The sequence below is a fragment of the Diospyros lotus genome, chromosome 2 (assembly GCF_014633365.1).
Source record: "Diospyros lotus cultivar Yz01 chromosome 2, ASM1463336v1, whole genome shotgun sequence".
NCBI classification, from domain to species: domain Eukaryota; kingdom Viridiplantae; phylum Streptophyta; class Magnoliopsida; order Ericales; family Ebenaceae; genus Diospyros; species Diospyros lotus.
Genome location: NC_068339.1, coordinates 21651236 through 21723324, shown reverse-complemented (window position 1 = coordinate 21723324; position 72089 = coordinate 21651236).

The following is a 72089-nucleotide window of genomic DNA, read 5'->3' as shown; positions in this document are numbered from 1 at the left end:
AATTTTTAATTTTTACATGTTAAAAATTATTTTTTTATAATTTTGTTAAAAAAATAATAGTTATTTAATATAAAAAATAGTTCAAATATAATACAAACAAATATAAACAATAAACATAAGTTTCATAATACATTCAAACAAATAAAAACATAAAGTCCATAATGTATTCAAACAATCATCAAAATTCTATTATTTTTACATGACTTAATAATTGAAAACAAACAATAAATTTAAAAAATAAAATCAAACATAATACAATTTATAAAAGTTTATTCAATTCATCATTCTTGTCTCTATAGAGAAATTAACATCTTCACCAACAAGTACAGGCTCCAACTCTAGTTCATATCTAGGGGAGAAATTAGCAAACTTGAGAACACTCACATCTTCCATATTCCCAAATTCATCTCTATCTACATTCCATATCTTTGTCTTTTCATCATAATATTAGGAGATACTCTTTGATAAAAGATGAAGATTGTTAAGAATAAAGACCAAATTCTTTGTGTAACATCCCGCATCGGGGGACAGAAATGACCGAAACAATTTATCCTGGTGGGCTTACGGAACTTCCCAAGGGTCACTTATCCTTAAACTTTCCTAGCTCAAGCACGCTTAACCCGAGAGTTCTTTGCCTACATTCAGTTTAAAAGGTATCCAGCTGGTATTGTTTCATTTCTTACTTATTCTTGATATATACTACCCTTCTTTGGGCTCTTGGGATATTACATTCTCCTTCCTTGAGCACATGATGTTATCGTCATGCGATCTTACAATTGGTCACAGCTCTCCCCCATCCAGTGTCCTCGATCCAATACCCCCAACCTTGGGCTAGTACATGGTCCCCAATCCAGTACTCCCAGCCTTTAGCTAGTACACAGTCCCAACACATGGCCCGGGTCGACTCTAATATCACCTGTAATATCTCGTATTGAGCGATAGGAAGGACTGAAACAACTTACCCTGATAGGCCTACGCAAACTTCCCAAGAGTCATTCATCCTTAAGCTTCCCTAGTTCAAGCACGCTTAACCTGGGAGTTCTTTGCCTACATTCAGCCCCAAAAGTATCCAGCTGGTGTTGTTTCCTTCCTTACTTATTCTCGATATATACTACCCTTTTTTGGGCTCTTGAGATATTACATTCTACATATCTTGAAGTTAATTTATTCTTTCTAAATGAATGAATAAATACTTCAATTTCTTTCACAACAAGATGAAAAAGTAGGTTGTTCAAGCATTTTAAAAGCTAACTTTTGAAACAAAAAAGCACATGAACCATGGTATGCCCACCACTTCCTAGTTTATGCGTCATACATGCTTTGGATAGAATCATAATCTCCAAATCGCCTATTTTTGAGAGAAAAATCAGTAAACTCATCCTTAGCAATAGTACGCTCATCTTCATTAGGAAAAATTCTCTTAAAACACTTCATTCTTTCTCTGGAGATCTCTCCATCTATGTGTGGAGGCATTCTACATTCTCTCTCTTGAAGTCATTTATCACTATAATACATTCAAAAGACAAAATAAATAAATTTTTAAAAATAAAAAATAAGTAATACATAGAGTGAATTAGTAAGAAATGGATATTGAATTTGAAAATTATCTTGGGTTCAATGAATGAGCTGGGCAATGTAATGGAGTGCTATGTTTTGTCCAACGAGTAAAAAGAATACGATGAATGACATGATAAAATGATAAAAAATCACTTGGTAGCTTTCCTTCATGATCATAAATAACCATCTTTATCCTCCAAATCATAGAATCCCACATCTCATAAACCAAACAAAGGTATGACTTGTTTGTATCACAAACTCTAATCATATAATAAATAGATGCTGTGAAAGCAAGAGAATGTAATTAATTTTTTCCCACCAATCCTCATTCACAACCAATTTGCGAACAAATCGAATTTTTTCTTGGTTATCATCTCGATATTGTTCCCATCTATCATTCATAACCATTGCTTCAAGTGCACATTTAAAAAGTTTAAATCTTTTAAGCATAACAACAATAAAAGCAAATCGAGTGTCAACAACTACAAGCAACTTCAAAGAACTAAAGTGATTAAACATTGCTAATCTCATTGCATGATTCAGTATAAATTTTTTTATGACCAAAGCATCCCTATGAATTTTAGTGATCCAATAACACTCATCATATTTCTCTTGATTACTTTCTAAATTCCTACTTGCACATATATTCTTCAAAGCAAGATTGAGTGTATGGATAACACAAGGAGTCTAATAAATATGTGGAAACACACCTTTAGTGATTTTCCCAGCTCCCTTGTAATTAGCAGCACTATCAGTAATGATCTGTACAACTTTTTGATCACCAACTTCATCTATTACATCTTTCATCAAATTAATAATAAATTGTTTATCTTTTATTTCACCTGAACAATTCACAGATTTAATAAAACATTGAATCATTTTCAAAAATAATAATAAAATTGATTGAGGGCCTTCTTTGTGGGTCACTCCAACCATCAGTAGCAATGCTAACACCTTTTTCTGACTAAGTGCTTTTAATAGGTTCCAATAGTTTTTTAACAATTAACTTTTCTTATTGAAGTAATATGGTCCTAAACTTATTATAACCCAGAGACACATAACCACCCAATAGATGCATAGCAACAAATGAATAAGAACTCAAATAATATGGGTTTCTAGCAAGATTAAAAAGCAAACTCCCAATATAGAACATTCTACCAATCTCAACATCTAATTGTGCTCTACTTTGCATGTTAAAAGCTCTAGCAATAGGTGAATCAATGGTTTTTCTTTCTTTAATTGTTTTAAAACTCTTGGTTTATGTACAAACAAAGAAGGTTCTAAATAAACACTACTAGTCGGTAATGGAACTTACTTAAGTTGTAAATTTGACAGTCTTTTTGCAACTTTTCCTTCAACTTTTTTCATCTCAAATAGAATTTTAGGCCTCACATTTTTACAAGAAGTAATCTCTTTTCCACTGAGATTTAATAGATGAGCCTTAACTCTTGTGTATGTCCCGAATTTTTGTAAACCATAAAAATTACAAGTCTATTTCCAACTACCCCCTCCTTCTCCCATTTTCTCAATTTTAGTCACATATTTCTATAATAGACTATCTTCTTCATCCTTATTTTTTGATGCAACACTATTGCTAGATCTTGAACTTGAAGTTGAATGAGCCATATGACCTATGAGATTTAAAAAACACCAGATGATATGGAATTAATAAGTGTCATATCATTTATTCATCATTTACTAACTCATAAGTTGACACCATTAGGTCAAAGTTTCCTATGAGCTGCAAAATTAATTTTATAATCTTCTCAGTTCACTACAATTTACAAATATTTGAGTTCTGGTAACGAGATTAGATTATTATATCATACTACAACTGTCACATTTGATCCGATATACAAAATTTATAAAATACCATTTCATGAATGAACATGAAAGACTATCCGGAGAAAAGAAAATTTAAAGATGTGGTTAAATGGAATTGGTCATTGGTATGTAAATATACATAAAAATATAATGTAATGGTATATATAAATATAACTTCATGCACTCCATCAGTTGCCATTGCTCAAATAAATAAAGAAACACACACACACACACAAATAAAGTAACACACATTAACACACACAAAGAATATTATCTCTAAAATAACTATAAGTTCATGCAATCCATCATTTGCCATTTCGGCAACTTGCCAATGCCCAAATAAATAACTGCAGAATCATAAGATGGGTGGAGAATTTAATACTAATTAATGCATGAACATAGAAAGTGGGGGTTACTTATAGAAGGATTTGAAGGAACGACCCGTGTTCGACAGTGAAAGAGCTGGAATTGTCGAATTGGAAACTGGAAGTGAGTGGTGCCGGCGATTGTCGTCGAACAAACCAAAATAGGAAGCAACAAGGGCGATAAGGAATTATCGGTGATAGAACTAGAAGGGAGGGAGCAAGGGAACGATGAGGATTTCTTCAGAAGACAGGGAACGTCGGCAAGGGAGAAGGAAAAAAAATTGCTAAAAGAAGAAGAAGAATGAGGAGGATAAGAAGAAACCAGACTAAAATTAGGAAAAAGGGAAGAAGAAAAAGAATCAAGAAAGAAGGAACTTCGGGATCCGTGCGTGGGATGGCGCTAAGTGCTAGAATTGCGTTTCTAGCTTGATACACATTTTCAAAAATTCTGTAAATTGCGAAACGGTGCCGGCACTACAAAAAATTCATTATTTAGAGATGATTTTTTTTTTTTTTGCATTTAGCAGCAGTTAAAAACCGTCGTTAAGTAATTTATTGGCGGTTTTAAAAACCACCGCTATATCAGCCGTTGCGGAGCATTTAGCGATGATTTTCACCAATCGCTGGAGTAACTGCCGCTAAGTCATATTTTTTGTGCCAATTTCAAAATCGTCGTTAAATAAGTGATTTAGCTACAGTTTTTAAAATATTTAGCGGCGATTCTAAAACTACCACAAAAAATTCAAAAAATTTTAAAATTCAAAAAAAAATCAATTTCTACAAGCCTCACGTGTGCACGGCTAGGCCGCGCGCCCATTCGCCCACCAGCGTGGGCTCACGTGAGGACAAGCGTGCCTGACCCCTGCGTCGCATGTATGCGCGCCACGTGGCGACTTCCCTTTCCCCTTCCCCAGACTCGAACCCGGAACCTCCCATGTGCGCATACACGCACAAAACTAGCTGAGCTGCGAAGCCTTGTTATTAAATTTTCACGCTTATAAATTATATACTAATACAACAACTATTTTCCAGAATTATAATTTATATTCTTTACTATAAATTGAAAAACATAAATTAATTGATTATTTTTTAAAAGAATAATGGAATAAATTAAAAATAAATTAATTGAATTAAATTAAATTAATTAATTGATTAAAAAATAAAAAAGAAGATTTTATATATTTTTTAAAATTTATTTTTAAATTATTAAAATTTTATATATTAAAATTTTGTTAAATTTCTTTTATTTATTTAAAATTAATTTTTTTAATGAATTTTGCAATGATTTTTCAAAACTGCAGCAAATGTTATTTAATTTAATTTTTTAATTATTTAATTTTTTTTCAAAATTTAGCTGTGATTTTTTGAAAATCGAAGCAAAATTAAATTTTTTAATAAATTTTGTGGCAATTTTTCAAAATTGGCACAATTGTTATTTAATTTTAATTTTTAATTATTAAATTATTTGTTTAATTTAGCAATAGTTTTGAAAAATTGCCTCAAATGTTATTTAATTTTAATTTTTAATTATTAAATTATTTTTTTAATTTAGCGACGATTTTTAAAAAACTGCTGCAAAATTAAATTTTTAATAAATTTTGCGATGGTTTCGAAAAATCGCCACAAATGTTAAAATATTTTTATTTTTAATTATTTAATTATTTTCTAAATTTAGCGGAGATTTCCCTAAAACTACTACAAAATTTAATTTTAATTTTTAATTATTAAATTAGTTTTTTAAATTTAGTGGCGATTTTTTAAAAATCGTCGTAAAATTAAATTTTTAAATAAATTTTGTGGCGATTTTCAGAGTGTTTCACAATTTATAGAAATGGCCCAAAAATCGTTTCTTGGTCCTTGTTTGCCTTTTCAAAATGGGAAACGATTCAAAAATATCAAAACGACATCTCCGAGCTGTTTTCGTGTTTTAGAGACTCATTCTCCACTTCTCTCTTTTTTCAAGACTCCTTCTCCACTTCTCTCTTTTTACAAAAGAGCCAAGTTATTTCATAACAGTTTATAGAAATGGCCTAAAAATCATTTCTTGGTCCTTTTTTGCCCTTTCAAAATGGGAAACGATTCAAAAATATCAAAACGACATCTCCGAGCTGTTTTTGTGTTTCAGATACTCCTTCTCCACTTCTCTCTTTTTACAAGACTCCTTATCCACTTCTCTCTTTTTACAAAAGAGCCAAGTTATTTAATCTCTAACCCCTCATTCTCTCTCTCCTTCTATATATCATCATTAAAACCCCAATGACTGTTGATAGTTTGTCCTTAATCTAAGCAACTCGTGAAGTTAGAAAATGAAAACTGATAAGATTATCAAAGGATATAATTAGTTTTCATTTATTAACTAAAAATGAAAATTTAACATAAAAACTTAAAAAAGAAATAAAAATGAATTACTCTCACAAAAATACCCTTAATTGTGAAAAATGCCAACTTAGGATACAAATAATTCTCAATTCAAATATTTTTTTAATAAATTATTAATAATACCATCAATTACTATCAAGACAAAAAAAAAAAAAATCTATTTTAATTATGAAAAATGACCACTTAATATAACACTACATGGAGTCAGTTGTGCTTAACCCCAATCCCCCATCAATTACTATGAAGACAAAAAAAAAAAAAAAAAAAAATCTATCTTAGTTATGAAAAATGACCACTTAATATAACACTACATGGAGTCAGGTGTGCTTAACCCCAATCCGCCCCCCCCTCTTTCTCTCTCTCTTTCTGCATTATTACAAAAGTCTAAGCAGACATCATCAAATAATGGAGCCACTTGCCTTGTTGGATCAAATTCTTTGGGAGCAAAAGGTGAAATCTCTCACCCTGGAGGCCCTGTAACTCAGCCCCAAAATTTTTACAAAAGGGTTAAATCACGAAATCCAGAGCCAAGGTTCAAACACGGGACCTACAACTGACTATGTAGTAGTCTACAGTCCAAAACCTCTTTGGGAGCAACTCGTGCTCGTCCTCAACCATTGAGCTATGCCCGTGGGGGCAAATTCTTGACAACTAGGGTGGAGGATATTTAAGTAAGGGGGAATAATTATAAAAAATGTAAAATTCAAAATTATATAGCAATTATTTATATTGATAAAAAATATTATAATATAACGTCAAAATATCATATGAAATATCATTATAGTATTTTTACATAAACTTTAACACATCTTTCTAAAAAAATTATTTAATTTTAAAAATAAAAATATTATACTTACATTTAGATTTTCACAAAATCATAAATACTCTCACCTAGTTTTCATATTCTAAAACCACTGCATATTTTTTTCCATTATCAATTGTATCAAATGTTTCCTTCTCAATATAAGTAATTAACCAAATAATCATTCATCCAATATTGATCATCAATTCGACTGCACAAGCGATTCTTAACAAGATTCGTAGCAGATAAAACTCTTTCAAGGTAGCAACAGAAAGAATAAAAACTAACTTCGCAAGTATATAAATCAATAGATATGCAACATTTTTTTTCATTTGGACTAATTTATTTGCAAAACAACCATTACCTTTCAAAAATTCATTATCAGACTGCACATCAATTATATAAGTCTCCAACTGATTTTAAATGTCATAAGATCAACTTTAGAAAATTTTAATGAATAAAACTAAACAAGACAAACCAACTTATCCTTATCAAAAGCATGAAAAAAATTATTTGGATTCAAACATGCCACATAAAGAAATTTGTATATGTGAAACGACTGTTGAGCTCATGAAATTATTTATACATCACCTAATAAAAAGATTCAACTCTATAATGATACATATTAATATAATGTTCATCATTACGCCTCGAGCACCCTTAAACAATATAAACATTATTCATATTCGGAATTATAATTTCATATTTTTCATAATAAGAGTTACAATCTCATATTTTTTACAAAAAGATGAAAGCTCATTAAGTAATAATTTTCATCTATCATCCCTCATTGTTCATTGTTTGGATAATTTTTTCATCCATCAATATTTCTATTTAAATAATTTTTAATAAATTATTAATAATACCATCAATGACTGTGCAGACAAAAAAATATATCTTAACTAAAAAAATGACCACTTAATATAATACTCCATGGAGTCAGTTGCGCTTAACCCCAACCCCACACTCTCTCTCTCAATAATGGAAGAAAGCCAACTGCATGAGAAGATGGAGTAGAGGCTCCATGAGGCAGCCCCTCAAGGGGACACGGCCTTGTTGAATCAAATTCTTGACAACGACCCATTGAAAAAGCTGAAGCTAGACAGCTTTTGGAAAAAGAATTTTTAAGTTATTTAATTTTTAATATATAATTTTATAATTATCTAATATATAATTTTATAGCTATCTTTAATTAGCATTAAAAGAGTTTAAGAAAATATTAACATGACTAACAATATAAATGGTTAAATAACACAAATAATCATTAAATTTTACATAAAAATACAAAAATAATCATTAAATTTTATATTAAATTACAAAAAATTATTAAAGTTTATATTAAAATATAAAAATATTGACATTTTGTTAATTTTTTTATTTCTAGGGAATTCAATCACTGCACGCACAACACATCCGTCTTGATTTCTCTAGGGTTTTCTCTCCCTTTGCGTTGGCTTCGTTCCCTTCCTCTTCGTTGCCATCCACCGCCGAAGAAGACCATCTCCGACTTCCCGTGACTCGCCATCCACCGCCATCCATCTTCGACTTGGGCTTCGTCGCCATTTCCACAAAAGACCAGCTCTGACTTTGTTTTCGTCACCATCTCCGTAGAAGACCATCTTCGATTTCAAGTTTCACACCACCAGTGCATCTTCATCTTCTTCCACGGTAAGGTTTTCGTCCTTATTTTGTTCTTATTTCTATAGATCCGGCGAGCGATCTTGGTATTTGTCCACCGATCTTAGTTTTTCTCTTTGTTTCAGTGAACGATCTTGGTCTTCGACCATCGATCTGGAGTCTTCGTCCACCGAAAGCGATCTTGTTCTCTGTTTCAGCGAGTGATCTTGGCCTCTATTTCAGTGAGCGATCTTCGTGTTTGCCATCTCCGTCGAAGTCGACCTCTGATTCTGACTTGCAAATTGTCGTTCATCCTCATCGCCATCTTCGTCCATGGTAAGCTTTCTGGCCTAACCCGATCTGGTTTTCGGTTTATCCTTCATCTAAATCTAATGGGCAATTTTTGTACTAAAAATTTAGGGTTTCTTTGTGACAATTTTTGTACTAAAAAATTATTATTACAAAAAACATCTGTCTCACATTATGCATATAATATTTTGTATAAAAATTTTGTTTGTGTGTGTGTATGTGTGTTGTGGGGGGGGGGGGGGGGGGGGGGGGGGGAGGGGGGAGGGAGGTTGGTACAGTCTATGAACACATGTAAGGTTGGCTCATGCACTCGGTCATAAGGTCCCTTCTACATCCAGGCTTAACAAGTTTCGGGTCTCAACTGATTGGGAGGAACAATTATCATTTTCAAATATCATGTACGCTTTGCCGCCGCCAACCCCCCCCCCCCCCCCCCCCCCCCCCCCCCCCCCCCACCTGCTCCTATTTGTTTCCCTCTTTACATGACTGGAGTTATTCACAGAATTCTCCATTCAGCACCAAGTAAAAGAGGGATGCCACCTTGCTTCTTTGAATCTGGTTCCTTCAAGAAAATTTCGAGTGCTGAAGATAGAGTTGTTGGAGAGAAAGAGGGGGGGAGAAAGAGAAGAAAGCTCTGTTTGGTTAGATTTTTATTTTTGGAGCTTTTAAATTGGGTAGTGTTTAAGCTGTTTATAGCATTTAAATTAATGTGCTTTTAAGCTATCAGTTAATAGTTATGTGTTTGGTTTGAAAAAGCTAAAAAGTTATTATAACTTGATAAAAAAATGAAAATAGACATATTGTTGAATGATGTAAAATTTTACCATTAGATGTTAATAAATTATACATAATTATTAAAAATATATTAATGCAATATTATTATATATGTAATATATAACAACATTATATATTATTATGTATTATATATATACGTACATACACAGACAATGGCAACGGAGATGAGAAAGATGGATGGAGGATATGAGGGTGGGGATGGCAACGGGGAGCTAATAATGGGGCGATGGATAGCCGGTGACGGAGGAGAAGTTGAAGCAAATGGGGGCGATAGCCAATGGAAGAGACGATGGGGCAACAGTCGATAAGGGCGATGACCGACGGGAAGCAGACAATAGGGGTAATGACGATGGCGACCAGAAGAGTTCGGGTGACAAGCGGCGGAAGGCAGAGATTAAAGAAGAAGGGCATGGTTAGAAATTAGCAAAAATGATGAGGTTAAAATGGTAAAATGGTTGGTTAACACGGCTTAGAAATTAGCAGCATTTTGTAAAATCTCCCCCTTTCCAACTTTTGCAAAGGCTGTGGTAGTAGCATTTAAGCTACCTAACTTAAACGCTGATAAGGTGCACCCAAACACCTCACCAACTTTTGCTTAACAGTGATATAACTTATAAATGGTCAAATCGCTTTACCAAACGAAGCCGAAGTGTTTGGATGGGCTGTTACATTGGGCTGCACAAAATCAATTAAATATATTTCCTTCCTAATTGCTCATTTGATCTCCTCACTGCCGTGCTTTCCTTTTAAGTTAACGGTGGGTATTTTAAGTTGACGGTGGGTAAAGTTACCCCAATTAAATGGGGTGCACAAAATTGAATTCCTTTTTAGCACATGGATTTGGCACATCCATCGTCACCATCACTTCATTCGTCCATTCAACTCAGCAAACTTAAGTCGAAACACAGCAAAATTCCTCCAGAATACTAAAAGCTTTCCCATTGTCATCAACTCACCAATTGCACTAATTCGAGAACTCTAATATTGGAGCACATAACAGTTTAGCTCTCTCATCGAGTATATTAAGTTATTAAGAAGTTGTTTGGCTTTCCATTTTTTACATAACTTTTAAACCTTTCTACTTAGGTGGCATTCGTTAACCAAGATATAGAGTGAAAAATATGGGATATGAAAAACATCATAGATAAAAATATTTTCTATTGTGTTTGTTAAATTTTTTAGAATACTTTCTTATCTTAAACTTTCAAGATAAATTTATCAATTTCTTCGTTAAGATAACTTATTTTGAACTTTACAGATAAGTTATCTTGATAGAACCTTAATTTACTCATTTTAACAAACACTACCTTAAAAAGCTAGCTAGCATTTAATGTTGTGTTTGTTAAGCAATATATAAATTGAAAACAATGAGATATAGAAAGCATTTCAGACAAAAATACTTTCCATTGTATTTGTTAAATTTATCTGGCGATCCTTGAAAAATAAAGTCACGTGACTTCTTATCTGGGTTTTTTCAGATAAATTTTTCTCTCTCTCCTCTGGATAAATTTATCTTCGTTCTTACAGATAAAAAAAAATGACGCATGTGTCTTTCTGTGCATTTCAAAAATTTTAACAAATAGTTAGATAAAAATCTTGGAATGCTTCTCAGTCTTGTGTTGATTATTCCATATCTTGGTCCGAAAAGCATTCCAACCTTATCTTGATACAAGCTTATTTTACTCATTTTAACAAATGCTACCCAAGTTGATAACATATTTGGATAAATGTGTTTGAAATTGTCATTTATATATTTATGTGTTTGGTTTGAAAAAAAATGATAAACTTAACAAAAAGATTAAAATGGACATAATGCTGAATAATATAAATAAAATTCATAAATATACTAACTTTTAATAAACATAAATTATAAATTAATGTCTAACTAATAAAAATTCTACCATTAAATGTTGATAAATCATATACAATTATTAAAAAATATATTAATATAATATTTTATGTTAAAATTTAAGTTTTATTCATTAAAAACATTAAATATCTATATTGAGACATTAAAATATATATGTTCAATATATATTTATATATATATATATATACAAAGATGGTGAAGGTAGAAGAAGGGCAGGGCAACGGCGATGGAGAGGACGGATAGAGGACATGGCGACGACGATAGAGGTGATGGACCAAGGGCACGACAACGGTGATAGGGATGGGTTGGAAAATGTGGTTGCCATGGAGAAGATGGAGGTGGCAATGACAATGGAGAGCACGGACGAAGGCTGCGACAAAAATAAGGTAGAGGGATGAAGGAGAAGGATAAGGTTGGGAATATAATTCTTGTTTGAAGACAAAATAATAAATCACTTGGTCAACGAAATAAGTTGGTAACAGTATTTTGAGAAAAGAAACAACATTTAAAAGTTTGTCAACGTTTAAACTCTTTAATTTTTAATAAATGCATAACTAAATAAGTTATACAATTTATAAGTTGAAGGGCTAACTTATAAGCGTTCAAATCGCTAAGGCTTCGTTTGGCTAAGCTTTTTTTTTAGCTTTTAAGTTGGGTAGTGTTTAAAATGTTTAAAGCGTTTAAATTAAGTAATGTTTAATCTTATAATATATTTGGATAAATGTATTTTTAAATTATTAGTTAATAGTTATGTACTTGATTTAAAAAAACTGGTAAGTTATTAGAATGTGATAAAAAGATGAAAATAAACATGTTATTAAATAATACACAAAAATATATCAAATACTCATTTTTAATAAATTTAATTATAAATTACTGTTATATATATGTATATATATGTTAAAATTAATTAAAATATATATTAATACAAATATATGTATATATATATGTTAATATTGTTGTTATATATATATATGTATGTATACACAGACAACGACATAGGAGATGGACGAACATACGACAATGGCAATGGGTAGCAGCTGATAGGGGTGATGGATGGACGGACGACGACAGAGAAGATGGGGGCGACGATGAATGGTGGAGGCGACAGGGGTGGGTGGGAGGCAAAGGGTTGAAAAAGAAGGGTAATGGTTGAAAATTGCTCAAAAAATTGAGAGTAAAATGGTCAATTAGTCTATCAATGCAGCTTATTTGATAGCACTATTTTGCAAAAGCTAGGAGGGGGAAGCTTTTTAAATAAGTTGGGTAGCTTAAAAATTACAACACCAGTTAGCGGTGAAGCCGCCTAGGCAAATAGAGCCTAAGCCACATAGAAGGGAAACTTACCCAGCAGATATCATACTATGCCTGAACCCTATAAATTTCCCACATTTGACATTTCTGCTCCCATATTTTCTAAGTAATGCTTTTGCATATGTAAATTTCCCACATCTGGCCATTAATAAATTATTAATAATACCATCAATTATTGTGTAGATAAAAAAATATATCTTAATTATGAAAAATGACCACTTAATATAACACTGCATGGAGTTAGTTGTGCTTAACCAACCCCCCCCCCTCTTTCTCTCTGTGACGATCCTGAAATTTTCCTTCAACTTAAATTACAATTCACTAATAATCATACAACACACCACAACAGCGGAACCTACAAGAATATGAAATAAACCACTTAGGGGCTTAATTATATATAACAACACAATAACTAGATAAATCAAACAAGCCACAATGTCCGAGCCCTTAATCATAACTCGCACCTCATGGATCTTTTTAGTCAGGATTGCCCTGTACACACAATTATCTGCCACTGGCACGCCAAACGGTTTAGCCACTGCGTCAGCTCCTACACCTGGAATGATGGTAAAAAAAAAAATGAGCCATAAGGCTCAGCAAGCATAATAAATGAATGGAGGTAAGGCTAGGCACAGATCTCCCACACTATAACACATCCCACTATCAACAGGTAAGACAAACCAAAACCAGAAATAATCATACTCGACACAAGCCTCGCTAGTCAAAGTTAATCCAGAAATAAACTACAATCGAGTACACCTCGCTACAAAACAATAACAGGGATGGGAATACATCCCTCACTTAGAATACACCTGTATAAAGTGCAATGCAGCATATGAACATGCCATGCCATACCGTGTAACAAAAAAATCAGTACTCCGCATAAATAAAACAAAGCATATAACAGTCCTTGGGGCCCACATAAGAAATGCACAACCTGGCACCCAAGTCTCGGCATACAAACTTGCCACAGCCATAAGCTGGCTAGCATAAAGTGTAATACCCTAAGTTTTATGAATAAATTTAATTCAATTAAGTTATGTTTAAATAAAGTATGTAATATGATATATATATATGCTTAGTTTAATATGATAGGTAATTAATTCATGTGTATGTCAGAAATTAATTTATTAAGTATGTAGATAATTAATTTATATAAGTGTGCATAAGTAAGTAAATATGTAATTAATTTATATAAGTGTGCATAAGTAAGTAAATATGTAATTAATTTATATAAGTGTGCATAAGTACATACAAGTATATAATTAAGTATATAAGAATATAAGTATACATGGAAATAAATATATAGCTTGCTATATATAATATGTATGTATGGTATGTGCGTATGTATGAATATATATATGATATGCATATAGATATATATACATATATCCGTATATATATATATAAAAAAATCCAAAAAATTCGGATTTTGCAGAAGCAGTGCGCGACCAGAGCATGGTCGCGCCTGCAAACGGCGTTCAGGGAAAATGGGGGACATTAATGGTCGAGATGACCGGTGATATGGCCTCCCAGCCATGTGGGGTTTCGATTGGACGTTCGCGGCGAGGTTTTTGGCTATAAATAGCCGAGTTCGCGCAAGCCCTCTCATCCGAAAAATTCAAAGCTTAGTTCGAGTGTTTGGGTGAGTGTTTGAGGGATTTGTGAGTGGGCTCTTGGTCTTTGAGTCGTGGGCATCGTTTCTGGCCATTTTGGTAGCCAACGGAGCAGAGGAAGAGGCGAATCAAAGCTTCACCGAAAAACGCACAGCTCGCCGAAGCCGAAACTTCGATCAACAATTTGAGGTATTTTTTGTTATTTTTTTTTAATTTTTGAAGCTAAATCAAGTTCAAGGGGTCGGATATGAGGGATTGGGGGTGTGTTTTTCAATCTTGGGGCATCCGAGGCGTCGCCAACGGCGAAATGGCCGCCAGAGAAGATGATAACAGTCGGGCACATGGTTGCACGCGCCCGCGAGTGGGAAGAAGGCGCGTGCCTTCCACGCGCCCGCAAGAAAATAAAAGAAAAGAAAAGAAATAAAAGAAAAATAAAAAAATAAAAGAAATAAATTTTGCAAAAATTTTATTAGGTCTATAATGTTATTTATGATTTATTTTGTGAAGAGTTTTCTGAAAAAATGCTAAATTTATTAATTATTTAAGTAGATTTTCTATTATGGAAATAAAGAAAAATGAGATTTTAATTCCAAAAAATTTCAAGAAAATTTAAGGATATTAGAAGTAATATTTAAGAAATATTAGTGAAGAGAAATTGAATAAAATATAAGATTAGATAATTATTACGTGATCATTATATATTTGGCTATTAGGAAATAAGGAAAAATAGGAAATTAAGTTGGAAAATTTCATGAAAATTCCAGAATAATAGAAATATTATATAAGGGATATTGGTGAAGATAAATTAGATTTTTTGAAATACTAGGTAGTTTTTATGCAATTCTTGAAAAAAAATAAGATTTAGAAATAAAGAGAAATTATGAAAATTATGAAAAATAGTAGAATAATATTCTAAAAATAAGTTTAATGTCTAGGAGTCTTTGAGGGCAAGAAGTAGCCACTTGACATGAATTTCGAGACTGACACGTCTTTCGAGGCGACGTAACTGTAAGTGTACCATTTTGAACTTAGTACAATTATAAATGTTTAATTTTCAGAAATGCTTTTATCATATTGGCATGCTATGATGTGAACCCAACATGTAGATTGCATCGATGATATGACCATGAAATGCATACATTCACGTTGATATTGTTGGTCACACGCATATGAGGCCGTAGGGAGTCTGAACTGGCACCGCTGTCTTACCAAGGGTGCACCCATACACCCCTGCTTCAATAGAGGTAGCTGCTAAAATGGTAGGCAGTAAAAAGGGTGCAATTGACACCTACGAGGTAAGACATTACATGCACGCATGACATTGCATTATGTGCCCTACTTAGATGATTCATCATCTAACTTGGGTTCGCCCCTGAAACATTCAACGTTCCAGTCGGGACTTGCAAAGATGATTCCGAAATCGGTGATGAGTAGTGACATGAGACGTCAAGATGCAAATAAATGTACCATGTTATGTTGTATTATGGATAGTTTAAGAATTTTATACATTGTATTATCATCAAACGCTTATGTATTAACGTTGTAATAAATGCCAAGCCCAATTATTATTATGCATTGTCATGAGCAGGTTCGATTCAGCTTCCGCTTGTAATTATTTTTCTAGTATAGATATCACGTCTAACACTAGATACGATCTTAGGAAATTTTGGGATAAAATATATATATATATATATAGACCAAATTTCCTAAGACATAACACGCCCGAGAAGGCGGGCTGTTACATAAAGCCCATGAGCCCGAGGTTCCCACAACACGATCCATACGGGCCCAAGCTCCAATCACACTCATATATTGGAGTTCCTGAATCATAGCTATCTGGAGTCTAGCTCACACTCATAGCTATCGAGGGTCAACTCCATACCACGATCCACAATCATATACCAAATCAAACAGTAACCATGCAATGCAACAGATAATAAATGCAGTGACTTTTGCAGCAATGACATGATGGTAAGGCCCCCATAAACCAAGCATCGGGCTATGTTACGCCCACATAAGAACTCATACAAGCAAAATGCTCTAAATGCACATGCTCGCCTATTGTACCCAAATCGACACTCAACAGGCCAACTGGGTTATGCCAATAAGCACATTTCCCTGTACATACAGAACATGACCCCCAAATGAATGTAAGCCCAATCCCATGCATTGTTATGTCATGCAATATGCCACATAATGGCAAAACTAGTCGAGAGTGACTAAGTACCGGTCGACAATCTGTGACTAGGAACAACTAGTCAACAGTTGCCCTCAGCCCGATGATGGTTCATCCCTGTGTCACTAAATAGTCAACACGTTACCTCATCTGTAATACCCCATGTTCGTATGAGGTTGTCACGTAATTTCGATAAGTTTAGAATACCGAAGAATTGGCTTTATAGCAGTTATAAGTACCGAATCGACTGTAGGGAATGCCTTGGAGTGAAATTGTCTAAGGAAAATGATATGGTCTCGATGTGCGTTCTGAGTTAGGATTTATGGTATCAAAAGAAATCAGATCGAAAATAGTTTTCGGTATAACTAAAATACAACTGTCATTTAGGCTGTAAAACCAAATCGTTGTAGGAGACTCTCGAAAAATCAACGGAACCCTAGGGGGCATCGGTTTTATGTAATAAGCAATCCTTCAGTGGTTTCGGGATGAAACGATAGCCCAGTGAGGACACTGGCGGGAAATCGTCATTTTCAACTAAGATTTGAATTATTAATTGGAGATTTTTGGTATTATAATGTAAATTAATTTGAGGTTTAAGGCCGTAGTTGCAATCAGGGAATTGCACTAGTGTAATAGGGATGAAATTTTGGGTTTAATGTATAATTTTTAAAATTAATTATGCAGTTTTTATATATATTAAAATAGTATATAATTATATATATATGTATGAGTGTAGCAGGCACCTCTGCAAGCTTCACCCATACCCCTACTCCAATCAGCCACGCCCTGCAATGAGCCACATCTCTGCAATATTTGGTTAGATTTGCACGCTAAGAGAAATGGGCAGAGGGTTGGCATTGGCTATAAATAGAGGAGAGTTTGAGAGGTTCGGGCAGAGCAAGCAACAAAGAGTTGCAGAGAGAGAGAAGGAGAGCTATGGCCGAGAGTGACAGCGTGAGGAATGGTCGAGAGAAGCTTGAGAGCTTGAGAGTTCGAGGAGCCGCGAGGAAGGCCAAAGGCAGCCGCACAGTGCATGAAGAATGAAATGTATGTTACGTAGTCCATGTATTTAAGTTCTGCTACTTTAGATTCTGAACGTTTTGAGGAATGTTGAAGATGTAAGAATTTATTTATGATTAATGTTAAGATATCAGGTTTCGATCTTTGCTTCCGCATTTGATGTGTATAGTGATTCTCTTTCAAGAAAAATGATTGGAAGTTCTGGGACAGATTCGAGGTATGATGTGGTTTAGTTTTAGTGTTTGAAAGAAAAAAAAAATTATTCTCCATGAATTGTCCCAAGTTATAACGCACCCGGGAAAATAGGGCGTTACAGTTGGTATCAGAGTTTAAGTATATTGGAAGCCTTAAGTGACTCTGATGAAGTTAATATCAGAGTTAATTCCTATTTGGAGATTCGAAGATTGTCGATTGAAGGCTTAGAGGTTATTGGATTAAGTGTTGTGTAGTGGAAGTGCATGTCTAGCCAAGTTCTGGCTAAGGAAATACTTGGTATTTAAGTGTACCCATTTGTGACCCACCTCTCTTTACTGAAAACTTACATGGTGTACTATTCACATACAGACATTATTCCAGTATACGGTAACTATTCTCAGTGAATAGTAGAAGCCTAATGGAAGATAGTACAAGCAGAATGATCTAGCTATTGAAATTAGAATCCAATGATATGATTCGGGTATAAGGTTGTTCATGATTGTAGATTCAAGAGATTTAGAGACTGCTAATTTAAGGTCATTAGTGAAATCCTTATAATGAAAGATAAGATAACGGTGGTTATTGAGGATGATCTAATCATGAATGATTAGTCTAATGTGACATAGCCTAGATGCTGAATTAGGATCGAATGATAAATATTTTTCGAGGATCATTTAGTGCCTTGGAAATGAGATGTAAAGATCAGGGATCCAACGGATTGGGTCAAGCAAGAGGCCAGAGATGGCTAAATAAAGGCGTATTAGTTGCTCCAATTGATGAGGTGATAGTGATACAACCGATGTGACTCGCAGAGACAGGATAAGGAACCCTAGCAGCGTGATGACACTATTTGTTTGGTGTTCGCAGTGACAGATCTTGATCTAGTGACCCATGCAGATGGTTGATAGGTGGCTTGCGATAAGGTACGGGAAGCACCGTTGATTGAAGCATCATAGCAGACTGCTTGGAAGACGATCAGATGCTGAAAATCTAGGACAGCCCAGTAGGGTCTGTATCTTGTATGGGTCTAAGTCCCAATGGTCTAAGAGCGAGATGTACCACTAGCTGTGATTGATCGAGGCCGGAGAATCAACCCGAAAATGAAATGGATTGAGTATGGACTGAGTGTCCTATCTAAAGAATTGTATCAGGGTTCGCAGTTATCTTGGGAGTAGGAACACAACGTACAGTGTAGATACCGCGATATCTAGTATGGCAATGGGATCATGAATGGTCAAGTGCCGATAGTCAGCTGAATCTAAAGATCAACACGGCCAGTTCAAGGCCTTGACGATGAGTAGTGAGATAGTGACCTCAGTTCAAAGTAGAGTTCGGGTATTGAAAAATAAAAGAGCTACTTAATAGGTCGTATCAACCCTAAAGGAATGATAAGGAGACCTAGTCAACGGAGGTTGTGACTACGGTTTAGTATGCCAAATAGACTTGCGGAATCAGGTAAAGTTGTCGGTGGTCAACCCGATGAGGAAAACTAAGAAGCACCATGATGAATGGTGGATTGAGGGCAATAGTTGCAAGGAAATAAAGTTCACGGAAGATGATTAGACCAGATATCGTGACCTGATTCGAGATTTTTGAAGATAAATCAGTTTGAGATTCTTGAGGAATTTCTTGAAAGAATTGATTACGGATCTAAGGATTCATAAGGAAACTTTAGAGTTTGCATGAAGAAATCCAGTAAGGATTGGGAGTACCATGGATAACGTAAGTACCTGCCTACTCTAGCTAGTAGTATAATTATGGATTGTCATCTTGAACATTGTGCAAATCTTGGACGTGATTAAGAGAATCAAGTAATGGCAGATGTTCCAGGATAACAAGTCACAGTAGGAGAAGCTGCAGACTTAGATCGATTAGAAATTCGAGATTTTCGATTTTGGAGTATGAAACTCTCGTATGGCTAGACGGTTAGTCTAAGTAGCCGAGTAGACAAATTGAGAGATGTATAGCTAGATAACCATTAAAGTGATGATAGTAAGTTATGATTACAAGGAGCTTATTGATCTATTGTACAAACACTTGAGGTCAATGAAAAGCCGTAAGAAAAATGGAAAATACCAGGAGGTATTCTCGGAAGACTTATCGATGATGAAATTACCAATAATAGCTTGAGGTTATAAATGGCTTGATTGAGAATGTAAATTATCGGGCTTTGAAAAGGGTGAGTTGATATCTTTATCTCAAATTTGATGAATTATAAAATAGCTACAAGAGGCTGAGATATTTCTATGAACGATCAAGGGAATGAGGCATTCCAGAAATCGGCAATAGAGTCATGATTTGATGATTTGACCAAAGTACCGTCTACATTGAAGATGCTTTAGTGATTGTGTTTATCGAGGATCTATTGATGTACTCCTCAGATAGGGAGACGCATGAGAAACATTGAGGATAATGTTAGGGAACGTCACGATAGATGTTGAGACTGAGACTTATTTGCTAGGTCGCGAGCCAATCGAGAAAGAAATGATGAGAGCATGAGGCTTTGTGTCGGGAACGTGAAGTCAAGGTCGAGGATTGAAAGTTCTAAAAAGTCAGATATCCCAGTAGGTTTCGAGAGACGAGCCAAATGTTTTGAGTAGAGGTTGGTTCAAGCAAAGGTCGGTAACTTGAGTAAATAGCTCTGAAAAGGATCGAGCATGATTAAAGTTAGTTGACATAAAATGTTATTACTCGAAGATTAATTTGAGGATTAAATGATTAATTTGATGATATAAAAAAAAAAAAGTGCGAGGAGTTATTTAGGTATTAGTTTGGCGACCAAGTAACAAAGGAGCAAGCGATGCAAGGATATTAGTATTGCTAGACTTGGAAGACAACGTTAGATTTTGATCGATATTAAAGATTAAGTTTGGAGACAAATAGAATCTATTAATAAAAATTTCTTGAGGAAATAGTTACATGACATGATTAGAAGATGATTGTGGGCAATAGAAGGAAACTCGAGGTTATATCGGGCAATGAATACCTACAAGAGTTAGATTGGATGATTTAGTAAAAGAAAATTGAGAATTGATGTTGTGGATATGAGAGCCGCGGGCTCATTATAATGATGTGGGTACCAGCTTGGATGAGAGTTCAGGTTAAGACTCGTGACCCAAGGACCGAGTTATGCGATTATAATTTTTGGAAAGAGAAATTCGAAAGGTATGCATGGTTGCCAAGTGTACTTGTTGATGAGCATGGTCAGTCCAGAGGTTCGGATTTTGATACGCACATCGGTATTCACAAGTTTCGAGTAGGGTCTTCTCTAGTTATTTGATCAATCAGGTGCTAATTTCGAGGATTAAATTGAGATTTTAAGACATGTGACAAATTTTGAGGATGAAATTTTTGTAAGGAGGGGAGAATGTAATACCCCATGTTCGTATGAGGTTGTCATGTAATTTTGATAAGTTTAGAATACCGAAGAATTGACTTTATAGCAGTTATAAGTACCGAATCGACTACAAGGAATGCCTTGGAGTGAAATTGTCTAAGGAAAATGATATGGTCTCGATGTGCGTTCCGAGTTAGTATTTATGGTATCAAAAGAAATCGGATCAGGAACAGTTTTCGATACAGCTAAAATACAACTGACATTTAGGCTGTAAAATCGAATCGTTGTAGGAGACTCCCGAAAAATCAACGGAACCCTAGGGGGGCTCCGGTTTTGCGTAATAAACAACCCTTCAGTGGTTTCGGGATGAAACGATAGCCCGGTGAGGATACTGGAGCGAAATCGTCCTTTTCAACTAAGATTTGAATTATTAATTGGAGATTTTCGGTATTGTAATGTAAATTAATTTGAGATTTAAGGCCGTAGTTGCAATTAGGGAATTGCACTAGTGTAATAGGGATGGAATTTGGGGTTTAATGTATAATTTTTAAAATTAATTATGCAGTTTTTATATATATTAAAATAGTATATAATTATATATATATGTATGCGTGTAGCAAGCGCCTCTGTAAGCTTCACCCATACCCTTACTCCAATCAGCCACGCCCTGCAATGAGCCACGTCTCTGTAATATTTGGTTAGATTTGCACGCTAAGAGAAATGGGCAGAGGGTTGGTGTTGGCTATAAATAGAGGAGAGTTTTAGAGGTTTGGGTAGAGCAAGTAACAAAGAGTTGTAGAGAGAGAGAAAGAGAGCTATAGTTGAGAGTGATAGCATGAGGAATGGCCGAGAGTAGCTTGAGAGCTCGAGAGTTCGAGGAGCTGCGAGGAAGGCCAAAGGCGGCCGTATAGCAGCGGCGGCCATGGCCGCAAGCTGCTGCAACGAGGCAGCAGCAGCCGCGGCCGCGAACGATTGCCAACGGCAGTGCAGCAATCACGAAAGTCGGCGATGGCCGACGAGGGCGATCACGGCGGCCGGCGGGCGCGGGAAGGAAAGCCAGCAGAGCTCGGCCATGCGCCCATGGCAGCAGTTGCGCGCAGGAAGGAGAAGAAGAAGGGAAGAAGAAGAAGAAGAAGAGAAGGAAGAAGAAAATAGAAGAAGAAGAAGAAGAAGAAAGAAAGAGAAGAAGAAGTTGCAGGTGCATGGCAGGGGCGGGAGGAGGAAGAAGATGGTGGAGAAGAAGAGAAGAAATAAAAGGAGAAGAAGAAAGAAAAAGAAAAGAAAGAAAGAAAAGAAAAAAAAAGAAAGAAAAAGAAGAAGAAAATAGGAAAAATTCTCGAAAAAAACCCAAAAAATAGGATTTGGTGATCTACTAATATTCTGGAGATTTTGGGTGAAAGAATGGTTCGGGCACACATTTCAAGGATGTGGCACGCATACCGAGAAAATCGAAGAAGCTAAGTTAAGGTAAGTAAAATTTCTTAGAAAATTTTAAAAATTTAGGAATATTATTTTATGAATTTTCGTAGTGAAATATTTGAAAAAAATATTTTAGAAATATTTAGTTTGGATTTATTGAGGAAAAATAGGAAGAAATAAAGAGAAAATGCAAGAAATTATGGGAAAATAGGTTTTAATACTTATTTAAATAAATATGGTGATTAGGATGATTTGAGTCTTGAATTGAAGTGACTTATGCGAATTTTGAGGTTGGCACGCAAATCGAGACGATGCACAAATTTCGAAGTAGCCCGATAAGCTTGAGAAGGTAAGTGGTACTTCCCAATTTAAGTTAGTTTATGGAAAATGCTTGGTTTGTAAGTGATTTATGTTCCTCAAAAATGTTTTAATCATATTGACATGCCATGATATGTATCCATCACGTAGACTGCATACATGACATGACTATTGAATGTATAAATACACGTTGATGTCATCAATCACGTGCATTTGTGGCCGTAGGGAGTACGAACTGGCACCGTTGCTTTACCAAGGGTGCACCCATACACCCCGGCTTCGAAAGAGGTGGCCGCAAAAATGGTAGGTAGCATGAGGGGTGCAGTTGACACCTACGAGGAAAGACATTGCATACACACATGACATAACATTATGTACCCTTACTTAGATGATTCATCATTTAACTTGGGTTTTTCCCCTAGAATATTCAAACGTTCCAGATGGAGATTGTAGTAAATTCAAGGATAAATGATGCATAAAATGGCACTCAGCAAAGTGCATGAAGAATGAAATGTATGTTACGTAGCCCCTGTATTTAAGTTCTGCTACTTTAGATTCTGAACGTTTTGAGGAATGTTAAAGATGTAAGAATTTATTTATGATTAATGTTAAGATATCAGGTTTTGATCTTTTCTTCCGCATTTGATGTGTATAGTGATTCTCTTTCAAGAAAAATGATTGGAAGTTCTGGGACAGATTCGAGGTATGATGTGGTTTAGTTTTAGTGTTTGAAAGAAAAAAAAAATTATTGTCCCGAAATTATCCCAAGTTATAACACACCCGGGAAAGCGGAGCGTTACATCATTGGACGACAGCTCACGCCGCCTATTATCACCACTCAAGCCCACATAAAATCACAATCACATTATGATAGACACAACACCTAGAGTGGGTGTCCAATGGTACCAGCTTGTCTGACCTGTCTATAGTCTATCGTAACAGCGCTGATAACCGATGCTCATATATCCAGCCATCATCTGCCACAACCCAACGATCAATGGTCAGTAGTTGTATATCCCACACCCTACGACTCACACAAGCAAATCCTGGGACTTCCGGTTACAACAACTTACCCCGGAGGGTATCCACAACCACAACTAACTCACTAAGAACCTAGCCCACACCAGGTTCGGCATCATTCTCAAGGAAGTAGGGGCGATACAATATCCCATAAGCACTTGCAGAATTAAACCCCAGAAGTCTTCTAATTAAATTAATTTAACAAAATTCGCTCAATAACCATTTATAACTATAACAATTAATTTATGAAACCAAATCGAGTTAAGGGAGGATATAAAATTCATAAATCAAATGAGAATCACGAAGGGAGTAAAGAGCTTGCCTTAAATTAACTGATTTCGATGATTATACGCCCGCATGCCGCTAAATTAATACATACTGCAAATTAGTTTAATTCGATCAAAAATTAATAAAATCATAGCCTAAATAAAATTTCAACCGCACAATACTCTCAATATAATTTTCCTACTTGCATGGCTAATTTAATCTTTAATTAAATTAAGTTTACCTATAATTTATACCAAATTTTCTCCAATTTCTTAGCTTTTGTGCCATCTTCTTCTCCCCAATTCCTTCTCTGTTACTACAAAATTACCCCGGCCAAATGCTCACTATAATCGGCTTAAATTGGCAAAAGAAATGGGCCACTAGAAGCTGTTGCATGGCAGCCAGCTAGTGCCACCGCCTAGCCCCAAAACGACGTTGTTTTGGGGCTAGTTTGCTTATTAAAATCAGCATTTTCGTCCCCCAGCGTACGAAGCCTCCGCAGTTCGAACCTGCGTCTAGCCCATGGACCCCTCGTGTGCGAGCCACCCGCACTACTTGCCCTCACTCAACTTATTTACACACTACATTAAACTTAAGGTGATCCCACAACAGTTCCCAAAAATTACATTTAGACCCCCATACTTTCATAAGTTGTCACATACACCCATATAAAAATAACTCTTATACCCACATTTTTCAACAATTAATTATCCATCACTCTAATATAAAATAAATTAACATTTCCCTTAAACTCATAAATATTTGATAATTACCATAAATACAATAATTAATAATTATCTTAATTAAAATAATTAATAATTATTAACCATTCCCTATTTAAATTGCTAAATATTTCCTATTCCCAATTAATTTAACAATTATTAATTATTCCCAATCAAATTTATAATCATTAAGTATTCCCGAATTATCGAAATATTACACTTTCTATATCAGTCTCTGCATTATTACAAAAGTCTAAAAGCTCATATCATCATCATGACATCAAGAGAAATAATGGAAGAGAGCCAGATGCCTTCTTGGATCAAATTCTTGGCAACGATCCATTGATTCTCCAACGGGTAAAGATGGGTTGTTTCGTCCACACTCTTCTCCACGTGGTGGCATTCGAGGGGAAGTTGGAATACGTTCCTCATGTAATACCCCATTTCGGTATAAAGTTGTCACGTAATTTAGATGAGTTTAAAATATCAAAAAAATGGCTTGATAGTAATTATAAGTACCGAATCAACTGCAGGAAATGCCTTGGGATGAAATTGTCTAAGGAAAATGATATGGTCTCAATGAGCGTTCTGAGTTAAGATTTATGGTAGCGAAAAAAATCGGATCGGGAACAATTTTCGGTGCAACTAAAATGCAGCTGCCATTTAGGCTGCAAAACTGAATCGTTGTAGGAGGCTCTCAAAAAATCAACGGAACCTTAGAAGATCTCCGATTTTGTATAATGAGTAACCCTTCAGTGGTTTTATGATGAAATGATAGCCCGGTGAGGACACTAGGGCAAAATCGACATTTTCGAGTAACTTTAAAGTTATTAATTTTGCGTTTTCGGTATTATAATGCAATTTAATTTGGTGCTTGAGGGTATACTTGTAATTAAGGAGTTGTCCAAGTGAAATAGGATGAAAATTGGAATTTAATTATATAATAACCCATGTTCGTATGAGGTTGCCACGTAATTTTAATAAATATAGAATACTGAAAAATTGGTTTGATAGTAATTATTAGTACCGAATCGACTTTAAGGAATGCTTCGGAGTGAAATTGTCTAAAGAAAATGATATGATTTCGACGAGCGTTCCGAGATATGATTTATGGTATCAAAAGAAATCGGATGGGAAACGATTTTCAATACAGCTAAAATACAGCTGCCATTTAGGCTGTAAAATCGAATTATCGTATGGGACTCCCGAAAAATCAACGGAACGCTAGGGGGGCTCCGGTTTTGTGTAATGAGCAACCCTTCAGTGGTTTCAAGATGAAACGATAGCCCGGTGAGGACACTGGGGCAAAATCGGTATTTTCGAGTAACTTTAAAGTTATTAATTTTGTGTTTTCGGTATTGTAGTAAAATTTAATTCAGCGTTTGATGATGTAATTGCAATTAGAGAATTACACAAGTGTAACAGAAATGAAAAATGAGATTTAAATGTATAATTTTCTTATTATTATATAATATGCAATTATATATATATATATATATGCGAGTGGGTGAGAAGGCCAGCTTCTGTGAAGTTTTTAAATGGCCGAGATTTGCTGCAATGGGAGGGATTTTGGCAGCATGAATTGAGGAAAAAATCTCTAAGAGACATGGTGTAGGTAGGACAGGATGATTTGATGGATTAAGCAATCAAATGTGACGTGCAAAATATATAGATATATATATACATCCGTGCGTGTGTGTGCGTGAATGAGAGCTTCTGTGAAGCTTCATTTTGCTACAATTTGAATTATTCAATTGCTAGAGTGATGGCTAAGGATTTCCTGCAAGATTCAACATCCAAGATTTGTGCAAGATTGGAGAAAATGTCAGCAAGATTATGATCAGATTGAGATTCTGTGATATATAAATTATACATATAAATATATATATGCATTTCGTGTAGTAGCTTGCCTATAAATTGAGATGCATTTGGCCAATTCAGAGCAGTAAGCAAGTGGGAGATCGAGAGAGAGAGAGATCAGAGTGAGAGAGAGGGAGACAGTCGAAAACTGCCATGACAGCAACAACAAGCTGCTGTTCGGCAGCCATGGCCGACGAACAGAGGCAAATGAGCAAGAGTCGCGGGCGTGGAGCAGCTGGTCGCGAGGGTGGCGCGAGCGGAGCAGCGAGCGAGGAGGCCGGATGCAAGCGGTGGCAAGGCCGGCAGGCGATCAGAGGGGCCGTGAGCTCGCAGCGGCTGGGCAGCAAGCAGGCGGCGGCTGCGAGCAGCAGCTTGCGACGGTGCGTGGCGCCTGGGTCCGAGAGGCCGAGGTGACCGGCGGTCGGCGACGGAGGCAAGCGATGGCGCTGGCAGCGGCGGCAACCACGTGAAGAAGAAGAAACAGAGGAGTTGCAGGCGTAGGAAGAAGGAGGAGGAAGATGAGGGAGGAAGAAGAGAAGAGAAAAAGAAAAAAAGAAAAGAAAAAGAAAAGAGAAGAAAGAAAAATAAGAAATAGAAAAAATCTTGAAAAAATCTCAAAAAATAGGAAATTATATTTCAGTAATATCTCGAAGATTTTGGTGAGAAAAACAGCCCGGACACGAGTTTCAAGGATAGAGCACGCATACCGAGGAAGCCGGAGATACTAAGTTAAGGTGAGTGAAATTTCCTAGAAAATTCTAAAAATTCAGGAATATTATTTTATGAATTGTCATAGTGAAATATTTGAGAACATATTTACAAAATATTTAGTTTGGATTTATTGAGGAAAAATAGGAAGAAATAGAGAGAAAATTAAAGAAAATGTAAGAAATTATGGAAAAATAGGTTTTAATACTTATTTAAATAATTATGGTGATTAGGATGTTTTGAGGCTTAAGTTGAAGTGACTGTGCGAATTTTGAGGATGTCACGCAAATCGAGGCAATGTAAGAGGCAGGCGCCGAGGCGATGCAAGAGGTAGGCACGAATATCGAAGTAGCCCGATAAGCTTGAAAGGGTAAGTGGTACTCCCAAACTAGATTTAGTTTTATGGAAAATATTTGGCTTGTAAGAGATTTATGTTCAACTCTCGATCCTCGGGAATGTTTTCATCATATTGACATTCTCTATATGTATCCATCACGTAGACTGCATACATGATATGACTATGAAATGCATATGTACATGATGATATAATTGGTCACGCGCATTGAGGTTGTAGGGAGTACGAATTGGCACCGCTACTTTACCAAGGGTGCCCCCAGACACCTCGACTTCGAAAGAGGTGGCCGTAAGAATGGTAGATAGCATGAGGGGTGCAGTTGACACCTACGATGAAAGACATTGCATACACACATGATAAATCATTATGTACCCTTACTTAGATGATTCATCATCTAACTTGGGCTTTGCCCCTGGAATATTCAAACGTTTCAGATGGAGATTGTAGTAGATTCGAGAATAAATGAGGCATGAAATGGCATTTAGCAGAGTGCATGACGAATGAAATATATGTAATGAAGCCTATGTGTTTAAGTTATGCTACTTTGAAATCTGAACGTTTTTAAGGTACGATGATGTAAGAATTGATTTATGATTAATGTTAAGATATCAGGTTTCGATCATTGCTTCCGCATTTGATGTGTATAATGATTCTCTTTCGAGATAAATGAATGGCAATTCTGCGACGGATTCGAGGAATGATGTGATTTAGTTTTAGTGTTTGAAAGAAAAAAATTTATTGTCCCAAAATTGTCCAAATTATAACGCGCCTGAAAAAGCGGGGCATTACAAATTGTGCAATTTTCTTCAGATTATAGTGTAATATATATAGTTATATATATGTATATATATGTATGCAATGCGTGTGCACGCAAGAGAAATGGCATGCCCTGTAACTTCAAGCCACGCCTCTACAACCCGAAGCCATGCCTTTGCAAAAGTTATGGACTAATCCTCATGCAAAAAAGGTATGGGTAAGCAAGCATGAGGCAATGGAGATTGGCTATAAATAGGAGTAGAAATTGAAGAGGAAAGAAGCACAAATGAAGAAGGAACCATGGCAGCAAGCAATGGCCAAATGGGAGCAAAGCTAGGGCAGCCAGCAAGTAGAGGTCGGTTGAGGTAATGGCACGCGATGGTGATCGTGGAGGTGGCCACAAGCTTCCAAGCAGCCATGGTAGCGAGCTCGAGTTGAGGCGCGGCCATGGCCAATGCAGAACAAGTTCGAACGGCTAGGTAGCAAGCTCAAGCGAGCATAAGGTGACCTAGCAAGGTGTGTGCATCGGTGGAGGCCCGAGAGGTGATCGGAGGAAGCTGGCGCGGCCATGGCTAATGCCAGTTGCAGCAGGGCCGCAACCAGCTGCGATTGCGGGTAGCTGCCAACGGCAGCGCAGTAGTCGCTGCAGCAGTCGGGAAGGCCGGCGAAAGGCGGCGAGGGTGGTGGCAGGCCAGAAGGCCCGCGAGTGACGGCGGGCTTGGCTCTGTTCGCACGCAGGTAGGAGGATGAGGAGGAAGAAAAAGAAGAAAAAGAAAAAAAAAAGAAAAGAAAAGAAAAAGAAAGGAAAACAAAATGGAAAAAAAAATGTTAAAAGAATCCTAGAAAATTCTAGAAAAATAGGATTTGGAGAATTAGTAATATTTTGGAAATTTTGGCAAGAAAAATGGTTCGGGCACGGATTTCAAGGATATTGCACGCATACCGAGGAAGTTGGAGAAGCTAAGTCAAGGTAAGTAAAATTTTCTAGAAAATTCAAAAAATTTAGGAATATTATTTTATGAATTTTTGTAGTGAAATATTTGAGAAAATATTTTAGAAATATTTAGTTTGGATTTATTGAGGAAAAATAGGAAAAAATAGAGAGAAAAATAAAGAAAATGTAAGAAATTATGAAAAATAGGTTTTGATGCTTATTTAAATAATTATGGTGATTAAGATGCTTTGAGACTTAAGTTGAAGTGACTTGTGCGAATTTTGAGATTGGCACGCAAATTGAGGTAAGTCACGAATATCGAGGTAGCTATATAAGTTTGAGAAGGTAAGTGGTACTTCCCAACTGGACTTAATTTTATGAAAAATGGTTGGTTTATAAGTGATTTATGTTTAAAAACCCAATCCTTGGGGATGCTTTCATCATATTGACATGCTCTGATATGTATCCATCACGTAGACTGCATACATACACTACAAAAAAATTGATTTTTAGCGGCAGTTTTTTTAACATTTTGCGACGGTTTTTAAAAATCATCCCAAAATTCATTAAAACATTCAATTTTGTGACAGTTTTCAAAAAATCGTCGATAATTTTAGAAAATAATTAAATAATTAAAAAATAAAATTGAATTTAGCAGCGGTTTTTGAGAAATCGCTGCTAAATTAAAAAATAATTAAATAAATCAAAATTAAAATTAAAATACATTTGCGACGGTTTTGAAAAACTATCGCAAAATTCATGAAAAATTTAATTTAGCGGCAGTTTTCAAAAATTGCCGCTAAATTAAAAAACAAATTAAATAATTTATAATTAAAATTAAATTAACATTTGCGGCGATTTTTAGAAATCGCTGTAAAATTCATTAAAACATTTAATTTAGTGGCGGTTTTGTAGTTTTTCAAAACCACCGCTAAATTAAAAAAATAATTAAATAATTTATAATTAAAATTAAATTAACATTTGCGGTAGTTTTCAAAAACCATCGCAAAATTTATTAAAAAATTTAATTTAGAAATAATTAAATAATTCAAAATTAAAATTAAATTAATAAAAAGAAACATAAAATCTTAAAAAGAAATTGAAAATTTAATTTAAATTAATTGCAAAACCTTTATATATATAAAAGTATGATAGTTTTGAAAAAAGAAATTTCCTCTCAAAACTTGTATTAATTAATGATTTGCAATTAACACTTATTGTATTAATAATTTACATTTTGTAATTTGTATTAATAATTTAAAATTTTCAATTGCTTTGAAATAATAAGTAGTAATAAAATTTTCCCCCAAAACTTGCATTAATGATTTGCATTTAGTACTTATTGCATTAATAATTTATATTTTGTAATTTGCATATTTATATATATAAAAGTAGGATAGTTTTGAAAAAAAAAATTTCCTCCCAAAACTTGCATTAATTAATGATTTGCAATTAACATTTATTGTATTAATAATTTACATTAATAATTTAAAATTTTCAATTGCTTTGAAATAATAAGTAGTAATAAAATTTTCCCCCAAAACTTGCATTAATGATTTGCATTTAGTACTTATTGCATTAATAATTTACAATTTGTAATTTGCATCTTTATATATATAAAAGTAGGATAGTCTTGAAAAAAACAAATTTCTTCCAAAACTTACATTAATGATTTACAATTAATACTTATTGCATTAATAATTTATATTTTGTAATTTGTATTAATAATTTAAATCATTCAATTTTTTGAAATAATAAGTAGTAATAAAATTTTTCCCCAAAATTTGCATTAATGATTTGCGTTTAATACTTATTGCATTAATAATTTACATTTTATAATTTGCATTAATAATTTAAATCTTTCAATTGTTTTGAAATAATATGTACTAATTATTGTAAAATTAATAATAAATTTTAAATATACGAGTTTTTCAATGCTAATTGTTTTGTATTAAATTTACATGAGTTTTATGAGAAATAGTAATAGACAACTTAAACTATTAATTAAATTATAGAAAATTATCTATTTATTTAAAATATTATTTTTATATCTTTATTCTATGTATATTTATATAATATTAAAATATGATAGTCAAATAAAGTATTTTGCCAAGTGTTAATCAATGGTGAATTTTTTACCTAAAAAACTTGCATTAAATCAAAGGTAGTGATTAATTAATTATGAATTACTTTAATAATTATATTATAGTCTTGAAAATGTGATGTCTTAAATATTCATAAAAAGTTATTTAAGGTTGTCAAATGTTAGGGTTTTTCAATGCTAATTAATATTTAAGGTATCACATTTTTAAGACTATGGAAGAAATCAAAATTAATTTTTTTAAAATTTTGTTATTATTGAAAAAACTTATTCTTACTCATATTTAAGAGTTTTAATTTATATTTATAATTATAATATAATAAATAGAAAATAAGGAACGTTTTTAAGTGGAAATATTTATTTATAAATAAATATAATATAATAAAAAAATTATAAGTATTTTCTCAACTGACCTATTTAATATGTTAATTATTCTTTAATACATTGAATGACAGTATATTGAATTAAAAGTGTTCTCCATTAGTATATTGAATAGTGAATAATTAAGTAAATTTAAATTTTTTCAACATGATTAAAGATTTCAAAAAATTATAATTATCAATTCTGTTAAAATTATTTAAAATAATAAATTTATTATTTTTATTTTTAAATTAAACTCTCCCATATATCACACGGTTCACCACTAGTTAATTAAAAATTTAATTTAAAAAATTAAAATAAAAATAAATTTAATTTTTTTTAATAATTTTAAAAAATATATAATTTTTTTTATTTTTAATCAATTAATTTAGTTAATTTAATTCAATTAATTTATTTTTAATTTATTCCTTTACTCTTTTAAAAAATAATAAAGTAATTAATGTTTTCTAATTTATATTAAAAAATATAAAATATAATTCTGGAAAGTAGTGGTTGTTTTGGTATATAATTTATATATGCGTTTATATAACAAGTGGGCTTGGCAGATCAGATGGTCGTGTGCATGCACTTGCATAGTGGAGGTCATGGGTTCGAAACTGGGGAAGTAATTTCCAGTCTCACCATGTGGCGCGTGGACATGCGGCCACGTGGCTACGCGGGCACAGGCGGGTCCGGGCGGGCGGGTTAGTAGGTGGGCGCGGGCAGGTGGGAGAAATTAAAATTTTTAATTTTGTTTTAATTTTAGCAGCAGTTTTAGAAAGCGCCGCTAAAATTAAATTTTTTTATTTTTTTTATTTTTGCGGTGGTTGAAAAACTGCCGCTAAAGTTAAAAATTTTAATTTTTTTTATAATTTTCACAGCGGTTGAAAAACCGCCGCTATATATTTTATAAATCACCGCTAAATCACTAATTTTGCAGCGGTTTTAAAACCGCCACAAAAAATATGATTAGCGGCGGTTATTCCAGTGGTTGGTTAAAACCGCCGCTAAATGCTCCTCGGCGGCTGATTTAGCGGCTGTTTTGCCGCTAAATCACTTAGGGATGGTTAAAAACCGCCACTAAATGCAAAAAAAACTGCCGCTAAATACCAGTTTTTTTGTAGTGATGACATGCTATGTAATGCATGTGTACAGGTTGATATCATTGATCATGCACATTGTGGCCGTAGGGAGTACGAACTAGCACCGCTATTTTACCAAGGGTGCACCCATACACTCCGGCTTCGAAAGAAGTGGCTACAAAAGTGGTAGGTAGCATGAAGGGCGCAGTTGACCTCTACGATGAATAAAACATTGCATACATACATGATAAAATATTTTGTACCCTTACTTAGATGATTCATCATCTAACTTGGGTTTTACCCCTGGAATATTCAAACGTTCCAGTTGGAGATTGTAACAAATACGAGAATGAATGAGGCATGAAATGACATTTAGCAAAATGCATGATGAATTGAATGATGAATGGAATGTATGTAGTGTAGCCCATGTATTTAAGTTCTACTACTTTGAATTTTAAACGTTTTAAGGAGTGATGATATATATTCTTAGTTAGAGTTAATATTAGTTGAGATACTATGCTTTGTATTAAGTTATGTTGAGGAACGATGATATAAAAATTGAATTTCGACTAATGTCTCGGAACAGTCCTCCCGTCCGAGAACTAAATACTACCAGTAACCATGCAATGCACATAAAAATGCAATGGCGTAGTGAGCATCAACGTGATATACTGGCACCTATACATCCAGGCATCATGTCATGCTCCGCCCACATAGTAAACCACACGCGATGCATATGCCCGTGCTGGATGCAACCTAACCAAGCTAGAATGTCCGTGTCCAAGCATACTCAATAAATGAATATCCCAACATGCAGCCCGTACCCATGTGCATATCAAGTCATGAACGGTAATACAATATATCAAATCATGTTATAATCACATAATGGCAGAGCTAGTCAGCAGTGCCCGGCATCGATCAACAGCCAATGACTAGGAGTGTCCACCCGACGGTCCATATTAGGGCCGTACAATAGTCTACCCTAACATCACCAACAACCGACCCCTGCCCCACTGCTCGATAGCTCTAACCGAACTATAAATAAATTCGAGAAAAATCGTAAATAAACCTGCACATCTAGGAACCTATTCCCGAAGCTGGGTCCGGCATCATTCCGAAAGGAATGGGGGTGATACAAACCCCCGTAGGCACTCAATAAATAAAACTCTAGAAGTCTCGGATTTAATTTAAATCAAAATAAATGAATAATAACTCAACAAATAAGGCTGGGCGCCGAATTAAAGTAAGAGAGGTGATAAAATACAAGAAATCACGGGGTCTTTCACGGAATTAAAGATCATGAGGAGACGGTTAGGAGCTTGTCTGAAATCGACCGATTCCTGCTTCTTTTGTGCTCCCGCTGTGAAGTAAAACGTTTAATAGCGATTAATAAACCCGTGACTCACATTAATTAAATCTAACAGTGTAATATAAATAATTTAGCCGTCTAAAATCCCACGTAGGCACACCGTAAATAAAACCCCAGCGAGTCTTATATTTAATTTAAATTAAATCATACTAATAAAATTATCGATTCGTATAATTAATACGCGAAACCAAAACGAATTAAGGGAAGGCGAGGGATTTATAAAATGGATAGGAGATCGCAGAGGTAGAGGGAGCTTGCCTCGTTTAAGCTGATTACAACATTTTTACGCTTAAATTCCACCAAAATAATACACACTGTAAATTAATATAAACGCTCAAAATTAACAAAATTGGACCCAAAACAAAATTCCAACCATACAGAATGTTTAATACATAATTCTCTACTTACATGGCTAATTAAACCATGATTAAATTTCCTTTAATCTTGAAATTTCCCTAAAAAATTAGCCCTGCGCGCTACTATTCTTCTTTGCCATTTTTCCTCTGTTTCTACTTCAAAATTGGCTAAAATTGGCCTTAAAATTGAAGCAGAACGGAGGCAGCTTCTTATAAAAGAAATGGGCGGCTAAGAGCGCGCCACATGGCGCGACCAACAGCAGCGTAAGCTGTCACCGCCCTAGCCCAAAACGACGTCGTTTCGGGCTGGCTTTACTGATAAAATCAGCAATTTCTTCTCCAACACACGTCCTGCCCCGTGATTCGATCCCGCATCCCTCACCCAGCCAGCCTCGGGCGCGACCACCCGAGCTACCCCACGCCTTCAACATTTAAATGTCCCCTATTATATTTAAGGTGACTTCCAGCCACTTTTCAAATTTTGCACCAGCACCCCTATACTTTCGAAAATTATCACATGCACCTGAACTTCCATTTCCTTCTTATTTCACTTATACCCTAAAACTTCCAAAAATTCACTAAATTAATTTATTTTTCCATTTTCATAAATACTCCCAATTAAATAATTATTTTCTCAAAATAACATAAATAAACATTTTTCTTAAATCTCCAAATACCCAAATAAATTAATATTTCCTTTAAACCCACAAATACAATAAATAATAATGATTAACCACTTTCAAATAATTTAATTAATTACCTTTACTTTCCTATTTCCTCAAACAACATAAATTATTATTTTCAAATTTCGGGATATTATATTCTCTTTTGAGAAAAATGATTGGGAGTGTAACATCCCGCATCGAGTGATAGGAAGGACCGGAACAACTTATCTTGATGGGCCTACACAAACTTCCCAGGGGGTCACCCATCCTTGAGCTTCCCCAGCTCAAGCATGCTTAACCCCGGAGTTCCTTGCCTATATTCAGCTCAAAAGGTATCCAGCTGGTGTTGTTTCCTTTCTTACACTATCCTCGATATATACTAACTCTTCTAGCCCTCGGGGTATTACATTCTCCTCCTTGAGCACATGACGTACTCATCATGCGACCTTACAACTGGTCCCAGACCTTCTCCCATTTGGAGGCTGCCATCCTATAAGCCTGCCAGAAGCCGCTCCTTGTAAAGGCCCTCGAGCCCTGGCGCCACTCCCCACCCTCATCGGATCGCCTTCTCCAAGGGTCGGCTCTGATACCACCTGTAACATCCCGCATCGAGCGATAGCAAGGACCGGAACAACTTACCCTGATGAGTCTACACGAACTTCCTAGGGGGTCACCCATCCTTGAGCTTCCCCAACTCAAGCAAGCTTAATCCCGGAGTTCCTTGCCTACATTCAGCCCAAAAGGTATTCAGATGGTGTTGTTTCCTTTCTTACACTATTCTCGATATATACTAACTCTTCTGGCCCTCAGGATATTATAGGGAGTTCTGGGACGGATACGATGAATGATGTGATTTAACTTTAAGTTTGAAGAAAAAAAATTTATTATCAAAAAATGTCCCAAATTATAACACGCCCGGAAAAATGGGCGTTACACCTCAAATGTGTGAATTGTTTGATATGGGTTAGTGAGATATTTAAGAATTACATTCACTAACTTAAAGATAATTTTTATAACCCTTTGTTAGTTTTTACTATTAAAAAGTCATACAACAGGAGTTTGATTGGGAGCATATGAAGACTAAAAGATATGTATAGTGTGACTCACATTTACCAAAATTATTAATGCCACGTGAGCTTTTGTAGTTTAGTTGGAGGAAGTAGGAACAGTTAATCCGGCGTAGGGCTGGCAATAAGCCGTCCTGAGCCGAGCTAGGCCCAGCTCGAGCTCAGCTCGATTGATTTTAGCTTGGCTCATAGCTCGGCTCGAGCTCAATATGAACTGATTTTCTTAGCTCGAGCTCAGCTCGATAATGACTATGAGCTGGCTCGGCTCGGCTCGAAATTGATTATTACCTTACTTTTATGTATATATATATATTTAAATAATATATACGATATATAATATATATATTTAAATAATATATTTATAAAATTATTAAGTATATATTTATATTATTGAGTATTAAATAATAAATATTTTTTTATTTAATAAATTTATAAATTAATATATATATTTATAAGTATATCGAGCTGGCTCATGAGCCAAATGAGTCGAGCTAATGGTAGCTCAAGCTCGGCTCATTTACTAAATGAGCCAAATATTTGAGCTCAAACTTAGCTCATTTGTATCATGAGCTAGCTTATTGAACCAATTTTCGAGTCGAGTCTTGAGCCAGCTCACGAGTAGCTCGGCTCATTGCCAGCCCTAATCCGGCGTCACGTGAGCTTTTGTAACTTTTGCAATTTATTGATCATAACAGATATAATAAAGGTTTAGTTTAAGATAGCCCATTCGAAAACTTCCATTCTCAATGGCCTGATGTCTCTATCTAATAAATGGGTTGGGCCCATTGGATGGTATCCCACCAAATTGAAGATAAGGAGACAAAAAAGGACCAAAATTGACTTTGCTAAATTATATAAATGGTCATTGAAAACAATTTGTAATAAAGAAACGAAAACAATTTGTAATAAAGAAACTTAGGATTAAGATAAATAGAAGATCCAATTTGTAAGCTATTTTTCACACTAATTGTTTCTATTTAGGATTAAGATATATAATTCTTTAGGATTAAGATATATAATTCTTTCTATTTTCCTTGCAATAGGATTAAGATAAAGGGGCTGGGCCCCTTTTTCTATCCTATTTTTTCTTTGTCGTTTTTAGACTAAATTATATAAACGGTCATTGAACTTTGCATTAAGATATAAAAAATTAATTAAATTTTACTTTGTAATTAAAAAGTTACTGAACTTCAATTTAATATATAATAACATAACTATTGTCAATTGCCGTTAAAAGGGACTAACGGGATGTTAATGTGGCAAATAACATAAACGGTTAAACAACATAAATAATTACTGAACTTTTTATAAAAATATAAAAAATATCACTAAACTTTTTATTAAATTATAAAAGATTATTAAATTTTATACAAAAATATAAAAATATCAATATTTCATTATTTTTTTTAATAATAATTGACAGTAGTTATGGAGTTATATATTAAATTAAAGTTTAATGACCTTTTGATTATAAACTAAATTTCAATAACCTTTTTGTACCTTGGTACAAAGTTGATTGACCATTTATCTGATTTTTTCTCTTTCTATGTTGATTATTAGTTTGATGAGCTTTTTTATCCCCTTAGTGGGTGGATATATATTAAGCTATATATGTCTACAGTGATGAATCATTCTTTTTCTTTTCACTCACTTTTGCAACTTTTATTTTGGCTGGCTGCACTGCAAGAAATTCGGGATTTAGCAACAGATTTTTAGCGACGAAAATTTTTGTCACCATTTTGTGATGGATCAGCAATAGAATTGTGATGAATTTTGGAAAAATAATTTCGTAGAATTAGCGACAGATCAGCGATGGATTAGCGACCCAAATTAACGACGAAATAATATTTTGTAGCTAATGTATAAAAAAATATTAAAAAACAAAAAAAATTAAATTTTTAGCGATGGATTATGAATTCCATCGCAAAATTTAGCGACGGACATGATTTTCCATCACTAGGATTGAACAATTTAAAAAAAATTAAATTTAAATTTTATTTAGCGACGGAAATAATTTTCTATCGCTAATTTTAGTGATGGAAAATTATTTCCGTTGCTAAATAAAATTTTAATTTTAATTTTTTGAAATTATTCAATTATAGCAATGAAAAATCATGTCTCTCGCTAAATAAAAATTAAATTTTATTTTTTTTTAAATTATTCAAATCTAGCGACAAACAATCATATCCGTCGCTAGATTTGGCTACGAAATATTCCGTCGCTAATGTATACATATATAAAATATATACATATATAATATTTTGAATTTTTTTTTATAAATATATACATATATAAAATAAATATAATTATTTAAATTCTAAATATATCAATTAATATATTTTTTTATTATATATTTATTTTAGTTGCACCGTGCCTTCAAGCAATAATTTAAATTATTTTATTATCACATTTTAGATGTTTACAATAAATTATTATTTAAAATATTTAATAATTATCATAATTTGAATTATTTTGTCAGCTATCATAATATTAATATTATTTTTATAAATTATATAATTTTTTAATTAATTATTAAATATTAAATATATATTAAAATAAAATAATAGGCAGGAATCTCCTCGCCTGTTTCCCATGGCAAAATCACATCCCCCCCAAAATCCCGAAACCCCCTCTCCCCCACCCAAAATCTCTAAATCACTCGCATCCCTCTGTGTCCCCAAGCCACTATCGCTCTAGCCCCGCCATCGCCGCTCGCACGGTCGCCGCTGCTCCAGCCCTATTCGCCGCCGCTGCTTTAGCCTCTAGCTTTCATCATTGCCGCTCCAGCCCCATCACTGTTGTCGTCACTGCTTCCACCTCCGTTCACCACCGCCGCCGCTGCCTCCAACTCAATCAAGCTCTGCCTCTGCCTCCGTCCCTGCCTCCGCCGCCTCAAAAGTATATGTATATATATATTCTCTGTGTGTGTATATATGTATTATGTGTGTGTATATATGTATTCGACCAGCTTGTAGGTGTATTTTGTGTGTATATATATATATACACATGACTTAGACATTTTAATGTACAGTATGATTATTGCTTGAATGAATGATTGTGCAGTTATATGTATTTGTCATTTTTTTATGATCTGTGGTTACTGGTATTTTTCTTATTGGTATGGACTATGCAATAATAATCTTACTTGCAATTTCATCAACAACATTTTTACAATCTGATCAATCTTCTGGTGATAAGAACTTCTAATGCTGGATCTAATGAATTTCTAATGCTTTTGAATAGACTTTGTGATTTTCCTGATTGATAAGAACTTTTGAAATGTGTAGGAATTAAATGCGTAGTCAGAGATTTGGTAGGGAATAGTAATTTTCAGTAATTATAACACTGAGCAAACCATAGAAACTGTTGTTGATAAAAATTGAATGCTTTTATTAACCATTTATGCAATGTTATGTGCAGTATCGTATGGAAATTGAATGCTTTTATTAACCATTTAGACTTTAGTGCTCTGATTGACTAAGATGAAAGAAGGTTGTTTTGTATGTATAGTTCACATGATGAATGTTGAAAATATGTGTCGAAGGGCTGGCCTAGAAATGTTGTGAGTTGATGAATAATATTCAAACATTAGAATTGAGTTAATTGTCGGGAATGAATCATGCATATTTGCTATCTGATTCGTGTTATGGTCTTGTTACAATTGTTCTAATGGTGAACCATGTTCTTCTTGGCTTGGTCTGCCTTATTCAATAGGTAAGGTGTCATAAGGAATGCTCTGGATTTGAGGGACCTTGGACCACCAATCCACTAATCTTTGATAATTCCTACTTCAAGTAAGCCTATACTTCTCCATTGGTTATTATTTATGCTAGGAGATAGTATCCAATTAATATTTAAATTTTTAATTGATAATTAGAAATTTAAATAAAATAATGTTTACAAGTTCAATATCAATTCTAATTGATAATTAAAAATTTCTTGGTTTTGAAGGCATAATGTTTACAAGTTCTCAAATTTTTTATTTATTTTATTTTTTAAGAATTTTTGTTATTAAAATATTCTTTTTAACTCTTTAATGAAATAATTATTTTAATTTTCTATTTATTTTTAAATTTTTTAGTATGTTTTAATAGGCTATTTTTTATTTTTTAATAAAATTATTATTTTATTTTTTTATGTGTTTAGTGACGAAAATTTTTCATCACTAAATATTTTTAATGCTTTTAATAAAATAATTATTTTAATTTTAATTTTTTTTATTTTTTAATATTATTTAGTGATGAAAAATTTCTATCGCTAAATTTTAAAAAAATTACAGCATCGACGACGGAAATATTTTCGTTACTAAATTTTAAAAATTTCATTTAGAAATGGAAAAATTTTCGTCGCTGATCCGTCACTATTTTGGTGACAGATTCGTCGCTACAAAAATTTAACGATGAGCTCTTCAGTGACGGATATATTCCATCGCTAAACTGATTTAGCGATAGATTTTTGGGCTTTAGCAACGGAAATATTTCGTCACTAAAACTCGAAATTCTTGTAATACTAGATTTTGAATGATTGAAATGCTTTAAGTTGAACTCCCTTTTTCAATATGTTTGCTTATCATCATAAGGGATGTTTAGATTAGCAGTTTGATCACTTATAACCTGTTCTTTTAGCTTAAATGATATATAGATTATTTAATTGTGCGTTTGTTAAAAATTAAAGAGTTTAAACACTATCGTGTTTTAATAGCATTTTAGAAAAGTGGAAAGTTCCCTCCTCCCCTTTTCTAAAAAAAATGTTACTAACTTATTTTGTTGACTAAATATTTATCATTTTGCCCTCCAATAACTCTAATATTTCCAACCCTCTACCCTTACACAGTCTCCAGCCTATCCTCCCTTCTAGCCCATCGTCGTCGCCCCTAACCTATCACTATTACCCCCCATCTCCTTTTTTGTGACCTCCATCGCCACCTCCAACTTCCATTGTCATCACCGTAGCACATAGCCTCTATCGCCTCCATCGCCTCCTCCTCCAATGCCTCTTATCGTCGCCCTTCTCTATATATATTCAATGAAGAGAAGAGGGGACCTAACCTTCTATTTATAATGGCAATAGAGTTCTACCTATCACAAAATCCTATTTGGCCTACATTTATTCCACAAATCATATATAAATAGGCTCAAGCCCATAAAGGTGCACCAAACTCAATGTCTAGTTGTAATACCCCATGTTTGTATAAAGTTGCCACGTAATTTAAATAAGTTTAGAATACTGAAAAATTGACTTGATAGCAGTTATAAGTACCGAATAGACTACAGGGAATGCCTCGGAGTGAAATTGTCTAAGGAAAATGATATGGCATTGATGAGCATCCCAAGATAAAATTTATGGTGTCGAAAGAAATCGGATCAGGAACGATTTTTGGTACAGCTAAAATGCAGCTGCCATTTAGGCTGCAAAATCGAATCTTTGTAGGAGACTTTTGGGAAGTCAACGGAAGCCTGAGGGGGCTCCAATTTTTTATAATGAGTAACCCTTTAGTGGTTTTGGGATGAAACGACAACTCGATGAGGACACTATGGCGAAATCGTCATTATCGAGTAACTTTGAAGTTATTAATTTTGCGTTTTCGATATTGTAATGCAAATTAATTTGAGGTTTAAGGGCATAGTTGCAATAAAGGATTTTCCCTAGTGATATTATGATAAAATTGAGGATTAATATGCAAATTTTTATATCTATTAATGTGATATATAGTGTATATATATATATAAATATGGGCGTGCGTTAGGCCATTCATTAGCCATGCCCTGCAACCCATACTCTGCAACATTTGGAAGGTTTTGCACACCAAGTTTGGATGCAAGAGTGGCGTCCAAGGCTGATTTGGGGCAGTGAGTTGCCTATAAATAACAAGCAAGAGGAAACAAATAGGGAAGAAGCAGATGGAGCTTACGGTAAAGAGAAGTGGCAGAGAGAGAGAGAGCTTTGGTCAAGAGATGCGAGAGAGAGAGAGAGAGAAAGAGAGAGAGAGAGAGAGCCTGGCTGGCAATCCGAAAGAAGCAAGGAAGGGAGAGGGAGAGGGAGAGAGAGCTGGAAGGGAGGTGGGCCACGGCCATGGTTGCCGCTAGCAGCAAGTCGCGGCCAGTAGCAGTGGACGACAATGCTGGGCAGCGCTAGTGGGAGGCCGGTGATGGCCGCACTGTACGGCAGCGAGGGGAGAGCTCGGTGGAGGCCGGGAGGCGGCCAGAGAAGGAAGGGGTGCAGCCATGGCAGCCATGGCTACAACCTGCCGCAGCCAACGACGGCCGCGAGTAGCAGCTCACGGCGGTGCGTGGGTGGCGCCGAGGTCCGGCGAGGCTGAGGAGGTAGATGGAAGGCCGAATGGTGGCCGATAGAGGGCCAAGCTGCAGCGGCTAAGAGCTGGTGTGCGGGGGTTGCAGGTCGCGTGGAAGAAGAAGAAGAAGAAGAAGAAGAAGAAGAAAAGAAAAAAGAACAAAAAAAATAAAATAAAATAAAATAAAAGAAAAAAGGGAAAATAAAATGGAAAAAAAATCAAAAAAATCCCCCCAAAATCCCGAAATATAGGATTTGGAGATTTAGTAATTTTTCAGAGATTTTGGTGAGAAAAATTATCCGGGCATGCATTTCTAGGATATGACATGCATATCGAGGAAGCTAAAGAGACCGAGTTAAGATAAGTAAATTTTTTTAGAAAATTTCAAAAATTCAGGAATATTATTTTATGAATTATAATAGCAAAATATTTGAGAAATATTTAGTTTGGATTTATTGAGGAAAAATAGAAATAAATAGAGAGAAAAATAAAGAAAATGCAAGAAATTATGAAAAAATAGGTTTTAATGCTTATTTATTCAAATATGGTGATTAGGATGTTTTGAGGTATAAGTTGAAGTGACTTGTGCAAATTTTGAGGCTGGCACGCAAATCGAGGCGATGCACATATTTTGAGACAAGGCACGGATATCGAGGTAGCTTGATAAGCTTGAGAAGGTAAGTGGTACTTCCCAAATGGATTTAGTTTTATGAAAAATGCTTGGTTTTTAAGTGGTTCCACCCAAAAACCTGATTTTAAGTAAATGATTTTATTATGTTATTATGTCTTGATGTGAATATGTCATGTAAATTGCATTTACATGTTATGATGAATGTGCATATGTACACGTTGATATCATTGATCACGCGTTTGTTGTCCATTGGGAGGATGAATTGACACCGTTGCTTTACCAAGGGTACCCCCATACACCCCGACTTCGAAAAAGATGGCCGTAAAAATTGTAGGTAGCATGAAGGGTGCAGTTAACCCCTACGATGAAGTAAGACATTGCATACATGCATGATAAAACTTTTTGTACCCTTACTTAAATGATTCATCATCTAACTTGGGTTTTGCCCCTAGAATATTTAAACATTCTAGATGAAGATTGTAGCAGATACGAGGATAAATGAGGCATGAAATGGCACTTAGCAAAGTGCATGATGAATTGAATGATGAATGAAATGTATGTAATGTAGGCTATATATTTAAGTTCTGCTATTTTGAATTCTGAACATTTTTAAAGTTAATGATAGTTGAAAACTTATGCTTTGTATTAAGTTATGTTGAGGAACGATAATGTAAGAACTAAATTTCGATTAATGTTAAGATATCATGTTCGATCCTTACTTCCGCATTTAATGTGTATAATGATTATCTTTCGAGAAAAATAATTGGGAATTCTAGGATGGATTCGAGGAATGATGTGATTTAGAATTAGTTTAAAACGAAAAAAAAAATTATTGTCCCAAATTAAACGCTCCCGAAAAAGTGGGGCATTACACTAGTTATGATCACATATAACTCATTGGGCCTCTAGACATTGTTAAGCTACAATCCAACTAATTTTTTTGAAAATAAAATCCAATTAATATTGCACACATTATGAAAAATTCTAGCAGGATATATATTAAGATATATATGTCTAAAGTGATGAATCATTCTTTTTCTAAGTAATGCTTCTATATTGTGATCTTTACCTTCCATTTAAGTTAGAAATTGTGTGGCAATTAATGGTTGGCATTACCTCAGAACCAGAGGTTACATCAATTTCCCAAGGCCTTGTGTTGATTCCGATGGATTAGTTATTTAGAATTCCTAATGTGTGATTCTACGTACCGGGGATGGGATAAAAGCCTTGATATGTAAACTATGTTATTGTTGTTGTTTATTGTGCAGGTTCTGAAAGTAGAACAAACATAGTCAAGCTTATTGATTGAGCTCAATATATGTCAAGGATCGAACAATATTGTGTACATATATAGTTTAATTGTTGTAAACCCATCATTCAAAAAATATGCCAGAAAGGTAGCAAATAGTGAGCGAATGGCACATTATCCGATTCTAGCCCAAAATTTGAAGCATCGAAATCCACCAATTCAGAGCTTCCTTTATAGCTTTTTAGGGATAAGTTTCAAAACCACCTTGTTCTTCTATTTGTGGCTAAAGGAGTCCGATTATTATACTTCACACCAGCGCAATTATTGCCAATGTTTCCTTATTTGATCCAATGGTGTGAATACATATCTTATTTTTCTACATACATATATATAAATAACGTCGTGTGCAGGCCATGGAATTCTTGCTTAGGAAAATGACACAGGTAGTGATAGTGAAGAACATACAGAATTCTGACAACCCATTAAACACGATAAACGAATGTGGGTACACATCTTGGACATTCTATAGGAAGTCAAATGTGACATACCTAATTTTGAAAATGTCAAGAAGTTATTTTGAGAAGTTATGCCTTGATAGCCAAAGAAGTTAATGAGTTTGAGTGGTTGTCCAAGAAGGAGGATGCGTTAATGGTGGTGGCATTGCTTATCGCAACCATGGCTTTCCAAGCCAGGGTGTGCCCTCTTGGTAGAGATGGAAAATGGGTGGGTCAACTTGGCCTGCCTCCCGCTTGGCCTACCTATTTTGTGGGTCGAGCCAAATTTGGCCTGTGAGGGAGGCAAACCGGGAAATGGGAAATGGGAAATGGGAAATGGGGGCCCAAAACTGCCCTATGGCCCTTAATAAACGGGCTAAAGTGGGTCATTTTGGTGGGCCACCCCCATTTTTGGTTGGCCAGGCCGCGGGCCACAAAGCACTGGCTCGGCCTAGCCCGACCTATTTTCTACAGTACTAGGCTGAGAGGCGAGCCAATGGGCCACACGACCCATTTTCCATCTCTACCTTCTGGCGGTGTCTAACAAGATAATTCACCTGGCAATTCAACAAACGACCATAGAGTTAGAGAAGCTATGATGGCTTATAACAACCCAGATACATATCCACTGTTCCTTCATGCCAACACAATAAGATTTGTGGCATCAGTAAGATTTTATTAATTTTAATTTTGAAAATTTTCTTTATGTTAAAACTACAGTAATATAAATGGTTAATAGTATTTTATAAGTTATCTATGCATTTACAATTTTTTTTTTATCTTTTTTATAAAATTTAGTATCGCAAGTAATGTTTTTATTTCTATGATTATAATTTCTTTTAAAATTTTTAATTCTGAAGATAAATCTAAACCATAAATATTAGAAAGCATGTCATATTTTAGAAAATTTTCAAGAGATTTAAACAATTTTTCTTCAAATTATAAAAACACTTTAACTAAATTGGGTGTTACATGTACACCGTAAGTTCAGTTCTATGGATAGTGTTGCCCGAATAAATACTCAAGATGGGATGAATTGGGTTTTTCAAAAATTAATAATTTTAGCTCTTATTGAAAACTCTTGATTTTTGCAATCTAAATAACATGTGATTGAGCAAGTATATTGTTGGTCCCTTAGGGTATGGCCACTCAAGAGTGAATTGAGTAATTAAAATTTTTTAATTTTAATAAATATTCTCGATTAATGATTTTATTAAAAAATATATATTTGATAAATATAATAAATTATATTTGAGATTAATAATAAATGTAAATCACAAGATATAATAAAAATAAATACAATGAGGTACAAGATAATTTATAGTGGTTCAGTATCTTCACATACACTTAGTTCACTCTCCCAAGGTCTAACCACCTTTGGAGTTCCACTAAAATAATTTCACCAAGGTTTCCACACTACCTTATCTTGAAAACTAGATACATACCTAGATTACAACGGGTTTTAAGAAAATCACCAACACTAAGGTTTTTTCCCTAACTTATTTTGGAAACTAAATTCATCTAAATTTTAACGGTTCTAGGAAACCTATACAATCCACGATAATAATTTAATTGTTACAAATAATTTATCCATATTTGGATACAAATAAGCAATTAAGCACAAAATATACAAGGCAATAATGTTTAAATAAATAAATAAACGGTGACCTCAGTTTGAATGGAGAAGATCAGATTTGGCTTTGCGATCTCTTTTTCTCTTCTTGCCTTGTGGCTCTTTGGTGGATGAACAATGAACCTTTGAGAGCGTTAGAATGCTTGGAAATTAATTTGAGAGTTTTTAGGAGTTTTGGATATAAAATATGTGCAATGGATACTCAAAAAATGAGTTTGGGGGTATTTATAACCATTTTGGCCACTAAAGAAAGGGTTAATATGAAATTTGAAATTAAAAAAATATTTAGACTTTCTCAAACAATAAGAAAACATGTCTTATCTTTAATTCAAAATAAATTTACTCTTTGTACCCACTTTTAATTCAAAATAATTTTTTTTATATGAGAAACAAATACATTTATGTCATAAAAATATTTTTGTTAATCATCAAAACTTAATTAATATGAGCAAGTAGGCTCAACATTCTCCCCCTTTTTGATGATGACAAGAAAATAATTTATGAGATTATTAATTTGATAAAATATTTTTTAACTCCCCCTTAATTTTATACTATAAGCTCCCCCTTTCAAAAATACTAATAGCATAAAAGTGTTTTGGATATAGTTTAATAGATAAAATAATTTTTTTAAGAGTTTTATAGATTAAACCTGATTACCAAAAAATATCATAATACGAAAAAATATCGTAATATAATTTTTTTCATACAAAAATAATATACAATTCACACTCTTATCTCAAAACATTTTATTCTTCTCCCCCTTTTTTCCATAATAAAAAATACATTGTTAACGAAGAAAATAAAGATTTAAACAATACAATTCATGAGAGACATGTATCATGCATAATCCACAATATCAAGCATAATTCAAGATTACACAACATCAAAGAAAGTGATCATAGTATAGTCAAGGGATATAGTAGCACTACAAAATTTACAAATAGTAATCTAAGGCACCCACGTTGATAACTTTGGATTTCTTCGATTTTCAATGTTGATGATGATTGCCGAACATAACAGATCCAAGTTCATCTATATCACCTGAGAATGGCCATTGGCTGCTACTAGTTTTGACTGGGTAAGAATGCAAACTAACCTCTTGAAAATAAGGAAACGGCACATTTTTTTCTTGGATGATTGGGTTTTCAAAATTCCAAATAGGGTTTGGATCATCCACGATGTAATACCCCGTGTTTGTATGAGGCCGCTACGTAATTTTGATAAATTTAGAATACCAAAAAATTGGTTTGATAGCAGTTATAAGTACTGAATCAACTGCAGGGAATGCCTCGGAGTGAAATTGTCTAAGGAAAATTATATGGTCTCGACGAATGTTTTGAGATAGGATTTATGGTATAAAAAGAAATCGGATCAGGAACGATTTTCGGTACAGCTAAAATGCAGCTGCCATTTAGGCTATAAAACCAAATTATCGTAAGGGACTTCCAAAAAATCAACGGAACCCTAGGGGGGCTCTTGTTTTACGTAAGGATCAACCCTTTAGTGGTTTCAGAATTAACCAACAGCTTGGTAAGGACACTGGGGTGAAATCGTCATTTTTGAGTAACTTTAAAGTTATTAATTTTGCATTTTCGGTATTGTAATGCAATTTAATTTAGCGTTTAAGCGCGTATTTTCAATTAGGGAATTGTATAAGTGAAATAGAGATAATTTTTAGATTAAAATATGTAATTTTTCTATTATTATAGTTTAATATATAATTATATATATATAATATGTATATGTGGTGTGCGTGAGGCCATTCATGGCCATGTCCTGCAACCGTCACCCCATGCCCTGTAACTCCAGATCAGCCACGCTCTGCAAGTTTGGAAGGCTTCGCACGCAATAAGGGATGGGTGAGGGTTGGACAATGCAATGGATGGTAGAGGTCGCCTATAAATAGCGAGCAAGAGGAAAGGAAATGGGGAGAAGAAATGGAAGCTGAGAGTTTCGGCTAAGAGGGCTTCTGAGATTGAGGGAGAGAGATCGTGAGGGAGAGGTGGAAGACGATCAGTGGCTGGCCAGAGGAGGAAGTCGCGAGCAGCAAGGCGGGGGGAAGCCGAGGCAGCGGCCATGGCCGACGCAAAACAGTAGCACTAGAGCTGCAAGCGCGCGATGGCCATTTCGATTTAGTGGAGGCTAGTGTAGTGGCCAAAAATGACCCAAAGCGAGTTCAAAGGCTGGGCAAAGGTGCTGGAAGCTCGAGCAAGGGCTGCCATGGCGGTGCCTTACAGTGAGCAGGGCCGCGGGCAGTAGCCATGGCAGAGCAAGGGCGATGGTGGTGGCCGTTGGGGCGGCCGATTGCGAGCAGTGGCGGTGGAAGTGAGGTGGCAAGTGGCGTCGTCCGAGGCACTAGTGCGCCGACTTGGCGGTCGCGAAGGAGAAGAAGCAGAGGAGTTGCAGGCACGAGAAGAAGAAGCAGAGGAGTTGCAGGCACAAGAAGAAGAAGAGAAGAAGAAAGAAGGAAGGAAGGAGAAGAAGAAAAGAAGAAAAAAAAAATAATAGGAAAAAAGAAGCATGCTGGTGCGTTGCAGTGGAAAGGAAGAAGAAATAGATGAGGGAGATGATGAATAGTAGGAGAGGAAAAAGAAAAAGAAAAAGAAAAAAAAAGAAAAGAAAAAGAAAGAAAAGAAAAAAAAGGAAAGAAAATATCACAAAATCCTTAAAAAAAATCCTGAAAAAATAGGATTTGGAGATTTAGTATTTTTTTGGAGATTTTGACAAGAAAAATTGATCAGGCAAGTGTTTCGAGACCAGAGCATGCATATCGAGGAAGTCGGAGAGGCTAAGCCAAGGTAAGTCAAATTTCTTAGAAAATTCTAGAAATTTAGGAATATTATTTTATGAATTTTCGTAGTGAAATATTTGAGAAATATTTAATTTAGATTTATCAAGGAAAAATAGAAAGAAATAGAGAGAAAAATAAAAAAAAATGCAAGAAATTATGAAAAAATAGGTTTTAATATTTATTTAAATAAATATGATGATTAGGATGCTTTGAGACTAAAGTTGAAGTGACTTGTGCAAATTTTGAGGTTGGCACACAAATCGAGATGATGCACGAATATTGAGGTAAGTGGTACTTCCCAACTGAATTTAGTTTTATGGAAAAAAGATTGGTTGTAGGTGATTTAGGTTTCAAACTCCGATGTTCGGGGATGCTTTCATCATATTGACATGCTTTGATATATATCAATCACGTAAACTGCATACATGACATGTTATGAAATGCATATGTACACGTTGATATCATTGATCACGCGCATTGTGGCCGTAGGGAGTATGAACTGGCACCGCTGCTCTACCAAGGGTGCACCCATACACCCCGGCTTCGAAAGAGGTGGCCGCAAAAATGGTGAGTAACATGAAGGGTGCAGTTGACACTTACGATGAGTAAGACATTGCATACATACACGAAATATGTTTTCTGTACCCTTACTTAGATGATTCATCATCTAACTTAGGCTTTGTTCCCTGAAATATTCAAACGTTCCAAATGGAGATTGTAGTAGATACGAGGATGAATGAGGCATGAAATGGCACTTAGTAGAGTGCATAATGAATGACATGTATGTTATGTAGCCCGTGTATTTAAGTTCTGCTACTTGAATTCTGAACATTTTAAGGAATGATGATGTATAACCTTATTTAGGGTTAATGTTAGTTGAGAACTTATGCTATGTATTAAGTTATGTTGAGAAACGATGATGTAAGAATTGAATTTCAATTAATGTTAAGATATCATGTTCGATCCTTGCTTCCGCATTTGATGTGTATAATGATTCTCTTCCGAGAAAAAAATGAATGGGAATTTTGGGAAGGATTCGAGGAACGATGTGGTTTAGCATTAGTTTGAAGAAAAACAATTATTGTCCTAGAATTGTCCCAAGTTAAAACGCACCTGAGAAAACGGGGCGTTACACATGAGGAAGGATCCATTGTCATAATATGGGTTTGAATTGGTTTCTAGATGAAACCAATTTTGAACATTGAGAGGGTTTGCATAAGAGTTTGTAAATAGTAATTTCTCCAATAAAAATAGATAAAATTAAAGATCGACGACCTATTGTTGGAGGGCAAAAATGTAGGAGACACAACCATAAATAGGATCTTGAAGCCTAGTTTGAACTTCATACAAGAGTGTAGCGACAGCCCTATAACAGTCACTAACTGGAAGCTGGGCCAGCAGCTTTGAGGCATTACTGACACCAACAACCTTGTGAATAGCTGCAAAATCAGTAGGTCATTCTTCATGATAGAAGAAAAGGAAAAATTAATACGCATGATAGGGTACACTTTCTTCTTAATACTTTGCAGGCATCGCATGGAGAATCGGGCCCTAACATGACCTTTTAGTTGTTTTGAATTTTTTTATTTTGATTTTTATTATTATTATTATTATTATTATTATTATTTTTTTTTTTTTTTTAAAACAGTGGCTTGTCACTATTTTAGGGTTTCGATTAACAAAGGTAAGAGGGTGAGGGCAAGAGCAAGAGCACGGGGGTGAGAACAAGTCAGAGTAGTGAGAGGAGAGAGAGGTAGCAAATGATGAAGCAGTGAGAGGCAAGAGCGAGGGCGAGGTGCGAAACCGAGGGAAAAGCCAGTAGTAACGGAGTAAGAGAGGTAGAGAGCAGGTCGCAGGCGGTGGCGACAGCAATAAGGATGCAGATGGCAGTAGATGCAATGGACGCTGTGGAAGACATATTTGAAGGCTAGATCTGGGTAGATTTGGCTGAAGGTGACACAATGAAGACGAGGGAGATGTTGGAGATTTGAGGGAGAGGGGTGCCAAGAGTGACGAGGGTTTTGAAGTGAGGAAGGAGATCGAGGCAAAGAATGGTTGAGATATACGAAGGAACAACGGATAACAACAAAAAAATGAAAACAAATACTCACCGTGGATCCTATCAACAGGATGACAGAGATACATGATCACGATAACACACACCGAAATGAAAAATAAAGAAAAATATATATATATATTTACCTGAGCTTGAAGAGGGAGATTGAAGATGGAACGACGCGGGAAGAATAGAGGTGATGACTACGATGATAACCGATGAAGACAACGCTAGCAATGAAAGAGGTAACGAAAGTGTGAGAGAAAGAAGGGTATTCGGGTGAGAAGAGGAAGAACATAACAAAGAGGTGTTCGGGTGAAAGAGATAACAGAGAGGGAGTTCGACCTTATCTGGATCGACCATTTTTTTATTTATTATATTTTTTTGTGTTTTTTTTTAAATTTAATTTAATTTAATTTATTATCATTATTATTTTAAACAGAAACGAAATTTACACAAGAAATTTTCCCACTTCAATATTCTAAACTACCCAAACGGATTTATTATCCCTAATTTCCTTCTAATTTATTCTTGAAAATTCATTGTGTTCCAAATATAGAAAAATCTTTTAGTTTGGGAACTGATTTTCAATCTTCATTTTTCTGGCACAATATTGATCAAAAATTCATCTTCTAAGACTTGATCCATACAAGTTGGCTCAATCATTAGATATGAAGGCCATATTGTAAAACATATAGTCCTTACATCTTGACTTGGTTCTCCAATTATTTGATCTATTGGATGATTTTGCACAAATTTATAATTCTTGGGAAGCATACCTAAATCATTCTCATTTTAGAGAGATAATTTTATCATCTAATTCTCTTAGCTTTATTTCTAAAGATTTGAAAATTTTTATCATTTGAAAACAAAAGCACAACAAAGTAATCCTAGAAAAATTATCTACTATAACATATAATGTTTTTCACCAAACTTTTAGTTTGCGTGGGTCCAAATAGATTTAAGTGCAATAGTTGTAGAGGCTTATTGGTTGATATTTCATTCTTAGAAAGCCTAACAACTAAATCAAAATTTTCTTAATTAGGTTTGGATTTGTATAACTTAATATATATTTTATGCCACAAAAAGAATATTGTTATTCTTTACTGTTAGGCATTATCTCTAGAAGGGGACATACCTTCTTTCTTTGGGAGTGAGATTTATAGATCTCTCCCACTAGTCATGTGCGGTGAGTATCCACTATCCATATACAATTTGCTACCCATTGTGGTTCTCACGCACATTTACATATTTGATAAGATCACGTTTTAGGTTTGGGTATTCATCTAAAAATGGGTCCCTTAAATATTTCTTCATTAGGATCAAATGATTTAATTATTCTTGATGTATGTGGATGAGCAGCAACATTTAAGATTTTATGATCTAACTTATTCATTGTTTGTATTACCCCTTTGGGTATCCACATTTGTACTATATTGTTTCTCTTAGTTTGGGGTCTCCATCTAGGTTGTTTCCATTCTCTCTTAGGTGTTTTGTACATTAGTTTGGGTTTTGAAATTTTCTTTAAAATTAATGTGGCTAAACTTTTTTCTGTAGCTTTCTTTTCTACTAATAATTTATCATTTTGAGTTTTTAATATTTTGTTTTCTTTTTCAAGATTAATTAATTAATCTTTTAATTTATCTCCATTTTCTTTCTTGAGTTCTTGTGATTTTTCTTTTAAGTTCTTTATTTCATTCTTTAATTTTTCATTTTCTTCTTTATGATTCTTCTTGATTGTTTTTACTTATTTATTAATAAATATATTTTTTATATATAATTCTTCGTATACTTTTGTAATTCTTCTAACTCTAAGTTATCTTCCTCTTCTTCATCTTCTTCTATAGCCATAAAACATACATGTGCCTTTTCCTTGTTAGATTGGAATGACTCACTAGAATCATCCATATCCCATGCGGGAATGGCATTTCTCTTTGATTTCTTGGCTCTTTTTTCTTCCTTCTTCTTTTTCTTTTTCTCCTCATCTTTGAATGCTAATGTTTTCTTTTCATTATACTCTTTAGCATCTTCATTCATTTTCTTTAGCATTCTAAAAATATTTGAAACTTTTTTAAACCATCAATTCAAATTACTAATTGTCTCACTAAGCTATAACTTACATCTTTGATATTGAGACATAAGAAAACTCATTTTAGAATTATTGGTTCCTTCATGAATTCTCTCTAATTGTTTTCATAATTCATGAGATGTGGAGCATTAAGACAATTTTTCACACTCACTAGGCATTAAAGAACTAAGAATTAAATACCTTACCTTATGGTCAATTTCTATTTTTCTTAGGTCTTTTTTTGACCATTCCTCCTTATATTGAGATGATAGATCAAATCCATCCCTAACAAGTCTCCATAAAAGATAGCTTATGGAAATGATATGTGATTCCATCCTAATCTTTCAAAAAGCATAATCATTTCTAATGAACATTGGAGGACTAGAGAGGATTGAGACATCATCTAGGGATTGGCTAAAATAAAAGGCCATTATAATATTTTATCCTAAGATTTGAAATTGATAATCACAAATATTTTAGGACCTGCTCTGATACTAATTGTTGGTCTCTTAGAGTATGGCTACTTAAGAGGGGGTGAATTGAGTGATTATAATTTCTCAATTTTAATAAATATTCTAGATTAATGATTTTATTAAAAAATATATATTTGATAAATATAATAAATTATATTTGAGATTAATAATAAATGTAAACCACAAGATATAACAAAAATAAATATAATGAGGTACAAGACAATTTATAGTGGTTTGATGTCTTCACATATACCTAGTCCACTCTCTCAAGGTCTAACCATCCTTGGAGTTCCACTAAAATAATTTCACCAAGGTTTTCACATTAGCTCACATTGGAAACTAGATACACACCTAGATTACAACGGGTTCTAAAAAAATCACCAACACCAAGGTTTTCTCTCTAGCTTACCTTAGAAACTAGATTCACCTAAATTTTAACAGTTCTAAGAACTCTATACAATCCACGATAATAATTTAATTGTTACAAATAATTTGTTCACATTTGGACACAAATAAGCAATTAAGCACAAAATTTACAAAGCAATAATGTTTAAGTAAATAAATAAATCGTGACCTCAGTTTGAATGGAGAAGATCGGATTCCGCTTTACGATCTCTTTTTCTCCTCTTGCCTTTTGGCTCTTCGGTGGATGAACAATGAACCTTTGAGAGCCTTGGAATGCTTGGAAATTAGCTTGAGATCTTTGGATATGCAATATGTGCAATGGATACTCAAAAAATGAGTTTGGGGGTATTTATAAGCATTTTGGCCACTAAAGAAAGGGTTAATATAAAATTTGAAATTAAAAAAATGTTTAGATTTTCTCAAACAATAAGAAAACATGCCTCACATTTAATTCAAAATAAATTTACTTTTTACATGAGAAATCAAAATTTAAAAATTCAAATATAAGTTTTTGAGATATAAATAATTAAAACAAGAAAACATGTCTAAAGGAAATTTTCTTTAATTAAAAATAAATTTATTTTTTGCATGAGTAAGAGAAAATATATCTAAAACTAATTCTTTTTAATTCAAAATAAATTTATTTTTTGTATGAGAAAGAAAAAACATGTTTAAAAGTAATTATCTTTTAATTCAAAATAAATATAGTTTTTGCATAAGTAATAAAAGCATTTATCAATAAATGAAAATTCAAATATAAACTTTTGAGACATAAATAATCAAAATAAGGAAACATGTCTAAAGACAATTCACCTTTAATTCAAAATAAATTAATTCTTTGTACCCACTTTTAATTCAAAATAATTTTTTTTATAAGTGAAAGAAATACATTTATATCATAAAAATATTTTTGTTAATTATCAAAACTTAATTAATATGAGCAAGTTGGCTTAAGATATATTAAAATTAAAAGAATTAACCATAAGAAACAAGAAAATTTTTATAGAGATTCAACTATTTAAAGAGCCTAGTCATCTCTCTCAAGACCTAGATTAAGATTCCATTAGGGAGAATCAACACTAGTTTTTAATTGGAGTTAGAACCAACTTATAATCCCTTACCTAAACAAGAATCATTAACACACTGCTAGCAAATATAATCCTCTTACACAACAAGTGAGTAAAAATAGCAAATAATCTCAAATAAGTCACCAATGGTTGAGGATTCCACCAACCAGCACTTGAATTTCTCATTCTTGTTTGAATGATCTCTCAAGTTTGTTCTTTTTATTGTATCTATGTCTTAGCCTTCATACTCATCTTATATTTATACACAATTTCAGAGAACTAACTATTACATAGAAAGGAAGAAGCAATATTTAAAATTAAAAAAATTCTTTAGTTTTAATTTTCAACTCCAACTAGCATCTGTTGAAAACTTAGAACACAGTTGAGAAAATTTTACACAGAAAAGTCAATAAGGAAGGCTAAAGGAACAACATTTTCTAACAATAGATTTTACTTTTTAGTATGAGGAAATGAGACCATGACTTTGAGGTACAAGATGAAAACATATTTGGAAAAAAATATATCCTTGGTGTGCAACAAAAAAAAGATGCAAAAATAAGAACAATAAAAAATGACTGTTGAACTTTTATCGACTTAAAGCACACAACTTTAGTCGATCAAAGTTGTCTAGTAATCAAAAATATAAATTCGATCGAAGGCTAAGTCAACCTAATACACGAGACCAAACATTCTGGTCAATTTCGGTCAACCTAAGATAAACTTCAGTCAACCTAAGATTGGAGGCCAACATTCTAGCTAAGTTCGGTCGACCTAAGATAAACTTCAGTCGACCTAAGATTGGAGGCCAACATTTTGGCTAAGTTCGATTGACCTAAGATAAATTTCAATCAATCTAAGATTAGATGCTAACATTCTGGCCAACTTCAATCGACCTAAGATATTTAGCCATTTTCAACACATTTTTCCAGCACAATGAGTTGATAAAATATATCTCTATCATAAAAATATTTTTCTTATCATCAAAACATATCTTTTACATTGCAAGAGGTTAATAAAATATATTTATATCATAAAAATATTTTTGTTATCATCAAGATTTTATTTACATACCCTTGAGCTTAATAGATAGATTAGATTTATTCACATCATAAATCAAATTAGACCTGTCATATGACGGATGGAGTATATAAATTGAAATTTATTAAAAACTGGATATCTTATCTCATTCAGTCTTCAGGGAGAGAAAATAGATTATAATAAATTTAACTTATAAATGTAATGTAATAGTAGTTCGTCTAATTATAAATTCAAATTTATTTATTAATTTATATTGTTCACACCATCAATGATCATGTTTATCCACTATTATTTTTTAATTTTTATATTGTTCTATATACAGTACAAGCCACCTAGGCTTAGAAAGCGCAAGTCGAACCCATAATCTTTGTCAAGACGTGTCGTCACATGAAAAGACAGTTGTACCCTTGTATTTAAACCCAGTGGCTCGTGCAGTGCTATGCAAATAAAAAGTTCTGCTTCTAATTCTATTTAATCGCTCAATGACTTGAAGTTTTTGTTGTTTTAATTATATTTTTAAATTATGTAATTTTGAGTAATTACATTTTTAAATTTGTTGTTGTTTTAATTACACATCTAAACTATACTTAATTCATTGTTCTCAATAAATTTGTCAATTGGTGCAAAGGATTCAAAATTATATAATTTAATGTAATTGAAATAATAAAAAGTTTGACTATTTAAATGAAAAAAATATATAAGTAACGAGGTTAAAATATGCATGGCCTTTCATTAAAATATATTGATTGGATTAAAAAAAAACTTAGTAAATGAATAAAGAAGAGTAGAATAACAAGTAGAAAGTAATAAATACTTGCTTATTGTAGAATAATTTAGGGTTTTTATAACTCAAATAGTGATGGCTAAAGTGTGAGATGTGATCTTAAGGTACGACCAGTAAATAGTGGCAAGATGTAGAGTTATATATGCCGGTAGAATCATACCTCTTAATAACTTAAAAGATAGATTTTTATCTAAATTAATTCACATGTTGTTTTAAGTTAGTCGATAAATGTTTTAATTACGTCCATCAAAATTATTTCTCACTAGCGAATTTGTGTTGATACATTTAGGAAGGAGATTTGCAGTTTGAATTAATCTCATGAATGACTCTTTGTGAGGACCGGGTGGTGTTGGGTGTTGTATTTATGGCTAGGTATGTCACAATTACAAAATATATATATTGCAAATAAAACAATAACTCACCAGCCCCAAAGATTGCAACAATGTTTAATGCAATTATCAAAACTGCATAAGCACTCCCTCAATATTATAAACAAATATTAACAGTAATTTTAAAATCAATGGACTGCAAGCCGTTAACTCAAATGAGGCTAACGGAAACTGAAACAGTCGGATCGGAGGGACAAAATAGACCGAGTCGCATCTTAGTGCTGTCCTAAAAGCAAGATCGCCCTGCAACTGGCAGCCGGCAGGTTATGGCAAAAGCTTCAGCAGGATAAAACAGTCTCTCCAACAGAACGACAGCCTCGAACGGTTGGAGTGGCAAAACCCAATGAAGGAACTTGCTCTCTGAGATAAAAATGGACACAAGAGGGAACTAGAGAGTGCTGGATGCTTGGATGATGTAGAATAAACCTCTAGCAGCCTTTTATAGTTGCACCAGAGACTCCCAATAGCCACAAATTCAATACATCACTTAAATAACATTATAAAATCCATTAAAAATTGTGACTTTTGGAGCAAATGAAAAGTCTCAAATTTAATTTAGAAAATTAAGTGTGGCTGTTCAAATTTCTATAAATAACAAATAATAAATCCAATACAAATACACTTACACTCACACACACACGGGCCTAACAGTCCCCCATATGAGTGTAAGTGTGCAAAACCAAATAAACCGACACAATGCCACAAAGAGCAAACAACAAGTTATGCATCAGGTAATGTGTCTTTTGGACTTGAACTGTAACGCCCCGTTTTCCTAGAACGCGCATTACCTCGAGATTTTGAGATTTTTTTTTTCAACATCATACACACAACATAAGTCTCCCGATATACATACCCTTATCATAATCATTTCCTGACAATCTCGATTATACCTTCTCAGCATATCAAAATTTTAAAAAATTAATAGACTAAGATAGGTATTATCAATCACATCAGTGGAAGCAAGATCGAAACCTCAATGATATATAATTGACAAATTCCTTTTACAGTTAAATAACTAAATCGATGTTTCACATGAAAATATCAAAATATTACATAACCTTTAAACATCGTAATCATAGACAAAGACCTACGAAAACTAAACATAGCAGCTACATCTCGACGATATCATTTCCCTTAGCGCCACTGCTTTCACCTGGAACGTTTGAATATTCCAGAAACATAGTCCAAATTAGATGCTGAATCATCTAAGTGAGAGTTCAAAAATATTTTCATAAATATATGCAAAATCATATAAAATCGATAAATTCTGACATGCCCCAGCCTAAGAGAATCCCACACAACACTTAGCCCTAATCGGAGAAAATACAATCTCTCTAAAGGCTACTCGACCTCATCGATCCATTGGCAAACATAATCCTACTTAAGAGCGATAACCTCGACATATGAACTGGGAATCACCCCACTATCATTGTTAGGCATTACGCTCCTACTCAAAAGCATTCCAAAACCCAACGCAACCCTAGTCCCAAGAATATCACATCAGTACTATCCCCAGAATCAACGACACCTCGGTATTAATGCTATTGCTCAAAGGAACCTAGGGTGGTGTCTACTCTCAGCCTTGCCACTTGAGCCAACAATCGGGGTGGTGTCCACTCTCAACCCTGTCACTTGAGTACTATAGGGTGAAGTCCATCTTAGCCCAGTTCCAAGTGGGTCACATAGCCTTAATCCTCAGCACGCATCCTGAGTACTATCACTCAAGGGCCACGTCACAGGTTAACAACCCACGTCCCATATGGACAACACATAACATGCCAATGTCAAAAATCATAACATGCATAACATAAAATCCATATTTCAATGTATGTAATTTATCGTATGAAATTCAATACATGTGGAAATAATCGTTTGGACGAACCATCGCGCGAAACAAACCGCTCACGATAAATCAAAAGTGATCAAAGTAACAAGAATAATTAGATTGAACAACGCACAATAAACCATTCACATGTCACAAACAAGTTTCCGATAGAACCACTCACCTTGGGCTAAATTCAAGATTTCTCGAAATACGTGCCCGACCTAAATTCTCGTGCCAGGCGCTCTATAGTTCAACCTCGAGCTTCAAAGATACCCTAGACATTATATTCATTCAAAGGAAAATAATATCTATTTCTCAATTTTCTCATAATTTTTCTCTAATTACTTCCTACTTTTCTTTTGATAACTCCAAATAAATACCCCTTCAAGTATTTTTATAACTTTTTCTCCATAAAAATTCATAAAACAATATTAATAAGCCTCTGTAATTTTTTGAAAATTTTCCATATTTTTCTCCTATTTTCTCCAATTTCCATAATTACTTTTCCTTGAGAAAATTTATTTCTCCTTGATTTCCTTTGAATATACTCCATCAAAAATCACCAAAACTCATAAAATAAATTCCTTATTCTTCTGGAATTTTCTCAGAATTTTATAAAAATCCCTGATATTTATTTTCCACTTACCTTTCCTTTTGAAAATCCAAAATAATTATCTCCTCAAGAAATTTTCAAGATATAAATTCATCAAAAATAAACTATTACTTTTTCTTGAATTTATGGATATTTTTCCAGAATTTTATTTCCTTTAATTCTATTTTTTCTTGAATTTCCTATATTTTCAGCATTTAAAAAATATATAAATTATCTCCAGTCATCTTTTTCGACGTCGACACACCGAAAAATCGAACCGATGACACCAGGCTGCTCCTCTCCCTTAATCGATCCCAGTAATACCCTTCTTCGTCGGAAAACACCACCGGAAGCCCTCCGATTTGGCCGAAAACAGTTCGCCCAAGCCACTCGCCACTGAACTCTGGCGAACCAAATTGACCTCCGATTCAAACTCCGATTGACATGAAAATTTTCAGACTAGTTGCCCATAGCCTCGAGACCAAAATCCCCTTATTAGATCCTTCAATCGATCACTCTACAACTCGATTTAAACACTCACGCAATATGTATATATATATATAGGTGGCAGAATATATATATGTGAAAACACCCCCTATACTACTCCAAAAACTCTCAAAATTTCCAGAATTGCTTCTCACAACCTAGGGAACAAAAGCCCTTTATCCTCGACCTCTAATTCGCTCCCAAATGTGAGAAATCTGAAGTAAAATCTTTGATGCAAACCCTCGACCAAAACTCAGCTATTTATAGCCAAATTCGAGCCTCTCTCAACCAATCACAAGGGGTAACGTGAGCTAGAGACCACCCCCATACCCATGCCAGGCTCAGCCATGCCCTGCTTACTGATTTGACGGACGGTGGCAGCTATGGCGGACATACCTCTCGCTGTAATTCTAGTTTTTTTTTAAACATGATAAACTATAATATCTTTTATTAAAAAAAACTATAATCTAATATATCCTTTCTTTTAAACATCTAAATTTTGAGGCGCTCCCTACCGACAATTCAGTTTTCAGCCTGAACTGAAGCTGTATCGAAAATTAACTCCGATCCGATTTCTTTTGATACTAAAAGTCCTATTTCGGGTGCTTAGTAACGACATACCATTTTTCTTTGAAATCTCAGCCTTGGGACATTCCCTGCAGTCGATTCGGCAATTTATTTTTACCATCAAGTCGTTTTTTGGTATTTTAAATTCATCTAAACTACATGGAAACTTCATGAAGGTATGGGGTATTACATGAACCTCCCTTAGCGAGTATCTGTTGAACTTATCGAAGAGATAGTGAGCCTGTGTAACGACCCGTTAGAGGGTCTAGGCGTTTTCGGGTATTTTATTTTGGATTCAAAAATTTTTGCTTTAATTAATTGAGAGTTGAAAATATTTTTCTTTACTTATGGAATGAAGAGTAAGTGGAAATGAGAATTTGGTAGCCCATCTAAATGGGATCCAAAAATGTGGAGAAAGTCCAAATAAATTGGGCTATTGTGATGTGTTCAAAATTTTTAATTATATTATAAATGGGCTTGGATGATGAAAATTTATTTGGGTTAGTGAAGCATGGGCTGAGCCCAATTGAGAAATGAAATTTGAAACTTTTAAAAGAAAATCATAATAAAATAAATTGGCCATCAAATGTCAATAGTGCCCTTGGTCCTCCTTTTGACCATTGTAAGGGTAAGGGCCAATTAAGTAATCTGTCATGGAATGCAGGGGTAGACCTGCAACCACCTCTTTATCCCTTCTGCTACGCCGAGAATTTCCTCCTTGGTGTATCATTTCTGCCATCCAACTTTTTCACTTGTCCTTTCGCTTCTTAGTTTACATCTCCTTATTTAATATCACTCTTCTTCTTCTTCATGGTTAATTTGTTGTGCTGCATTACGTTGTTTCCATTGTGCTGGGGGAAGCTTTTTAGATTTTTGAATCTTCATCAAGCAAGTTTCCTTGACCCTTATATCTTCTCATTCATGCAAATTCTTCTTGCACTTCTCTTTTATTTTCAGTGTGAGTTGCTATTGTGCTCGTGCGAGCTATCAACCTCTTCATTTTAATCACTGTGAATGATTATATATGCTTATATATATATGTCTGCTGCTATATATGTTTCCCCCTTTACTGTTGTATCTTTGGATTTCTTTACTTGTTTTCTTGTGGTCTCATTGATGTCTCTTTGGGGTTTGAATCACCTCAAGCTTTCTTCATAAATGGCATTTTATATAGCTAGGTGAGGATGAGAACCTCTACTCATTCTGCATCCAAAGAAGCAGTGTTAAATGTATATGTATATATATATATATGTGTGTGTGTGTGTATCATATCTGAGTGGCGGTGATGCACGATAGATGGCCCTTACCGCTAATTTGGCTATGACTGGGCTTGTGGTTGGGTGCAACTATGTTTGGTGATTGAGACTTTTTCCACATTTATATAGCTGACTGCTGGCACTTAAAGTTCATCAAGGTCTGCAGGAGGCTTCTAAGCCAAAGAGTCGATGAAGAGCCTAGGCTTGAGCCCTACCATGATGACGTGCAGGGATACAACTGGATTGAGATCCTTGATTTGGATGGCCTATTGGTTGAATCCGTGCATGAAAGCTCGGAGCGACTCATTTTCTCCTTACTTTAGCTTAATTAGGCTAGTTGAGGTTTTATGATGAGCTTGATTCGTAGAGAAGTGAGTGAGGAAGCGTGTGGCGAGCTCGAAAAAGTTATGGATGAAACCAAGCTCTAGGGTGGAGAACCACAATAGGGTAGACTTCTTCAGGGTGCTTGGGAAAGCATGACGCATAATTGGATCAGTTCCCCTACTTAACAACATTAAAGAGTTGAACATGGTCAAATGCTCCTGGGGTTAGAGGTCCCGTCATATAGCTCCAACATGTTGAGGAGGAAAAATCCTTTTGGTAGGGGCATAGACATGATGAACTCTGAGAAATGGTTACTCGGAGTGTACAGTGATGTTGACGGTGGATGAGTAGGGGTGTGAATGGCCTGATGCTACTAGAGATGGATGACCTCTGCATTATCATCAACTTGCTCATTGTGCTGGTCGCATTGTTGGTTGTGGGTTAACTTGACAACTTAGTCTTTAAGTTGTTGAATGGTTTGGAGGAAGGCCTCCATGGTTATTGGATTCTCTAGCTAATGGTTGATAGTGGTGTTTGGAATCTCTTGGTTTGGGTCCATGTTGTTGCGGTTTCTGGTTCTAACCATAGATAGTTTGTAGAAAATATTGCAGGGATTTAATGTGTGGGGTAGGTAAGTTTTACTGAGCCTTATGGTGGGTGTCAAATGTTCCTTCCAACCCAATAGAGTTGGCAAGACTAGCGTACGAGTTACTCAGAGTTGATAGGATCCATTACTGGTGCAAGGATATCGACTTATATGAAAAGTCTATTCGAGCTTCTTGGATTAAGCTCTAGTCAAGGGGTCGGGCTCGGTATCAAGCTATGGGCCCGTGGCCCAATAGATCAGTACGGTCCATCGTCCATCAAAATTATTTCTCACTAGCGAATTTGTGTTGATACATTTTGGAAGGAGATTTGCGGTTTGAATTAATCTCATGAACGACTCTTTGTGAGGACTGGGTGGTGTTGGGTTGTTGCACGGCAGGGGGCAGTTTGGGATTTTCACAGTGGGTGTGAATGAAATCTGTGTGTTTGTGGTGGAGGGGGGCGAATCGAGAGGGGCAAGTGATTGTGAAGTTTGTTGGGTTGGTCTGGTTGATTTGCAAAAGTCTAGAATATTCTTACGCAGCTATTTCCATTTTAGGACATGAGTGGCCATCAGAGCTCATGACTTGGGGCAGCCGCCCAATTAGCAGGGTTGGAGATCCCCCGAAGCTGCGCATTCCTCGTCACCTGCACGTTTCATAAGCAATTCTCTTCTCCGCATTTACATTTTGAATGTTAATTTTGTTTGAATACATATTTATATTAATAGAATAAAATTATTTTTAATCTGAACTTATTTTTTGTAATTTAGATTATGAAATATTTTAAATGCCTTTTACAAAGCCAAGAACAAAGAGTTATTAGAAATATTTAATTAATAATTTTAATTGTTAAAAATAAGTGAAGTTCAAGTAAAATAATCTAAAACAATATAAAAATTGAATGGCTGCAATCAGTTTGTGGTCATCGGGTCCATGGGGATGGGGGTAACTTCTCAATTATGGGATGTTTATGTATGTTATTAGTCAATCATTATTTATTTTATTTAAATTTTTATCTAAAAATAAAATAAAATATAACCGTTACATGTTATTTAATAACTAGCGTATACCCGTGCCTAAAGGCATGGTATAAATAATATTAAGATTAAAATATATAATTATAATTTATACGTATTATGTTGTAATAATTTTGCTTGTATTAAATACTCTACCAAACTTAAATAATAATCAAACATATAAGATTTATAATGTTCATTAATATTGTAAATCAAAATATAAAAGCAAGACAAGAAAAAAATTATAAACAATGAACAAAAAAAAAAAATAAAAATTATTGTATACTTGCTAATGTTTTATAATAAAAAAAAATTACTAAATCTATATAATAAAGCATGTCAATAAGTGCTCTACAACCTGAACAAATTAATTAAATATCAAATAATATATACCAGCTGTCGCTGACCGCCATGGCTGTGGCCATCAACTAGGGGGAGGAGGGAGAACCCTAGTTCGAGGTTGGAGAATCTCATAGTCGGAAACACTTGTATTCCCGAATGTTGGGTTCTCCGACCATGCGTGGTTGAAAATTCTTTGATTTTATATTATTTTAATTTAAAAAAGATTTTATTATACTTAAAATAAAAAAATAGAATTAAAAAAATAAATTATTTTCTAATATTTACATATTTAAGTAACTCAATAAGATAGATTAATTAATTTTACATTTCTTTAAGTATAAAAAATTCAACAGCTAAAAATAAAAATTTTAAATTTTAAATTAAATTGAAAATGAGTCCCTAACTTAGAGGTGTCAAAAGGGCCGGGCTTTGGCCCGGCCCGTTACTGTTCAAACGAGCCGGGCCAAGACCGGCCCGTTGAGCCCACAGCCCGGCCCGGCCTGTGGCCCGTTGGGCCGGGCCCATGAGGCCCTTATGGGCCAGTCAGACCCTTACTCTTTTTTTTTTAATTTTGTTATTTTTTAGTAATTATTGATATTAGATACTAAAAAATTTTAATTTCGCAATATATATAAATAATAACCATCAATTTATTTAAAATTTTTAAGTTAATTTTCTTATATATTTAAATTATAAATAAACATTATCCTTTTTATATGTACATTATTTTTCATATCAATTCACAAAAAAATTTATAAGGCATATAAAATTTTGAAATATAAAATGATGAAATAATATTTAAAACTTAAGATAGAAAATATTTTAAAAAGAAAAAAAATTGATTTTTATATATGTATTATTTTGATATTTATATATGTATATGTTACATGTATTATTTTTAAAAAAAATATTTAAAAAAAGGAAAAAAGGGCCAGGCCCACCGGGCCCGGCCCCTTTGTAAGGGGGTCGTGGGCCGAGCCGGGCCCTATTAATGGCAAAAGGGCCCGGGCCCGGGCCGGCCCTTTTAAAAAGCCCGTGGGCCGACTCGGGCCGGCCTTTTTAACATCTCTACCCTAACCTTGGTATAAAAAAATTAAATCTTCTTCCTCTTGCTTCTTTTTCTGATAACGCACGTCGCCGCTGCGGGCCACTTCCCACGCCTCTGCTTGCGCCCACGAACCGTCACTGTGAACGGCCGCCACGGGCCGTTGGTCACCGTAGCCACCACTGGTCGCCTCCATGCGCCACTGCACGTCGCTTCGCCCAACGCAGTGACTGCCATGGCCACCCTGCTGCTGGTTGCTACAACCTCCATGGCCACTACTCCCTCCCTCCTCCCCCACACCACCTCTCGGATCACCATTGCCCCCTACCAACCGCTCACAGCGCCTCGCCTCCACCCGTCGTCGTCCCTTCCGCCCTCATCGCCACAGTTGCACCTACCGACCCCCCACCCACCGATAGCGTGAATGAGTGGTTCTATGAGAGAGAAAGGAAGTGAGAGGAGTGGGAGAGAAGGTGCAATAGATGGAGAGAGAGGGCAGTGTTTGAGGGAGTGAGTGAGCGAGAAAATCATTCATCTCAGCTATTCATATATACTGAAAATTAATCTCAACCAAATACATTTGAGACATTTTCAAAAACTCTATTCCCTTATTATATAGATATAGATATATGTGAGCGTATATATCAAGGTGTATGATCTAGACATCATGGCAGCCATTTGGTTCATGTAAGAAACTTATTTTTGTTTCTTAGAAATATTATTATTGCTACTGTTAATTTTGTTATTCTCATTATTAGTGGTATTATTAAGGTATGCTGATATGTAAAAAAGCAGATCCCATTGCATAAAAAGTAACATTTTTCATATGTACGGAGGAATATGTAAAAAAGTAGATCCCATTGCATAAAAAGTAACCTTTTTCATATGTACAAAGGAATATTCACCAAAAGGCTTGAGGCACAGTTTGAAAGGAAGAATCTCAACAAAGCAGTAAAATGATGCTGAGAAGATGTTGCCCTAATTTCACCTTTTTTCACACACAGACACACCAAATTACTAAAAATAAATTATGCATAAAAAAAACCCAAATTCTGCAAATGCATAAGAGGAGGACGGAACGATACTTCAAAAATTCCTTGAAATAAAAAAATTATCAACTCAATGAAAACCCATAACAATTATAACTCTTCTGTAAATAATAACAATTATAACCTTCATGTAGATTAAATTCAACTTGCCCAATAAGATTCACCCAAAAGACATTCAAAATTTCATATCCGCTATTTGAACAGTGAAAACTTATTATAATTAAAATAATAAGACAAAAACAACACACACAAGGAACTCACACACACACAGGGAACATTACTGAAAGAAAGAAAGAAGACAGAGATTGTGGCATCCAGGAACATTACTAAAAGAAAGAATGAAGACAAAGATTGAGGCGAGAAACAGTGGGAAAGATCGGCGATTGACAGTCACGCTCCGACCCACCTCTCCTCCATTTGTCTATATATATACGACGGGGGTGTGTATGTGTGTGTGTGTTTGGGGGCGACGGGTGTGTGTGTTTGGGTGTATGGGTATATGCGTATGCATATATATCTATATATATGTGCCCATGTGTGTATACAATGGGACCGCCATCAACAAAAACAGAGAGAAAGAAACAAAAACAATGCATATATATAATGAAATTAGAGAGCTTACTTCTGAGCGAGGAAACAAAGAGGAAGAGATACAACCCACAACGGCAAAGGTGCAGGCCCACGACCATGGTGGATATCCAGCTATGGTTGTGACCCACGCTCGCCAACGGCGAGCACCATCGGCGATAACGAATGACACCATGGGCACCGCTGTCTCTACTGTCGTCTTCTGCCTTCTCTGTTCATTGCCATCCACCCATAGTTATTCTCTCTCTCTCTCTCTTAGAAACCCAAACCGATAAACAGTTTATGAAATTAAAGAAGAATCATTGGGTGGGCAAATTGGAGAAGAATTGTTGGGCGAGAAGATTTTTAATCTCAACCATTAAATCTTCAAAAATTGATCCTAACCATTGAAATGTGAGACATTTTCAAAAAATTTTGTGTCTTATTATATAAATTTTTTAATTAAATTTTTTACACATTGTTGAGAAATCTCTCATGTGAAAACAATCACACAACCACACGGCTAAGACCAAGAGAAATACCAAGAAACGATACGAAATCGGAAGCCAAAACAGAAATGAATTATCACAACACAACGCACCCAAGAACAAGAGATATACGTGTTCGGATTCGAAAGAATCCTACTCACGGCAGGGGTTTTGCCCTTAATCAATCCACTAGAAATGTATACACACGAGATTTACAGAAACGATTACACCGAGAGACACAGGAACCTCTCTCAAGATCTTATAGTAAATCAAGAACAATACATCAAGATCAGAAAGCATAAATGGAAACACGATAGAGTACATCGCTCAAAACCCGAGTAATCCCAGCACTCTTATCTCATCAATCTCTCTCCCAACAACATCGAATAAACAAGTAATATATACTTACAGAGAGTGAGATCGGATTCACCTTGCGTTTCCTCAGTTCCAATATTCGTTCTTCTGCAATCTTGTGTCACGGATCTGCTCTCTCTCTCGCTCTTAGTTAGGGTTTCTCATGTGTTGAAAATGGGTGTGTAAGTGTGAGAGAAGTGGGTGTTCTCAATCTACTCGCATAGCACATGCTCCCAATTCCTCCATACATATATATATATATATGTGTGTGGGCCAAGGGACACAGTTGAGATATGAACAAAAGAACAATAAAACAGACTTCGGCTTAGGCTTTTAACACCAATGGCCCAACCCAATATATTTATTTATTTATTTAACTGGCCCAATGCATTTTGAGTCACAAACCCAACAAATTCCACCTTGACTCAAGAATGGATTGACAATGGACTTGACTAGAGACCCTACAACTCTCACAATTACATCGGGAGCACATTGAGCAATGACACAGTTTGCTCAAACTTAAAACTCGAGACCAACTCGACTAATAAATGCCTCACTACGAACAACAGAATTTTCTATCAAGACTTCTATAAGCAAGACATCAGGGCTAACACTCAGCCTTCCATTAGACATAAAAATTTCCTAAGGTTCCACCTTAAGGATAATAAATTTCCACCTCAAACTCTACGCTATGAGTTTGTTCGGGTACGTCTAATTCTACAAGACTATCAAATACTACAAGACCAGGCACACATCAACATCTGGACCTACACCAGTTTAAAAACTTAATCTTCTTTCCTGTTCAATATTCAAAGATTTTTCACTCCCTAAACATCTCAAAAGATTCACTTTTACGCCTAAGGAAGAATACTAAAAATCTCTCCAGAATATCCACCAACAAAGAAAGAAAAGACAGGTCCTAGACAAAAAATAGGAACTCGGAATAGCTCCCAATAAAGAGACAGAGAAAGCAACTTACAACCCATGGGAATAAAAACATAGGCATCTATGGGAACCTCTACCCCATACCATAAATCAGGATTTATACAGTTCTCTAGGTTACAAACCTAAACAAATCCATTCATGCCTAACATGCTTAACTCTAACAGCTCTCTTATGACTAATGTGCCCTAGCCTTTTCATGCCTAGATCCAAAAATGGACAGCACTACCAATAAACAGAGATATAAACAATACTCTAATTTATTCCATACCTACAATGATGATATCTCCTAATTTACCTGATGTAAAACATTGACTGCCAAATTTGAGGATTATCAAGGAATAAGCCATCTCATCCATGTCCTGCCTTTCTTGGGCGGTCATGGAGAGTTGCTTATCATTTTCCTCTTTGTTTACTTGCCTGCCTTTACTTCTTTCTGATCTGTTATATGTTGAAGTTTCCATGGCCATCGAACTATTCAAGTTCCACCTTAATTGATACCATCTCCAGTTTGATTCTTTAAAATCTTGCAAAGGAAAAACAAATACTCATCAGCATATAGAATCCAAAACCAAATGCCAATAACACAGAATTTAAAAATGGAACCAGAATGACGCAGGATAAATAGAAAGATATCCAAACAGAAACTTCAACAAGTAAGGAGAACTCAGACCAGTAGACATATGCCAATAGCAAGAATTTGAAATACACAAAGGCTCGACAATACCAATATTCACACAAAGAGAAATCGGACAGAGACAAAATTGCAATTGAAACAAGAAAATGGACCAGGATTAAAACAGTGCAGAGATCAGATTGCGATACTTTAAATACACCTAGCAATTACACACAATCAACCTCAATAGATCCAATTTCTTAGAAACAATCAAGAGATATACTCTTACAACAGGAAGTAAAACACACTCCTATCAACAATGAATCTTGCAATAAAGAAACAATAACAGCAAGAAATCAACTGCAACAGTGAACAAATGAAAGAAATAATCCAATCCAGTACACTATAGATTAATGACTGTCTCTTCAAACCTATCTTGATTTCGATTTAAAACAACTCAAGAACACAATGAGGATCAAGGGAAAAACAAACATACTCGCTGAAATCCTAACTCAAGTTCAAGAATCAATCATGAAATCAAAAACAAGAAGCTACAGCCACCGCAAATACCATAAACAAAAACAGCAAGAACAACAAGCAGAACAGGATATAAAAATCAATCTAATATATCTCACCGGACAGAAATGACTTAGGGAAAAGTAAAAAAGGATATTTACTTACTAAATCGGAAAATCGATTGCAGCCTCCGATCTTCCTCGAATGTCGCGGCCTTCTTTTCTTTCGATAGCCTCTGATCCGCTTTCAAGCGTTCTTGACTCTCGGATCTCGGCTGCTTAGATCTCGAAGCCAACTCCGGATCTTGAATGCCGACAGATCTGGTTCGCCCTCGAATGGCTCTGATACCACTTGTTGAGAAATCTCTCCTGTGAAAACATTTACACAATCACACGGCCAAGACCAAGAGAAATACCAAGAAATGATATGAAATCGGAAGCCAAAATAGAAACAAATAATCACAACACAACGCACCCAAGAACAAGAGATATACGTGTTTGGATTCGAAAGAATCCTACTCACGGTAGGGGTTTCGCCCTTAATCAATCTACTAGAAATGTATACACACGAGATTTACAGAAACGATTACACCGAGAGACACAAGAACCTCTCTCAAGATCTTACAGTAAATCAAGAACGATACATCAAGATCAGAAAGCATAAATGGAAACACGACAGAGTACATCGCTTAAAACCCGAGCAATCCCAGCACTCTCATCTCACCAATCTCTCTCCCAACAACATCTAATAAACAAGTAATACATACTTACAGAGAGTGAGATCGGATTCACCTTGCGTTTCCTCAATTCCAATCTTCGTTCTTCTACGATCTTGTGTCACGGATCTGCTTTATCTCTCGCTCTCAGTTAGGGTTTTTCATGTGTTGAAAATGGGTGTGCAAGTGTAAGAGAAGTGGGTGTTCTCAATCTGTTCATGTAGCAGATGCTCCCAATTCCTCCGTACATATATATATATATGTGGGCCAAGGGACACAGTTGAGATGTGAATAAAAGAACAATAAAATAGACTTGGGCTTAGGCTTTTAACACTAATGGCTCAACACAATATATTTATTTATTTAACTGGTCTCATGCATTTTGAGTCACAAACCCAACACACATAAATAACACAAATCACTCTTTTAATGTATGTTATTATTAATCTTTTTCGAGGCTTGCATGCAGGAAGTTTTAGGTATAGAAGCGGTCCACGTGATGCGACTTCTCACTTTGTCTCGGTATTAGAAAGCGACGGGATAAACATGGCAATGCATCAGTCCCCTACTTGTGCAATGCAGACTCAAGATTGCTAAGTTAGTGTATTTTAATGATCAAGACAATAATTTTAACATGATGTTGATAGATAATGACACAAAGTTAGACAATTGGTATGATTTTTAAAATTTTGATGGTTAATTCTTCATAAATTTTAAAATTTTAATAAATCTGCTAAAATTTATTTTATCAAGAATCTTACTTCTATAAAATCTTTTATAATAAATAAAATAGAAACTAAACATTTTTAGATAAAAAAATATATTTTTATAAAACAAATATTTTAGATAAAATTATAATGCAAAAGATAAAATATATCATATGAATAATACAGGTTA